This window comes from Anguilla anguilla, chromosome 11, assembly GCF_013347855.1.
Source record: "Anguilla anguilla isolate fAngAng1 chromosome 11, fAngAng1.pri, whole genome shotgun sequence".
Taxonomy (NCBI): domain Eukaryota; kingdom Metazoa; phylum Chordata; class Actinopteri; order Anguilliformes; family Anguillidae; genus Anguilla; species Anguilla anguilla.
Window position 1 is genome coordinate 44,010,812 of NC_049211.1, and position 60,948 is coordinate 44,071,759.

Genomic DNA, 60,948 nt, shown 5'->3' on the forward strand with positions numbered 1-60,948 from the left:
TAAGGTAAGATCTCCAGAAACAGCATTGGGCACATTCAGAAATTATGTATTAAATGTTTCTCTTTTTACATAACACAGACTCAAGGGAATGCCAGGTATTATATAGGTGTAGTCTGGAAAATATGCTTTATTAAAAGGCACTCCATCAAAACGAAGACACAAGTCAACCTGCACTGTTGCATGAGCAATCCGATCGATCTAAGTGTGCGTAGCAGCCCACCCTCGAAGTAGCCTGACATATTATTCTCTGTCTGTTGCGGTACTCATCTTCCATGAATGAGAAATTGTGAAATTAGAATTATGCTAATGTATGCTAATTTTTTTAGAAGCTCGTTATTCTTGCCTCCGCATTTACGTTTACATTTACATTTACGATCAGAAGTTAGAAGGGCAGAAGTGATGAATGATCAATGGATTTAGATTTCTTAAAGTCATTCCATAGAGCAGGTCTGTGGTTAAATTGAACAGCCTGCTTACGTACCCGTACAAACCAAAGCTCAACGGCTTTACTTCTGATTCGTCTAGCTTTGGTGAGCACGTATGTGGGTTCATCGTTCGGTTCACCACCCACAGCATTGGAAGCTTGAGTGCTGCTATGTCTCGGATCTACTTGTGTTAGCTTAATAATCTTACAGGACTATGAGCCTGACCAGGTTGACACTGTTGCAACAGTCTGTCCAACGTCCAGGCATGTGCTTTGCTATTAAACCAATATTCAGCTACTTATGATTAGTTATGATCTTGTTTCAGAAGTTCTCCTAGGATTAGGGTCACATGGTTTATGATGGTGGGCTTGTGTGGGCGTGGCTATGTGCAGGTGCTGAAGGAGGCTGTTTGCCTGTGTTCCCAAACTTTTCTCTTTGATTTAAGTGCACGTTGCATAGTTACCCAGGCACTAGGCACCGTTCCAAGATGCTCTTTTTGGTGCACTGGGAATATGGAGGAAATGTGTGTGGCATTAACATTTAATGAGTGTCTGCCATTTCTGTACGCACAGTTCATGTTGAAGCTGTGCAGTTCTTTATTGAAAGGAAAGGTTCCCTAGGGTTGAAACGTGCGAGCAATATAAGGTTCGTGGTTGGCGTAGATAAATGCTTTTCTGTTCGTTCAGCAAAACCTATCCAAGAGTAAAAGTGGGTGACTTGTTTACATTCATGGCGTTGTGCAGAAATGTAGAGATGAGTAAAGGCTGGGGTTCTGAGGTTCCCCACACTGAGAGGAGCACCATGCAGGAGGCAGGCTGCTGTGAAATCAAACGTGTAAATAACCCCCCCCCCCCCCCACCCCCCCTTCAGAACCACGAGTTTGTGGACGAGCACCTGTACGAGCAGAACTACCTAGAGGGCGGGATGCAGAGCTACCCGTCGCGAAGCCCCTCCCTCTCCAGCCAGGGCGGGCTGACGGGCACCTGCTGCTCCCGCCGCGCCAAGCGGGGCACCCACCTGCCCAACGCCAGCGTGCCCGCCGCCCACCACCTGCACAGCCTGCAGGAGCTCAGCGCCATCCACATCCAGTGTGGAGACCAGCCCCCCCTCAGAACCAGGTATTACACCCCCCCTCAGAGCCAGGTATCACTGCCCCCCCTCCGTCCCCCCCCCCCCCCCTCAGCACCAGGTACACACTGCTGCCCCCCCCCCCCCCCCCAGAACCAGGTATCACTGCCCACCCCCCCCCCCCTTTCAGAACCAGGTATCACTGCCCCCGCCCTCCCCCCCCCCCAGCACCATGCAATACATAGTTCATGAGATTAAGAGACCCCAGGGACATGCATAATGTTTTATGTTTTTCAAAGACTAAATGATCAGCAGTGAGACTGGCCTGCAGCTGAATAGCTCTGTAGTGGGGAGGGTCCCACAATATTCACTCAGAATATTCTTCATAAGTTATCTTTACAGTTTTGTTTAAAAAACATAACCTTATCTGGAATCCACCCTTTTGAGAACCGCTGTGGACTGTAGCAGGTTACAACTATGGTCACTAGGGTGTAATTCTTCATCATGTCACTAGAGGGCAGCACAACCAAAATGACGTGCATCAGTTTACGGCACAATAATTGTGCTGCTAGGGTTTTTTCAAACTGAAGTTCAGCTATGTGAAAATATAAAAACTAGTTTTCCAAATTATTTTGTCATTTATTTTTAGATTTATACTTGTTTTAAAAAATGTTTTTTATTATTAAACACCAAATTAAAATATTTAGGTGTTTCCTTTCTATGATTTATGTTACTGGGTAATAAATGTTCATTGGGAAAAACTTTCCAGCAATGTGGATCTTTCTCTGAAGTTGTCAGTAAGGTTTTTTATCAATATTACTGTTGCACTCCCCAAGTTAATAAATGTTATAACACACTGTACGGCTGGAATTTCAAACTACAGTCCTGGAAGGCCCCCCTCCCCCCCAAAGCAAGACTCCAGACTCCAATCGGCAACCAGTCAAGCCTTGGAAAGTGTGTGGGCTCTTTAGCCAATCAGTGACTTACATTATGTGGTTCAGTGCTGATATACACCATAACCCAGCTGATTGCAGCCCAATAGGATTTCAGTTTGAGGATGGCTGCTCTGCACATTCCGTATGAATGGAAGCTATCTGTAGTCCTTACATGTGACATGTCTCATGAGTGTTTGGGAGTCATCCTCATGCAGCCCTCATACATTAGACAGTCCAAGGCATGGTCATGTGACCAGAGCCGAGATGCTTCATTGCCGTGGCGCTCACCTCTCTTCCTCTTCCTCGTCCTCTTCCCCGGTAGCCGCTCCAGCCTCAACATGAAGCCGGACGAGGCGTCCCGTCTCAACTGCAAGAGCGGCCAGATCACCACGGCGATCATCAGCATCCCCACGCCCCCCGCCACCACCCCCGAGGGCGACGCCCACCCGCCCCCCAGCCCCGGCGTCCAGACCACAGCCAGCTCGAACGTTGTGAAGGTGTCCGCTCTGTGAAGGCCCAGTGTGCCCCCCCTCCCCGGGGGAAAGATACACACCCGACATCCAGCAGACTTACGGAGACCAGCAGGGGGAGCTGTGGAGCAGAGTGTGACAGACGGCACCCACAGCATTCCCTCTCTCTCAGGAGATACACTGACAGAGACTCCCAGATGGAGGATGGCCTTTTAAAAAGTGTGCAATGAGAGGGAAGGAGAGGAAGAGAGAGAGGCTGGAAGCACTTCATTCCTTGCGACACGTGCATCTTCAAACTGACTAGTTGCATTCCATGAGTTGCATCACTGATCTGATTGGATAAAGGAAATCACATGTCACTGTGTACTCTCCACCTTTCTGTTTCTTTTCTGGTCTGGCAGTCTTTTTTGAATAACAAAAAGGAAAGACAAGAAAAAAGTGAAGCAAGCAGACAAGGACAGTTATTGCCAATGTTTGTTCTTTATTTCGGGCTTGGTTGTCCTTTGTTTTAAGTTTTGTTTCAATTTTGGTCAACATATTTACCTGGGTAGACAAAACAAAATGTATATCGTTTAACCAAAATCTTTTTTTAAAATATCTTTTATTTTGTTTTAGAGAAATGAGAAAATAATTATAAAAAAGGTAGGTGTGACAGATATTAGTGGGTTTTTTATTTTTGTGAATGCGTGTATGTGGGTGTGCGAGAGTGAGGAATACTGTACAGCTGATCAAATCTGGGATTTTCACGAGCTCTGTACAAATTAGCTAGCTGCCACTTGAGGTAGGTGTCTGAACAGATTTCTGTCTAAAATTCTCAGCATGAATCATTTTGTAAAGCACAAATTCAGCCCCTCATTAAGTTACGATACGCTTTCATTCTTTATAACACATAACTCTTCTTGCTCTCAGTGGTTAATCTAAATTTCTGTTCTCCCCCAGTATAAATATAGTTCAGAAGTAAGAAATGTTTCTTACTAGTGCTTAAACTTCAACTTTAGAATGGGTAAGAACTGAATGAAAAGCACAGGGAATCTCCTGAGAATTTCACACAGATATGTCCTGACTCTTACTCCTCCACCGGGTTGTTTGTGAATAGTGTTAATAGGATATTTTGTAATATTTGCCATCGTATGGCAAAACCAGTGCAGCTCCTGTCTTTCAGTGTCGTCTAGTTCTAACGCACCTTCATGTTGACAAAGGACTTGCCTTCTGTAGATGTTTAGCGTTTAGTGGTTTCCAGCTCTTCTGACCTTTTGAGTCATTGGGTGTGTACGTGTATGTGGGCACGTGTGTGTGTGCGCGCGTGCGTGCGCTAACTCCACGTGGACTACAGCTTTGGTGTTTGTACTTTTTGCCTACTTCGGTGTTGTTGTTTTTTTTTCCAAAACTTCTCGGTTGTAGTTGTTGGCAGGCACCTGCGGGATGATCATCACGAGCCGACTGTGTCCCACTCCCGCCACCAGTGACCATGGACCGCTGTTTCTGTCCCGCCACCAGTGACCATGGACCGCTGTTTCTGTCCCGCCACCAGTGACCATGGACTGCTGTTTCTGTCCCACCACCAGTGACCATGGACTGCTGTTTCTGTCCCACCACCAGGGACCATTGACTGCTGTTTCTGTCCCGCCACCAGTGACCATGGACTGCTGTTTCTGTCCCGCCACCAGTGACCATGGACTGCTGTTTCTGTCCCACCACCAGGGACCATTGACTGCTGTTTCTGTCCCGCCACCAGTGACCATGGACTGCTGTTTCTGTCCCACCACCAGTGACCATGGACTGCTGTTTCTGTCCCACCACCAGTGACCATGGACTGCTGTTTTTGTGCTTTTTCTGTGGGTCTTCTGCTTTTTCTGTGTCATTCGGTCTTCTGCTCTTTAGTGCCGGAGTCGCCTGGAGCGGGTGAGGTGAGCGGGAGGTCGTCCGAGACCATAGCTGCTGAGCGCTTAGTTTCTTAAAGGCCCACTCAGTAACTTTGGTGGCTAATCTACAAAAGTTATGCGGTTGGTAACCAAACACCGCGGTGGATCATGGTACGCAGACTTTTTTACGTCTTGGACTAGTGTGTTGATAACTTCGGCTACAACTTTGCTTAGCCTTCTGAGCCTTTTCTTACTGTTGCAGTTTGCCATACAGCTGCTGTGGCTACTGTGGAAATGTCGAGTACATCTGAGGCAGATAGGCATGGTCTATTTGGCAAATCGTTAGCTTACTATTTCTTTCAATATCTTATCTTGCAAGCGAACGGTTCGCTTCCATGGTGATGAGCTGCACAAGGACTACAAAAACGCTCTGATATCAAAACGCAAAGAAGAAGAATGAAATGTGGGAAAGGAAAGATGAACAACACTTATGTCAAATACTTATTTTTCCTTTCAGAGTGCTTTTCAGGAGGATCTTTATCATTGTTTTCATTATGAGAGTATTCCATACTGTAGTACCATGTCTGTATTTTTGCACGTTGTAAACCATTAGCATTTTATTTGCAACCAAATTTACTGAGTGGGCCCGTAAGTTACCCTCTGTGGAATGAGAGGCATCAATTGTAAAGCGCTTTGGATGAAAGCGCTATATAAATGCAGTCCATTTACCATTTGCCATTTACATCCGGCTCCTTCGCGACCATCGGCTCGCCTCCCATTAGTGTCATCGCTCGTGTGCGCTGCGGTGTCAGGGTCTGACTCCACCCTGCTATAAGGAGCGGAGGGGACATGAGGACGCGCACGTCGCTGGACCCTGTGAAGCCCTGTGGCCGTGTGTGGACGGGCCCCGCAGCCCAACGTCGAATAGGGGAGGGAAGCGCACGCCCCGCAAGACCGCCATGTCCCATCTTCCCCCCCACCGCACCGACCGGCCCAACGAGCACCCGCAGTCATCCTGCACGAGCTGCGCGTGAGGCGTCTGCCTCCATCGTCCTGCCTCCATACCTGCGGTAGCGTCTGCAAGCTCCAGCGGCTGGCTGCAGGACGCGAAGGTGCTGCTGTTTCACAGCAAACATTCAGGAGAAGAGTAACTGCCTGACTGCACAATGGAGGCTGCAGCGATGAGCTCAACGGATTACTGATTTTTCAAATTGGGACAAGGGGGAAAAATTTCAAAACAAGATCCTATAAGCCAAAGGAACCTTTATTTAAAGGAACCTTCTGCTTGGTTATAGTGGAAGACCAGGTGGGTGTGATTGGAACTGGTGAGATGAGGCCACTGGTGGTCTGGTGCACCATGAAGATGTAAATGCAATGTTCTTTATGTCTACTGGATTGTACATCTGTCCCTCTTATTGGCTGAAAAAGCAAAAGACCCTGATGCATCCAAAACCTTTAAGACGCTGACCATACAAACCTGAACAACCCAAGTCCAGTGTTAGCTTACATGAGTAGATCATTATTGGCAGAAAAACACACTATTAGAAGTCTGCTTTAGCAAGCTGTAATGCAGCACTGCAGTGGTGTTCTCCTGGTTTGTTGTTCAGCTGTACATTTGTATGTTTGCTTTAGTCACTGTGACGACTTGGAGACACTTTGGGTTGATTGACCTTGCCTTATTGGATTCTAAAAACGCCCCCAAAACCCCTTGAGTCTGTGCTCAAGGGGAGGTGAGGTGAATGCACACAGAGCACTACAAGTGGAGAATCAGGGTAGCTGTACCTCCCCTCCCCCTCCCCCTCCACCTCCACCTCCACAGGGTCCCTACTAAGGGCACAGTCGCCTTTCCCAACAGCTTGGAACATTAAAGAAAGCATTCTGGTGAAGGAGAGTTTTGCATCCTGTGCAGAACATTCCTGAATGCTGGGGGGCTGGTCCTTCAGTAAAGCTGCTGCCCCTCTCCCCCCACCTCACCGAAGCAAATCTGTTTGGTTCCCTTTCATCCCAGGGCAGTAACTGCATCATTTTCCCTCGACTAGCAGGTCAGCTTTGCAGTCTCTGCGGCCCCTTTTGTTGCCCTGTCAGAAGAAGAAGTGGCTGAATCTAACAATCTTCAGTGCTGAGGGAAGCAGTATCAGATGAGGCCAGACACACTGGAGAAGGTTCCAGAGAGAGTCGTTCTCAAAGTGACAGAGTAGAGAGCGTTCCACACATTGGGAATGGGAGAAGCTTTCACTCCCTTAGGACCAGAGTCTGAAAGTGTGGACGTCAGTGGGGTCGAGGTGAGGCCTGGCTGAGTGACATCATCGCGTGGGTTTGCATGCTCTCAAGGACACCGCTGACAGGGGAATCAAGGAAGAACAATAATTTAAGTGTTTATTCTTTGTTTTGTTTTTTAACAAAGGAAATATTGTATACTGTATGTCTGTCCCTTTATTCTTTTCTCCTCTCTTTCTCTTTCTCTTTGCTGTTTTCTTTTCTGTCCCATTCTCCTTCTTTCCGACTGCAGTGCATATCCTGTCAGATGTTGTATATCATTTATGAATTTGTCTTGTGTCACGACTGTGAAGCGCCTGATATAGATCTATATCTGCCACAAATACAAACCTGTGGAATTTATTCTTCAAACGTCTTTGCCTCCATTATTTGGGTCCATTACTGTCTGTCTTCCTGCTCTTTGTGGAACCCTTACCTACACAGTTGCGATTTTTTATTCATTCATTTTTTCTAATCTATAGCTATCTACAGATCACTTTAGACTCTAGACAAGGAAGGCTGCATTCATTTCTTTCAACTACTGGTCTTAATTGTTTAATTTGATCTGACATTTTAGGTCATATATATAACTAGCAGTAGTTCACAAGAAGAAAATACGTGCATGACCTTCAGATTCTTCTTCACACAAATATGGTGATCATTTGGTGACGTCTGTTTTATATATCATTCCAAAAGCAAACTCATCTCGGTCTCAGTCATGGTTAGTATGCTTTCTGTGTATAATAGACTGTGGTTATATCAAACTTAAGCTACATGCCCATTCTGCGGAAAGCATATTGTTTAAACTATTCAATTAAATAATTTGTGGTCATTTCTTTGGTACTACTGTTATTTTCTGATATGCAAAGATTGCTGGGAAATATGTCTGTATGCTATTGTCCAATGTCAAGTGTTTATTTGTCACAACTGTTGTAAGGTCAGCTAGATCGCTGAGGAAGAGCGCAAAGAGGAGTCCTCGCTGCTACTAAGCTTGTGGACATGCCGTATGAACACAAACAGCGGATCTCAGAAGAGAGAACAGAACACTGACCGGGAGAGAAGGGTCGACAGGGTGCCAGTTAGCCAGCTGAAATTCAGCGTACAGAAACGCAAAGTTACTCTCACATACAAAGTATTCACATACCAAGTCATTCGCACACATACACACATCTAGGTCTGCCACTAAAAGTACTTTTCACTAAAACTAATGAGCACTGCCTGTAAGTATCCCCAGTCTCCTGGCACACTGCACGTGTCACATGATCATTTATGTGATTCTTTTATAATAAATAAGGAACAATAAATATTTTCATACCAAAAAATTATTTTCAGTGCGGAGCATTGTTAAGGTAATGTTGACTGGGGGACATGCAGTTAGCAATGCCAGTCAAATATAACACTCAAGTGTTAGTTCTGATAGCACAAACTCTTCTACAGATTTTTTCTTTTTTTTTTTTTGTTTCCAACGCCTGCAATTTATATGGTGAATCATACCAAATAGACCAAAAATATTTCATCCATAGTTAGTATGTGGTTTTTATTTTTTTTATTTATTTTTTTGCAGCATTCAACTGTTTTGGCTTCTTCCCTTGTTGAAAAATATTTTTTAATATTCTTAAAAGGGTAAGCCCATTAGATCAGAAAGAAATTTTGTCATTATGTCATTGTTTAAGGTGTTTATATTGATGAAATAAACATTTCTGGTAACTGTAATGTCTTTCTTTGTGATCGTGGTTATCTTACTAATTTAAATGTGAATACACAATTAATATAAACTTATATAAACATCCCTACTACTTACTTTGCAGCTAAACCTTACTATTTTCACTTATTAAAAAATATATATATAAATGTATACACTTGTTAGTGAAACTCTCAGAGGCACTGTTTGTGCTGTTCTGAAAGGACATGGTACTACCTTACTAAGGCACTGTTCTGAAAGGACATGGTACTACCTTACTAAGGCACTGTTTGTGCTGTTCTGAAAGGACATGGTACTACCTTACTAAGGTACTGTTTTGAAAGGACATGGTACTACCTTACTAAGGGACAGTTCTGAAAGGACATGGTACTACCTTACTAAGGCACTGTTCTGAAAGGACATGGTACTACCTTACTAAGGCACTGTTTATGCTGTTCTGAAAAGACATGGTACTACCTTACTAAGGCACTGTTTGTGCTGTTCTGAAAGGACATGGTACTACCTTACTAAGGCACTGTTTGTGCTGTTCTGAAAGGACATGGTACTACCTTACTAAGGCACTGTTTACACTTGTCTTTGCATGCAAACAATTAAGCTTGTCTAATTTCTTGATCAATCCCACATGTCATATTTGGTGACTGCTGTGTAAACACAAGAAATCCCAAATATGCCATCTGGAAGTAGTCTGAGTGTGATTCTGCTGGTATTGGATATGAGTGTAAACCGGTTATTTTATTCAGTGCTGCAGGGATCATGTGGCATAAGAGCACAGCAAGACGGGCAGGACAGCTTCCTCATTTTACTATTTTTATACACCCTGTACGATCTTTCTTTTCTCACAAAGTTTTCATTTCGCCACAAGTCAAAGATGCATATTTTGAAATGGATCAACAGGAACATTACAATTCCTTCTGATGTGTTTCATTTCCAAGCGGAAGAGCTAGAAGCCTGACGTGGCGTGTCTGCTTTGTATGAATATTATTCACTTCATATTTCATTCTGATTGGCCACCCACTCTACTGCTGATTGGTTAAAGTGAAAACAGTGTGGTAATAATGCAATGGACATGATCTCCAAAGGACTAGCACTAATCCTCCTGCTGTGGGACCCTTCTGCTTTTCGGATAAAACTATTACAATTTTTAAATAATAAAATAGGTTTAATGTCAGAGTATTTGCTTCCTTTACTTTTTTATGTAAACTGTTAGTCAAAAATTATTTTAATTGCAGAGTTTATTGGGTCTTTAGGCTAATAAGGATTTTACAAATATTGTGCATTGATGTCAGGTCAGACCGCAAAGAGTAAGATTAAGTTAGAGCTCAGTCAGATGGGTAAACACGACTATATGAAATTAAATGAAAATGCATATTATTGTTATGGTATTAACAAGACAGTTTTTGTTTTAAATTATTGGTTGCAAAAAACATTGTTTTGAATGGTGCTTGCTAAACAGTCATGTCTACCGTAGGATAATCCTCAAGGACATGTTTTAAATTGGCGAATTTGGCTATCCTTTTCACTCAAGGTTTGACTGCTAAAATCCCTTATACTGCATGTAGCAGTGAAGTCTACGACAGCCACCTAAGGGACGTATTCAGACAGATCTGATCAAATGTGCTGTGTTGCTGCTCTATGGACAGGGTTCTGCTTGTGGCTGGTTTGGACCAGGAAAATGGATTCCAGAGAACACTGCGTTTGCATACAGCAGATCTAAGAATGAGTGGGTACCATGGACCTATGCATGTTCATATATATATATGTACACTATATAGATACAGCTGAGGCCCACAAACCTGACTGAGTTACACAAATTCTGTCAGGAATGGGCAAAAATTTTGGCAGAGTATTGTCAGAAGCTTGTGGAAAGGCTACTCCAAGCATTTGATTCAAGTTAAGCAATTTAAAGGCAATGTCACAAAATACTAACAAAGTGCATGTAAACTTTTGACCCACTGAAAATTTGATATAGTACGTAAAAGCGGAAATAAATCTGTCTCTTAGCTATTATTTTGAAATGACCTCTCATGGAAATGAAGTAGATACCCTAATTGACTTAACACAGGAAATGTATGGTAACATGAAATGTGTGGAGTTGTGAAAAATTTAGTTTGAATGTCTTTAGCGTAGGTGTATGTAAACTTTCAGGCTCAACCATATATATAGGATAATGTTGCTGTATTAACTGCTTTAGAATGCTGGATTTTGTAGCGTATTGATTTTAGAACTGTTAAAAGGCCGAGGTGTCCCTTTACTGAGAATTAATGCTCACCCTTGGACCAATCAGAATTGAGTATTCAGCCAAGCCGTTGTGTGTATATATATATATATATATATATATATATATATATATATGTAAAACAAAGTATGTAATATTGTAAAAAGTAACTTTGCATTGATTAATGAGTTTGGAAAAGAGACTGCAGTTTATTTGCATGTACTGGTTTTTGTAAGAATGTCTTGCTGAATTATTCATTCCCACCAGCATTTTCAGTTTGAATCCATGAATAACCTGATACCACTGGGCATAATTTTGAATTGCAAGACCACAAGCTATCTATCTCTTTGCCCAAGCAGTTTTATATCATTTTAAAACTTACTGTGATAGTTTGTAGTTTTTTTCAAAAGATCTGCTCCACTATATATATGGGGCCAATCTAGAAATACCAAACAGCATTATTAATACCAATGATACTTAGGTTTCACAACAACCTATACACACATAAAATATGTTGTACAAAAGTAACAATATAGACATGGTTTATATATTACAAGTTCAGCCAAACACTTAAACACATGGACTACCATGCAGTAATTACACACCATACAATGTTATCTAAGCAGTACAGTATTTTCCATGTTCCATGTTGGCCACTGGAGGGCAGTCTAAAATGTCTTAGAGCTACAGAATGAACAAACAACTTTACACAAAACGAAGAAAGAAATATTTTTTTACAATGATTGGGTTGTTTAGAACATCTCAAATGTCAAAGACTGAAAGCACTGAATGTACAATATCAACAATAAGAACTGCTGTGGGGGCTAAAGGCATGGCCTTTATCTGCTGGGTCCTGTGTGATCCTCTGTGTTAGATCTGCTGGGTCATGTGTGATCCTGTGTGTTAGATCTGCTGGGTCATGTGTGATCCTGTGTGTTAGATGTGTTGGGTCCTGTGTGGTCCTCAGTGTTAGATGTGCTGGGTCCTCTGTGTCACATGTGCTGGGTCCTGTGTGGTCCTCTGTGTTAGATGTGCTGGGTCATATATGATCCTCAGTGTTAGATATGCTGGGTCCTGTGTGGTCCTCTGTGTTAGGTGTGTTGGGTCCTGTGTGGTCCTCTGTGTTAGATGTGCTGGGTCATGTGTGATCCTCTGTGTTAGATCTGCTGGGTCCTGTGTGATCCTCTGTGTTAGATCTGCTGGGTCATGTGTGATCCTCTGTGTTAGATCTGCTGGGTCATGTGTGATCCTCTGTGTTAGATGTGCTGGGTCCTGTGTGATCCTCTGTGTTAGATGTGCTGGGTCATGTGTGATCCTCTGTGTTAGATCTGCTGGGTCCTGTGTGATCCTCTGTGTTAGATCTGCTGGGTCATGTGTGATCCTCTGTGTTAGATCTGCTGGGTCATGTGTGATCCTCTGTGTTAGATCTGCTGGGTCCTGTGTGATCCTCTGTGTTAGATGTGCTGGGTCCTGTATGATCCTCTGTGTTAGATGTGTTGGGTCCTCTGTGTTAGATGTGTTGGGTCCTCTGTGTTAGATGTGTTGGGTCCTGTGTGTTAGATGTGTTGGGTCCTGTGTGGTCCTCTGTGTTAGATGTGCTGGGTCCTGTATGATCCTCTGTGTTAGATGTGTTGGGTCCTCTGTGTTAGATGTGTTGGGTCCTCTGTGTTAGATGTGTTGGGTCCTGTGTGTTAGATGTGTTGGGTCCTGTGTGGTCCTCTGTGTTAGATGTGTTGGGTCCTCTGTGTTAGATGTGCTGGGTCCTCTGTGTTAGATGTGCTGGGTCCTCTGTGTTAGATGTGCTGGGTCCTGTATGATCCTCTGTGTTAGATGTGTTGGGTCCTTTGTGTTAGATGTGTTGGGTCCTGTGTGTTAGATGTGTTGGGTCCTGTGTGGTCCTCTGTGATAGATGTGCTGGGTCCTCTGTGTTAAATGTGCTGGGTCCTGTGTGGTCCTCTGTGTTAGATGTGCTGGGTCCTGTATGATCCTCTGTGTTAGATGTGCTGGGTCCTGTATGATCCTCTGTGTTAGATGTGTTGGGTCCTCTGTGTTAGATGTGTTGGGGCCTCTGTGTTAGATGTGTTGGGTCCTCTGTGTTAGATGTGCTGGGTCCTCTGTGTTAGATGTGCTGGGTCCTGTATGATCCTCTGTGTTAGATGTGTTGGGTCCTCTGTGTTAGATGTGTTGGGTCCTGTGTGTTAGATGTGTTGGGTCCTGTGTGTTAGATGTGCTGGGTCCTCTGTGTTAGATGTGCTGGGTCCTGTATGATCCTCTGTGTTAGATGTGCTGGGTCCTGTGTGGTCCTCTGTGATAGATGTGCTGGGTCATGTGTGATCCTCTGTGTTAGATGTGCTGGGTCCTCTGTGTTAGATGTGCTGGGTCATGTGTGATCCTCTGTGTTAGATGTGCTGGGTCGTAGATGATCCTCTGTGTTAGATGTGCTGGGTCGTAGATGATCCTCTGTGATAGATGTGCTGGGTCCTGTATGATCCTCTGTGTTAGATGTGCTGGGTCCTGTGTGTTTGATGTGTTGGGTCCTGTGTGGTCCTTTGTGTTAGATGTGTTGGGTGCTCTGTGTTAGATGTGCTGGGTCCTCTGTGTTAGATGTGTTGGGTCCTCTGTGTTAGATGTGTTGGGTGCTCTGTGTTAGATGTGCTGGGTCCTGTGTGGTCCTCTGTGTTAGATGTGTTGGGTCCTCTGATTGGTCCTCAGCTCTTCGGGCTGTGCCTGCAGGTCCAGGCTGTGGACAGGACTTTGCTGAACTCCGTGCGAAACTGATGGTTAACAGCCGTGTAGAGGAGTGGGTTCAGGGCTGCAGGAATGCAGGTGACCACCATGGCACAGGTCTCTAGCTCTAGCAAGACCCGACTGCAGGCCTGATAGAAGGGATAAGATTACATTAGATTACATGAGCTGAGATTATGTGAAATTTGTTCTATGGCCTACAGGGGTTGATTAAGTGAAATTCAACTTGTTTTCAATGGAGTGACGGTCCATTAATCGAGTAACATGCACAGAAATGCTGCTAATTTTTCTGCAAAGAGTTGACATGAAAAAACATCCTGGTTTACACAATAGCTACATTATTCGCTTGTTTGAAATGTATAGAAATGATCTGCATAGTGGGGTCATAATTTCGTACGGTCGAATTTTGCGGCTTGTTTTTACTCAGAAAATTGTAAATGCATTACGTTAATACAGAGCCAATTAAGTAATGAATGCCTTCGAGCTGCATAAATAGCACACAACTATTTCTATAAAGAATACCGACAGATGGCTACGACGTGATTATTATTATTTTCTGAAATGATGAAAAAAATTATGAAAAAAAGTTTTCGTTACAGGTTGCTACTTAAAGCTACTTTGCGCACACGCGAAACTCCCGTTTTCTCATTTATCAGTTTATATTGGAAAAACACGCATGTGAGATGCTGTTATCTGAGCTTCATTTTGCACGTTATTTAATTCAGTGAATTGTTATCCAGTTTGGTTCGGTCTCTTGGCAAATACGTCTCTGTCTTCCTAGTGTTAATCAGAAACACTTCACATATTGAGAATAAATGAGATGGCGCAAAGAAAGTCGGTGCGCTTCCATGCCATGTCTCCTCCTAATCAATTTGGAGGACTCCTTTCAGAGCACAGACTATTTTGTCGGGAATAATAATAACTCTATGGAAAGTTTGAAAAATTATTATTTTTTAAAATGCTATAGTTATGGTCTGGTCATTCCATTTACTATATATTTGGTGTCAAACAACTATTAAAAAAACTGTTTAATCTCTTCTCCAGTAATGCAATGTATAATCCAATTATATTAGATCTGCATAGGCTATCCGAATCGGAAAAATATGTTACAGCTTTATATTCTCTTATTCAGACAAATTTCGAATTTCAAAGTTCTGTTCTCACAGCCAGCATTCACTAGATTAGGTTTAAAAAATGGTAAAAATAAATAAATAAATAAATAAAAAGAATGGGCAAGTAAAAAAAACGCATTCGTTTTAACTGGTATGGGTACTTTACCTACCACAGTTTGACAGAAAGTGAGAAATGCTACTCACGGTGTTCGCATCGTTCTCCACGATGACATTCAGTAGTAGGATAACAACCATAGGGACCCAGAAGAGGATGAACGCGATAATGATATAGCCAAAACGCTTTGCCAGTTTTCCCTCCAGTCTCTTCTTGCCGAGTTCCCTGGCTATGGGGGTTAAGATGCATATGGCTCCAACAATTTCAGGCGCTTTATTTGCACTGCTGATCGATTGTTTGCGGTCGCCAGAGACGGTACGGGAGGCAGCATTCACTGAGCCACCGGTGTGGTCGGGGTTTTCGGTGATCTCGCTCGCGCTCGTCGTGGGCTGTATTTCACGTGTCCCAGGTGCTGAAAGTGTGACCGTTGGCCAGTCCGAAACATGTCTAGCTACAGAGGATCGGAATTGTATCCCGTTGTCGAAAATTTTATTCGTGTGCTGCCTCACGACCGCAAAAATCCGCAGGTAATGGACAATGATCAAAGCTAGGGAGGAGCCCCAAACGGGAATCAATACGTAAGTTCCGAATGGGTCAGAGTGGACTCTGGATTCCACCCGTATGTGTCGGCACATCATGTAAAACAGAGCTTCTTTGGACAGAGTCACCGAGAGAATGGCTAAACTCAGTCCGAAAGCCCAGATGAGCAGCATCCAAACTTTAATTCGTGCTTTCCTCTTTTCCGTCTCGAAGGGAAAGGCGATGGCTTGAAACCTCTCCACGCTTATTATGACGAGGGTCAGTATCTGAACGCAGCTGCTGAGGGAATATGTGAACTGCTGAAGGCAGCACAGCCGCTCGCCCACGTCCAAATGCCTTTCGCCCCAAAGAAGGGAGAGGAAAAACACAGGAGTATCCAGAAGGCATTTCAGCAAGTCATTGGTGGCAAGATTAACCAGAAGCGCGTTATTAGCGGTCTGTAAAGTTTTCTTCCTGTACACAACCAAACCCACCAGTAAATTCCCCGGAACCCCTACGATAAAGGTGAAGGCCAAAACTAAACAATTGAAGGAAAGCAGCAGGGTGTTCACTGGTACCCCAATGATAGTTGCGGTTCCATTCTTTCCAAAGGCGATGTCCATTGCACTCTTATCATTTCCATTGACCTACATAATAACGGGATATTTGATGAACTACATTAAGTTAACCATATGGGCTGAGTATTCTCCATTCGATTTAAGTACAACATTTTGCGTCATTAGTTAGCTAACCATGCGAGTCACGTCAGACCCTTCTTTTGTGGCTTTGTGCTCCGAACCAAGCTGAATAGCGCATCTACGTCATCTTACAGTTCTTGTCTTGTTCTACAGACTAAAAGCAACAGGTTGATTGGTCTACACATGATTCATGCTTCGTTTAAAAAATTATTATAGAAGATGAACAGATTTTGTATAGGCGGGGAATATTAATCTGTTCGGTGGAGAAGCACCGTTTTGATGTTTCATTTGCTGGGGTGGCAGTGTAATATAATGGACAGGAGCTGGTCTTGTAAGGATCGCTTCGATTCCCAGGTTGGACACGTTGTACCCTTTGCAAGGTACTTAACCAGCATCGCTTCAGAGTATATCCACCTGTATAAATGGATGCAATATAAATGCTATGTAAAATGGTTGTGTAACTAAATCGCTCAGTATTATAGCGTCTGCTAGATGCCTGTAATGTAATTTAGAAGTGATTTTATCGCAGATTAAAATAAGTTAAAAAAAATTTGACAGACGAAATGGTCGAACTGGAAGGGAAAAAAACGAAATCTGCAAAAGCAATGAATTCATGCGGTCATTATCACTATTGTTAAATACAATTCTTAAGCGACAAAGCAATTTAAACTAGGGTTTTAAATTCCCGAACAACTGAAAGTATTCCAACAAAAATGCATGAATGGCAAAGGTACAACTCTTGTGTAGCCTAAGCCTACATGTCACTGCCTAAATATGTACAGTGAAATATTTGTCATCATTAATATATTCAAACACATTATCACTGACATATATTTTAGCTCTTGAATAAAGATGATTCTTCATCCACCCGAATTGTGCTGTTTCTAAGCATTCTTTCATCAAAAGTAATTTTAAACTCATGTTCATCTGCTCGTGATCGTAGTTGTTGAATAAAGGCGATTGCTAGACCATCTGAATGGAAAACCAGAACTATAGGAGAACTTTTTTTTTCACTTTTTGAACGTAAAACCAAAATGAATATTGATACGTACTTGAGTATTTTGATATTAAACGCAATGTAAATTGCTTTTAAAAAACAAATACATCTACTTATATTTCTGTTATTGAATAGTTCATATTTAATTGTTTTTTATCCATCGGAATAGAAAATATGCTTATCTGATAGCTTCTCTGGCTAGGCGATGGGTTTAAATAAGGTTTAGGATACGGTAAACGTTTGTATTGAGAACAGATTAAGATTATGCAAATGAACATTGGAAAAGGTTAGTGTAAAGGTTTGCCATTGATTTGGATGACCAAAATTATTTCACTGTTTTGAAGCATGTGGTCTTATGGGTCCTCGAATTTTTCAATGGAATATATGTTTGTTCATAAGTGACTTAAAATACATTTACATGTATTATATTTGTTGAATTCATGATAAATTACGTAACAGAAAAAAAGTGTCAGATATATAGTGCTTAGATTATGGCCTTAGAGAAGGACATTGTGAATTCGATACAATATTATATTCAAATGCAGAGGACAAATTACCCCACGGGGTTCAATAAAGTATATCTTCATCTTCTTCTTCTTTCTAAAAATGTGGCCTGGCCTCCCCATCACAAGCATCAAAGCAAATGTGATTTTGGAAATTTCAAATCCACTGACAGCCTAATCTAGGCAGACAATCTATGGGTCTCACCTCCTCAGAAGAGACAAAGGACATCCTGTTGGTGGTCAGAGACCCTGCATGCGTACACGCCTAACATTGCCCTTTACTTTAAGTTTGAATGCAATCTTTGGGTAGGCCAGTCCTTGCCATAAATTAGTCTGACCCCCCTTCCCTTCTCTCCTACACCTTAACTCAGCATCACCCAATCAGGGCAAACATCCTCAAGCTATGCTGGGTAAGGTATTTAAGATTGTTGTATTGTGTTGCGGTTGGTTTTGGAGCCTTGGAGAAGAGTTTTTCTCTTTTTATTTTCCTTGGTTGTGTGTTTTTAGCTGGTTTCCTGTCTATAGAGCTTGTTTTCACTTGTTGGTTGATTCCACCTGTCCACCGTAACCTCCGCTCCCTCTCACCCTCTTCTCTTGCTCCCAGAGTGACTGCTTCCCTCCCCACTCTTCAATCATTCTCCAAGCTCCCCACTAACTCTGCATCCTCCACCCTAACCTCATCTCTCTCCTCAGCACTCGACTCTCTCTGTCCTCTTGTCCCTAGGCCAGCACGCTCATCCCCTCCCAGTCCATGGATGTCTGACACCCTACGCACCTCCAGAGCCAGCCTCCACGCTGCTGAGAGGAAGTGGGGGAAATCCAGGGTCCCATCCGACCTTTCAGTCTCTCCTGAGTGTTTTCTTCTGCTGTCACTGAACCAAAATTCATAACTCCATTTCTAACCCTCGTCAATGTTATCTATGCAGGCGACACAAGCCAGAGGCACATCCGCATCTGCTATGATAGACCAGCGATCCGTATAGAGCTACTGGCAGAGCACTCGGTCTCCTTCTGTGCATAACTTGGCACAGACGAAAGATTAAAACATTATTTTGGAGTCAGATAACGTCAAATGAACGTTATCCCACGTCTGTAAGTGGGTTTAACATTCTGATTGTTATCTCCCAAGTTAAGTATTTTGCTGTTTTGCCAATAGAATAGATGAATATAAATGTTTATCACTATAAATGTCACATTTTTAATTGTTATTTCACTGTAGCAGTTGAGTAAACATGATTCATCATCCATCTGAATAGAAAATTCACAACTTGAGGATTTCTGCAATTTTGTTTACTTTTGTGTGAACCTTATGTATTTTGCTCTTTTTCAAGTGAAATTCCTTTTTCAACTTCAAATACATTTTATTTATTTTACCATGGCTGTAGAAATGAATGATTTCTCATCCATTTGAATAGAAAAATGAGATTTAAGATTCTTGCCTTTTTGTTCCCACATTCGGGATGTATACTTTATCATAAATGTCTGAACACACTTTCACCTATTTCACAATTCATCCATGCTTGTTGAATAACCATGATTTCTCATCCATTTGTATAGAAAACACACTTCAGGATTTCTACATTTTCATTTACACCATTTTCGATGAACAACTACGGTCTAGAGTATTTTGCTGTTTTTCCAGTGAAACCAATTTTATCATAATAAATATAATATAAATGTATTTCATATATTTTGATTCTTTTATTTCACCATGATTAAAGATGATTCCTTATCCATCCAAACTGTGTGCATTCACATTAGCATGGCTGCAAGCTCTCATTTGGCAAAGAGAAAGGGATTGTTTGGGCAGAATTTAAGGTGTAGTTGTGCTGATGGGGTTTACTCATTGTTTCAATTCCCAGAACGTGACCCAAGAACACTAGATTATTTTGCTCTGGTCATAATAGCGCAAATAGGGTTTTAGACTCTCACTGAGTTTTTCATGTTGGAAATGATCCAGTCCAGAGCAGTTAAATGATTTTTAAAAAAAGAAAAGAATATTCTTCACATATGGGCTGGGATGCAGTAGGACTGTTATCATCAGATTTTATTAACTTAAGTCCTCTAGGAGATTACAGTTAATCAGAGTGCGCCACCACCAATGTCAACTCATTCTACGCCACACTCCTCCATCACTGCTACGACACATGTATTCAAGGGCGTCCAATCACTTTTAACGACATTTGGAGGTGCTGCTGCAGCGTTACTTTAAAAGTCCAAGTTTATCTTCTCCGCTGAACTTTTTCACCAAAACTTTTAATCAGTTATTCAGCTTGACAGATATCAATGAAATTAAACACGGGGAATTTTTCAAAAGCAGAGCCTAAGCAGTCTCCCAGCGGGTAAGACTCGCTGAAGCACCAGTTAAGCTGACAGATGAGACGGCCAGCGACTCTCAGTCCCGTTTCTCATCTTCCTGTCTGTAACGGCTCATCACAAACAGCCAATCTTCCGGAAGGCCCCGGGAGAGGGGAGGAGTGGCAGGTGAGCCCCTGCCTCGCAGCTCCGCGTACCCCAGCCCTCGGACGGCACGCCCCTGGGGCGGACCCGCGGTCAGCGCCGGAGCAGCTCCTCCATGTAAACGGCGTTCATGCGGTAAGCGGCCATCCAGCTGTGGGCGCTGTGGTGCCCCTGGTGGCAGGCCTGGGGCATGGCGGCCAGGTAAAGGTCCCAGGCTCGGCGGCAGGCCTGCCAGTACTCCCTGTGGCCCCGCTCGGCCTCGGGCCCGCCCTCGGCCCCGGCCGCACCCCCAGCCCCGGCCCCGCCCCCGCCGGACTCGCGCTGCGCTCTGCGCTCGGCTGCCCCGCTCCGCGGCTCCACAGGGGCGGCGCTGCTGCCTCTCGGCCTCTTCACGGCCTGCGAGGCCTTCTGAGCCTGAGGAGACGGTCGGTGTTTGGGGCGAGCGTGAGGCTGGGGCGGGGGCTGAGGGGTAGGTTTGGGGAGGATCTGAGCGCATCTGGTGGCCTGTCCCGCTGAGGGCTGCTCGGTCGGGCCGGGTACCGAGGAGCTGCTGGTCTGGCTCGGGCTCCTCTCTCTGTGCTCGATGCGTCGGGTCTTATCTGCACGGCCAGGCACCTTCGGGTCTCCCACCCCACCACTGCCTGCAGCCGTGTCTGAGCTGGCATATGCTTCTGACAGGGCGGAACTTTGGGACCGTGACCTGGAGGGGGAGGGGCTTTGGGACCGTGACCTAGAGGGGGAGGGGCTTTGGGACCGTGACCTAGAGGGGGCGGGGCTTTGGGACCGTGACCTGGAGGGGGAGGGGCTTTGGGACCGTGACCTAGAGGGGGCGGGGTTTTGGGACCGTGACCTAGACGGAGCGATGATTTGGGACCGTGACCTAGACGGGGCGATGATTTGGGACCGTGACCTAGACGGGGCGGGGCTGGAATGCCTCCCTGCGGGACAGCCGTCCTGCGATTGGACGATTTCCCTGCTCTCCAGCACGCACAGCTGGTCATCTCCCCTAGGGCCAGTGAACTGACGGATTATCTCCACCGACCGCCCCGGGCCCTCGGTCATGAACCTCTCGTAATCCGTCACCAGGTCCTCGAAGGACGCGACCACGGAAGCTCTGGGCTTAAAGGAGGGCAGGGGAGGGATTTTCGGCAGGGCCTCCTGAAGCTCCCTCCGAGTCTGGTCCCGAGGGGCTTCGGGGACAGGCGTGGCCTTTAGCACGGGGGCGGCTTTTTTGGGCTTGCTCTCCGTCCCCTCGTTTGCCCCCGGCCCCACGTGGGAGCTGTTCATGGGCCTCTTGGACGCCGACCTTTCTGGAACGTTCTCTGGCGTTCCCGCGTTTTCGGCCCAGGACGCCTTCGGCTCAGAAGCGGTTTTCGGCCTCCTCTTCTTGTCCGGCCTCGGGGAGACCTCGAAAGCAGGTTCAGCCTTGAGGTTCTCCATGGTGACGCCCCAGTCGGACGACTCCTCCATCAGCTCCGGAGGGACGGGATCTGTGAGAAGCACTCAATTCATGAACAACGGGACAATACCAGAACGCGGCGTTTACTCTCAGCCTTAGCGCTGCAGAGTGTGCAGGGGGCATCGGCCACGACCTGCGACTCTCCGAGGGCAAGAATGAACCTCACGGCCAAACACCCACATACACGCACTCTCACGTGGAACTGGAATCAGCAGGTGAGACGCGGTGCGGGATGAAGGAAACCAATTACCGCAGATGAGGAGAGACGTTAATACAGAGGAAAAATAACACCCATTTTACTAATCCATCAAGGCGCAGTGGCGTACCTGGCAAAGGGTACAGGCTCAGGCTGCACTTCTGAGCTATGGCCATCATTTTGTTCTCCTCCTCCCCATGGCAACAGTAGGTTACTGCTATCCCGTGAGTGCCTGGAACAAAAAGAACAGGCTGTGTGAACAAAGGGACACAGGGACCCACACAACCGCTCCAGGGTTCCCACTCATTTTAGGAAATCATTTTCCAGGACTTTAAGGACAATTTCCATGACTTAGACTTACAGACTTGCAGATGGGGGGGGGGGCAATGTGCAAGTACCATAACAATTCAAAAACATTTGAAATCATCTTAGCTGTACAGCATTTTTTTTTACAGGTGCCTAAGACTTTTGCACAGTACTGTATATACACACGAATGCATGCTAATAATGTAAGACCTGTAGTGTTTAATCACTCATTCACAGCCACAGGCCCAGGGGACTTCCAGTGCCCAACTCTCTCCTCTCCAGAGGGACAGGAGACTGGACCAAGTGTCAGGAAGAAAAGCAGGCAAACACCTGAAGGAGAGGTTATTCTTTAAGTTACCCTTCTACAAGTTCAGAGCAAAACTCCATAGATCTGAGGGTTGGGTGGGGGGGGCGAGGATCTGAACAAAAGACTCCCAGCATACAAAGCGGCGTCGTCATGGCAACGTGCAGAAGGCTCCCCTTACCCTGGCTTCCTCGCACACGAGTGAGCTCTTCAGCCTGACCTTCAGGGCCGAACCTCCAATTAATCAGCTCAGACTGGAACCTGTCTGCATTCAACTATGGCTCCACTTATAATCACTTAACCTTGAGGTTGTTTTCTTACAGTTGCAGCATTTCCATCATTTCACATGAAGTGTATTTCACCACCAGGTAAGCCAGTACCATGAGCTTTTCCAGACACAAGCATACTAAACACCAACCATACAGTTTTGATCACACAGACAGTGCTGTTCCATGGTGTTTTTTAGATAAATCATGTTGGCCAAGCATTTGGCATATACACTCTAATTTCCTTGGACTTAATGTCAAATGTTATGATAGAGGAAGGCCCCGAGCACGCTCAGTACAGCTGTAATGCCCCGAGCACGCTCAGTACAGCTGTAATGTCCCGAGCACGCTCAGTACGGCTGGAAGGCCCCGAGCACGCTCAGTACAGCTGTAAGGCCCCGAGCACGCTCAGTACGGCTGAAAGGCCCCGAGCACGCTCAGTACAGCTGTAAGGCCCCGAGCACGCTCAGTACGGCTGTAAGGCCCCGAGCACGCTCAGTACGGCTGAAAGGCCTCGAGCACGCTCAGTATGGCTGAAAGGTCCCGAGCACGCTCAGTACAGCTGTAAGGCCCCGAGCACGCTCAGTACAGCTGTAAGGCCCCGAGCACGCTCAGTACAGCTGTAAGGCCCCGAGCACGCTCAGTACGGCTGAAAGGCCTCGAGCACGCTCAGTATGGCTGAAAGGTCCCGAGCACGCTCAGTATGGCTGAAAGGTCCCGAGCACGCTCAGTACGCTCAGTACGGTGGAAAGGTCCCGAGCACGCTCAGTACGCTCAGTACGGCAGAAAGGTCCCGAGCACGCTCAGTACGCTCAGTACAGCTGTAAGGCCCCGAGCACGCTCAGTACGCTCAGTACGGCTGAAAGGCCCCGAGCACGCTCAGTACGCTCAGTACGGCTGAAAGGCCCCGAGCACGCTCAGTACGCTCAGTACAGCTGTAAGGCCCTGAGCACGCTCAGTACGCTCAGTACGGCAGAAAGGTCCCGAGCACGCTCAGTACGCTCAGTACAGCTGAAAGGCCCCGAGCACGCTCAGTACGCTCAGTACGGCTGAAAGGCCCTGAGCACGCTCAGTACGCTCAGTACGGCAGAAAGGTCCCGAGCACGCTCAGTACGCTCAGTACGGCTGTAAGGTCCCGAGCACGCTCAGCACGCTCAGTACGGTGGAAAGGTCCCGAGCACGCTCAGTACGCTCAGTACGGCTGAAAGGCCCCGAGCACGCTCAGTACGCTCAGTATGGCTGAAAGGCCCCGAGCACGCTCAGTACACTCAGTACGGCAGAAAGGCCCCGAGCACGCTCAGTACGCTCAGTATGGCTGAAAGGTCCCGAGCACGCTCAGTACGCTCAGTACGGCAGAAAGGCCCCGAGCACGCTCAGTACGCTCAGTACGGCTGTAAGGCCCCGAGCACGCTCAGTACGCTCAGTACGGCTGTAAGGTCCCGAGCACGCTCAGTACGCTCAGTACGGCTGTAAGGTCCCGAGCACGCTCAGCACGCTCAGTACGGTGGAAAGGTCCCGAGCACGCTCAGTACGCTCAGTACGGCTGTAAGGTCCCGAGCACGCTCAGCACGCTCAGTACGGTGGAAAGGTCCCGAGCACGCTCAGTACGCTCAGTACACTCAGTACGGCTGAAAGGCCCCGAGCACGCTCAGTACGCTCAGCACGCTCAGTACGGTGGAAAGGTAATCACCGAAGCGGCCGGCGCGGCCGATGCGGTGCATGTAGGTCTCCCAGTCCACTGGGACGTCCAGGTTGATGACCAGATTGACCTTGTCTGCGTCGATTCCTCTGGAGGTCTGGGAGGGAGGGAGGGAAAGAGAGAAAAAAAGAAAAAAAGGGGGAGAAGATGGATACAGTGTTTCAGTTACATTTTGACTTGGCTCTTGAATGAAGCAGACAAATAACAATAACAACATTATCCATTAGGCCAACTCACATCTCGCCTAAAGTTAGTATTGCAGCATCTGGCAAAGTAACTGTAGTAACACTTTCTATGCATGGTTTATCGTAAGAGCTGTACTTCGTTTGGATTGTGTGCGGCTGCGTTTCGTTTGGCTTGTGTGCGGCTGCGTTTCGTTGGGCTTGTGTGCGGCTGCGTTTCGTTCGGCTTGTGTGCGGCTGCGTTTCGTTGGGCTTGTGTGCGGCTGCGTTTCGTTCGGCTTGTGTGCGGCTGCGTTTCGTTTGGCTTGTGTGCGGCTACGTTTCACTGAGGACACCGGGACCATCGCAGAGCAGTCTTTCTAAAAATATTCAGGACTATATTGCGATTATTCGCATCTATCGCCCAGTTCAGTCCACTGCCACCGTCTACAGACCGCTGTCCTGCAGTCTGCAGACCCTGGGAACATCATCACAACTGCTCTCATTAACTTTTTGATAAATGTGTTTATTAAATCACCAGGTGTAGCCTTTGAGTTACCTTTTCAGTTAAAGGAGGTTATTTTGGATAGAAGAGCAGGCTGCAATGATACGCAGCGATAAGCCCAATTACCTACTTAGAAACACCAAAGAGGGCCTGGAGCTGTGGAAGGCTCTGGTGTTTTCACTGCTGTATTGGAGTGTAGCACAGTGGGTAAGGAACTGGGCTTGTAACCAAAAGGTCGCAGGTTCGATTCCCGGGTAGGGCACTGCCGTTGTACCCTTGAGCAAGGTACTTAACCGTAATTGCTTCAGTATATATCCAGCTATGTAAAAATGCTATGTAAAAAAAGTTGTGTAAGTCGCTCTGATAAGAGCATCTGCTAAATGCCTGTAATGTAATGTAGGCATATCTTATGGCTATTTTCGGGTTTATCTTGTTGCTATGACGGAATACAAATTTTAAGAAAGAATATTTCTATGAATGCCCAGATAGACAATATTGTCCATTATGTCATGGGTGGGGGGTGTCGTTGCGGATGGGACTGCAGGGAGTGGGTGATTGTTAAATGAACAGCCAGCGTAACAACGGTGGTGCTGCGAATGTTCGGCATAGTTGTCCTGTATCGTCTACTAATGAAACTAGAACACAGAGTTTCTGTTTTCTTTTCAACTCATAGTTTGGTTGCAGGAGAAATGAATGACTGAGTTGAACAATCTAGGCACACCGGCGTGCCGATCACTAGGGAGATTGCGCGAAGGGGTTAAAGCGACGTTTATTAATCACGTCAACGCAACACAGTAAGAAATATGAAGGTCAAAGAATGGCTTGAAAGAATGCTGCAGCAACACATCGTGAAAAAAGCAGATTTAGAGCAGTTAAATCCACGCCACACGCGCAAGCGGGAGCCAGCTAGCCTTTTAGCCCGCTGACCCACGGCCCCGCAGAACGACGCTGCTCACCAGGTCAGTAGAGATGAGCACCCTGCACTGGTACTGCTTCAGTTTGGACATGGCTTCCAGGCGCTGGTCCTGACTCAAACCACCTGAAGGAAGAGCCACACATGAGAGGCTGCACTGTACATCACACTGAACAAGAGACTGCACCCATGAAACTAATCACACAATATAAACACTGTACCCATCATACTATTAACACAATATAAACACTGCACCCATGATCCTAATCACACAAACTATAAAACACTGTACCCATGATACTAATCACACAATACAAAATATTGCCAATGATATCACAATGGTCAGATATTCACAATTGTCTGAAGGTACACAAAAGCAGCGCCGAAAGTTCCAGAACAAAGATGATGGATGACCAAACAAAGTTAGACTGGGAAAACGTATACCTGAGTGTGTACCTGAAAGTGAAGGAAACCTTTGACAGAAATCGAAGTAGCTTTTTTCAACGGATGTCGTGTGTACAACTGAAATCAAAATGTCTGGACTCTGGAGCATTTATGGGGGCAGATAAAGCGTTTTCAACACACACTGCAACACCACACAGATGTCTGTGCTTACAAATCGCTCATATTAACTGCCCCCCCCCCCTCCCTGCCCCTGCCCCCCACCCCCCTCTCACCGGATATGCAGGCAGCAGGCAGGCCCCGGGCGGTGAGGACTCCGGCCAGGTGCTGGGCCCTGTGGGACACAAGGGCTCATCAGACAGGAGAGAGCTGAAGAGCCCTCAAATCAACCCCCCCCCCCCCTTCTGCCCTGTTTCCCAGAAACCCCGCCGCTCTGTCGGAAACATGCAACCCGGCCACTGTTAATTATACAAGCAAGCGATCAAAGGCAGCTTTTAAAACCCCATTTTCTACAGAAGACCACGTCATTCCAGTAAAATATGCAGCCAAACAAGACGAGGATAGAAATACCGTTTTAGCAAAAAGAAAACAACCTCTCCCAGATCAATAGATACTCACTCTGTGCTTATGCAAAGTGGCATGTTTGTTTATGTTTTTGTTTTTTTTGGTCATCTTAGATTCAAGGAACGCCTTCTGCAGCTTCAACCCAGCAGCCGGGACACTGCGTGGCACCCATGAGCAAGGTATTTATCAAGCACTACTTCTGTTAATACCACAGCTGTATAAACGGATAATGTGTTTTTTTTTAAATCCCATGTTAAATCCCCCTTGGGCATGAGCATCTCCTTAGAAAATGAAAACTAAGAAAATCAACAGCAGATTAAAGAGTGCCGTCCACATCATATTCTATGGCTGCACAGTACAGAAGCTGTACGACCTCTCTGTTGACTGGCTGTCTTATCAGCACCAAAGAGATATCTGTGGTGGTTTTTTTTTTCCAGAAGAATTTCACGTGGTCTCTGACAGTTTGGTTGTTTCCTATTGCATCAGGTATGATTAAATAAAATTTTAAAAGAAAGATCGCCTATACGCCTATGGCAGCGGGTCTTATTACGCTAAAAAAAACGCGATTCGATATTTTGTGCAGGCCTAGCGTATAAAAAATGGATAAGCAGTCTGAATATCTCTGGAAAGATCAGAGGGCCTCGGACTGCAGGGGTCAGCCCATCGGCCAGCGCGCTCGGGCAAGCCCACGGCACGTACCGGCTGTGCAGATTAGAGAAGACCAGCGCCTGGTTGAAGGGAACCTTGCTGAAGAGCTCAAAAAGCTGCTGGACCTTCTCCTCAAAGATCTTGTGGGGCAGCGGGTGGGACTTGACCACTCTGTAGTACTGCTTCAGGCCTGAAACGAGAGGGGGGAGGGGGGGGTCAGGGGGGCTGAGTGATGTGCTGCTCTCTCCTCATGGGTACCAGTGACGACAGCCGCAGCGAGATCAACACGGCGTTCCTCTGGAAACGAAGCGACGCCGCTCCACTCCAGAGCTGACTGCGCGGCGGCTAACGGCCCACTGACGCACGCGCGCGCCCTCACGTCCAGCGCGGACAAGCCCCATAATCCACCAGCGTGAGCGATGCACAGGCCCTCGTTTTAAACCCATCCTTCGTCCCCTGCATGTCAGTACGGCGCGGCGGAGACGTGCTTCATTAAACCGCACTTTACTCTCCATCGTGCACACGGTTTACCCCTCAGTCCAAGAGAACTCGCAGCGCAACCATACATGCTAGTACAGCCAGTGTTCGCCTAGTTAACAAAATGCTACCTCCTCCAGGGGCCAGACCAACATTTCCACATTGTTCCATGGCAAAATAAATGAAAATCTTGCAATCCTGTCCATCTTTACCGGTAGGCTACTTTGTAGGTAAGCAACATTTTTCTTTTGAAGCCTTTTAAAATGATTGAGCAATGGGTGAATTATCCCTTTAAGAATAAGCTACAGTGGGCCCTCTCCACTTCACTCCCCGGTTAGTGTTTTGGGTAGATCATGGCACATCCCTCATATGACCATAACAACCGGCGGAAGCTGCCGATTCCTCTTTCCGCGAAGCGGGGGCGGAAGGTGGGGGGCGGGGAGGACCCACCTATCAGGCCAGGATCAGTGGGGTTCAGCCTGACGAAAGTGGGGTCCCTCATGTAGCGCGTCAGGTGCTGGGCCATGGACTCGGGGTAGGTGGCAGAGAGGGCGAGCATCTGCTTGTTCACGGGCAAGGAGGAGTAGATCCAGCTGGAGCAGGGAAGACAGAGAAAGACTGAGACTGTAAACACAGCACCTGTATTCAGCAGGGGAGACAGAGAGAGACACTGAGACTGTATACACAGCACCTGTATTCAGCAGGGGAGACAGAGAGAGACACTGAGACTGTGAACACCACCTATATTCAGCAGGGGAGACAGAGACACTGAGACTGTGAACACAGCACCTGTATTCAGCAGGGAAGACAGAGAGACACTGAGACAGCAGGTCAGAGAGCTGTTAACACAGCGAGCAGAGGATTCACAGCAGCTGGAGCACAGTGGGAAAGCACACCAGGGTACTAGCTATCGGAGGCCAAGCAAACTTCATATGACAAATGTTCCATTTCTAAGTATTTAATTAATGTTGTTTGTGGAAATCCGGCATCATCACCTTCATGTGAAGCTCGCCCGAGCCTTATGGAAGAACAGACAGAGCTCGGAGAGGCTGCTTTCACAAACAATCCATTTTGCACATTCCAAAATGAAGTCTCTGCTGTTAAATTTATTAAGCGATTTATTAACCTTTGTTTAACCCAGAAGGTCAGCTGACGGCTCATTTACAGTGAAGAAACTATAAACTGGGGAAATAGTGCAGAAAATTAGGGAAACAAGGAAAGCAAGACTATTCACCAGCACCGCAATTACTTTTCACAGTAATTGCACACATCATTTTCACCATCTGTGCTAGCAATGAGAAATATAAAATTAGTCCAATTGAAAAGAGATAAGTGCTAATTTAATTTCAAGCTTTTTCAAATGTGAAATGATTTTTCCAATGCAATTTTTTTTTTTTTAACCATAAAAACCATTAACGTAAACCCCAGTAATTGGTTTTTGACACTTTAAAATAAAGTTCTAAATAATTAAAAGCAGCTGGATGATGTCAAAGAGAGAGAGAGAGCACTCGGCTCTAAAATGTAAGGTTAACATATCTTTCAGAGGGATCTCAGGCCATAAGGATAGGCCTGAGACACACAGGCATCCCAGTGACACACAGAAGCTGGGAAATGAGGCGGATGGGAAAAGGGCTGTTTTAGCACAGCGGCAGAAAAACAGCATCTCCCCCACAGATTCCCCATCAGTGCACCGCGGCATTCGTTTCCCTACTGGGACCTGAGGAAACACTGCCCCCTACTGGCTCAACAATGAGTTCAGACCGGTACTTAAATGAAAGGCAATCAGGGGATGGCCGTAGACCCCTGTTACTCATATCACAGCCCTCGAAGTCCAGAAACTGCTGGTTTTCCACCCTCCCTTTACCTGGGAGTCAGGTGTGAAGACTGAGTCTGGCCAATCAGTAGCACTAATTGTTCAGTTAATTACCTGTGGGAAAAGAAAACCAGTTCAATCTTGGTTTCATCAGACCAGAGAATCTTGTTTCTCATGGTCTGAGAGTCCTTTAGGTGCCTTTTGGCAAACTCCAAGCGGACTGTCACGTGCCTTTCACTGAGGAGTGGCTTCCGCCTGGCCACTCTACCATAAATACCTGATTGGTGGAGTGCTGGTTGCGAACTCTGGAGCTCTGTCAGAGTGACCATTGGGTTCTTGGTCACCTCCCTGACCAAGGCCCTTCTCCCCTGATTGCTCAGTTTTGCCGGGCGGCCAGTTCTAGGAAGAGTACTGGTGGTTCCAAACTTCTTCCATTTAAAATTGATGGAGGTCACTGTGTTCTTCAGGACCTTCAATGCTGCAGAAATTTTTTGTACCCTTCCCCAGATCTGTACCAACACAATCCTGTCTCAGAGGTCTACGGAAAATTCCCTTGACTTCATGGCTTGGTTTTTTCTGACATGCACTGTTAAATGAGGGACCTTATATATTCGCTGGTGTGTGCCTTTCCAAATCATGTCCAATCAACTGAATTTACCACAGGTGGACTTCAATCAAGTTGTAGAAACATCTCAAGTATGACCAATGGAAACAGGATGCACCTGAGCTCAATTTTGAGTGTCGTAGCAAAGGGTCTGAATACTTCTGTAAATGTGATATTTCAGTTTTTTATTTTTAATAAATTTGCAAAAATTTCTAAAAACCTGTTTTCGCTTTGTCATTATGGGGCATTGTGTGTAGATTGATGAGAATAAAAATGAATTTAATCAATTTTAGACTAAAGCTGTAACGTCACAAAATGTTGAAAAAGTGAAGGGGTCTGAATACTTTCCGAAGGCACTGTAACTGCTAAATTAAAGCAGTTGATGATACAGTTAACTCACCTCAGCTGGTTTCCTGGGTCTGAACTGGTTGCTGATTTTAAGGTGAAAGCAAAAGCCAGCAGACCCTGCGGCCCGCCAGGACCAGGAATGCAGATCACGGCCATAACGGTCATGTGAAGGGGTTTGAATGCAGCCCACAGACTCTTTAAATAAGACACTGAACAGCCGCGTTCTCCTGTCCCTCAGCTGCTCAAACTACAGGAGGTTCTGTGTAGCAGCAGGACCGTCCAGGGCTGTTACACTACATATAATCAACAGTCAAAATACTGTCCCAGGTCAAATCTCCTTTATAAATTTTTTTTTTATAAAAGATGCATTAGACAAGGGGGATGGGTTCAATGGTAAGAATACAAAGCTGGGTACCTGGTTAGGCAGTAGAATAAGTGGTACAGTTAATGTACCAGGCGTAAAGGAAGGAAGAAAAAGGCAGACATTGATGATGTAATGATCTGTGAAGCTTCAGAGTGGTGCTCACTTGATTTGGTCCTGGAAGCTGCCCTCCTCCAGGAGCTTGTCAGCCTCGTCCAACACAAACAGGCGGATGCCGGCTGTCGACAGGAAGCCCAGCTCAATCAGCTGCTTGATGCGTCCTTCAGTCAGGAGAAACAGAGACGCGTTGGGTCAAAACCTGGCAAACTGCCCTAATCTCTGCAGTATGCACACCCTATCTTTCACACCAAACTACATCCTGGAAACCCCACCTCTCATTAATAAAATGCATTTTAACTGAGGTCTGTTCCATTTACAGACATGCATTTATCAATTTTGACAGCAAATGAGATATTCCGACAGTATTCCTTTCGGCTGTAAATCAAATGCTTTATAGATAAAATTTCAACGGAAAAAACAATTTACTTTTCGGAGATGTGGCAAGAACACTAACCCTCTTGCATTATCAATTTGTCTTTGCATCACAAAGAAAAAGAGCACCTTGAAGGACATTCAGTAACACTGTTATTGTGCTTTGTACTTTACACTGAGGTATAAATTTGTGGAGGCATTCCATTTTATATAAAACTCCTAAATGTCCAACTTGTGATGAATGGCAACAAAGAAAACTTTGTTATTAAAACTCAATTAAAACACAATGCATATCTCAATGAATTACAAGTCAGTAGTTTAAGTCATTGGCTTATTAATCATACACTCTTCAGATTTAAACCAGTTTTGTGCCAGTGACAAATCACTGCTTCCAACTGAGCTCGGCTCTTCAAAGCACAAACGTCCTGTTTGCACGTACGATCTTACCCGTGTGTATGACACTTTTTAGCTGTTCTTAATCTCTTAAATGATATCTGTAAATGAGTTATCTTCCTTTTAAATATTTGAATGCTGCAGGTCCCCCCCCCCCATTGTAACTGAAAATGTCACCTAAATGGCAACATAATGGACAGAGTGTCTCCAATAGCAGACAGATTATTAATAGACATGATTATTAATGTGTGTGTGTACTGTAATCTAAATCTGATGAAAAACATGTTTTCAATGAACAAAAATGCCAAGTTACTCACACATACACAGCTCTATCTATAAGTCATTCTTTCAAATCTGGGCCTGCCATTAAAATATTGATATCAAAATTGTGCCAAGTTACATGAAACACTATTGCCTTATATATCTTAGCTCAGGCAAATTAAACAAGCTGTATTCCAAAGCAATGCTACGTAATGTTTGTAATGTCTGTATGGAATCTACCTTTCGCTAATTTCCATTTATGTCCCCTAGTTGTACTAACAGAACTCAACCTGAAGAATCTCTTGTGGTTAACTTTGTGATCCCCTTTATGAATTTAAAAGCTCCCATCACATCACCTGAGTCTACGTTTACTAAGCTTGAAGAGGTTAAGCATCTTAAGTCTTTCCTCATAGCTTTTATCTTTCATACCAGGGATCAATTCGGTCACTCTTCTTTGAACTTTTTACAGACTCTCTATATCTTTCTTGTAGTACAGCCCCCAGAACTGCACACTATAGCCTACTCTAAGTGTGGTCTAAGACAGCCCTGGCCTACCGCACACGATTTTACCCGTCCACAGGATGCGTACTGACCTGGAGATCCAACAGCAACATGACACTTCTTCAGGCGCATTTTGTCCTGGCTCACAGGGGTACCCCCGATGAACACGTGACACTCCAAGCCTTCCATCGCACTGCCAATTGCCATGACGACAGAGTGGATCTGGACCGCTATCTCTCTGGTGGGTGCCAGGACCAGAACCTGATACAGCAGACACAGGCCATCAACACAGAACGTGCGATGATATTTTCCCTCTTGGACAAGCAGAAACCCTCACACTGGGGCAAATTCATGTTACAGGTTGTAGACAACACTTTATTGGTCAACATGTGATTATGTTTATATTACCAGAATTACTCATTAGCTTGACACACTTTAATTAGCTTCCAAACAAAGACACCACTTGAACCATACTGAAAACTCACCTGTGTTGTCATATTCTCTATGATCAACGAGTCCAGAGCGATAGTGGCAAAAACGCAGGTCTTCCCCGTGCCAGACTTGGCTTGGATAATAAGATCTGAAAGTTAAGACAGGTGGTCGTTTCACACAATAGCTTTGGTTGCTTGTGTATTCAATAGGATTTTTGCTATTTAATTGAGCAATCAAATCATTTTTCAGGCTTTCCTTTCATTTGAATTCCTCTTAAGTCGCTCCGTATAACAACGCTGAACGTAAATGTGAATGTTAGCCTAATTGAGAGACTGTAACTGCATCTGGTGGAACATCTCACATTAAGATGCAAAAACCTCATCTGAGCAAGCCACTATTGTCGGTATTATTGCATTGCTAAACTTGATATTTAGCCATAGGTTAGTCACAGGTTTCAGAATAGGCTTTCCAGCCACCTACACAAACATACAGAAATAATAGCTCACTTGCAGAGTAAACCTTACAAAGAATACTCGCGTTCCACATTTGTCCAGCCAACCTCACAAATCTTAGCGAAGTTAATCTGATGAGGGCAGAAATAGTGTCACCTTTAGTAAGAGATCTCTGTTCTACAACCACAGAGTAACTTAGTGACAGGTGTGGATGGCCACCCTCAGTTTTAGACCACTGCATGTTGTTCACTGCTGTTGTCAGCAGGTTTATCTAAAAGGTTGCCTCCAAGGGCGATCAGTTTTAGACCAGTGCACGAGATTGCTACACAGCTGTTATCAGTTTCAGTTAAACAGCTAGATGGTTAGCTGTGTTTAACGTTACGTAAGGCTACTTTCTGCACAAATTGAATCGTGGCTAACACTGTCGTAAAAATGTATCCCGAACGTGAAGAATGCCTTGTTTACATTTTAACGGGGTGCTGCACTATATGGTTTAAAACATTCCTCGCTCTTACCTCCTGAGCTAGGCGACATAGCTCAGGAGGTAAGAGCGGTTGTCGGAGGTAAGAGTGGTTGTCGGAGGTAAGAGTGGTTGTCGGAGGTAAGAGTGGTTGTCGGAGGTAAGAGTGGTTGTCGGAGGTAAAAGTGGTTGTCGGAGGTAAAAGTGGTTGTCGGAGGTAAGAGTGGTTGTCGGAGGTAAGAGCGGTTGTCTGGCAGTCGGAGGGTTGCTGGTTCGATCCTCCGCCCTAGGTGCGTCAAAGTGTCCCTGAGCAAGACACCTAACCCCTAACTGCTCCCAACCAGCAGATCGGTACCTTGCATGGCAGCCTTTTGCCGTTGGTGTGTGTGTGTGAGTGCGTGTGTGTGAATGGGTGAATGAGAGGCAACAATTGTAAAGTGCTTTGGATAAAAGTACAATACAAATACAACCCATTTACCATTATCATCTATAATGGTACTATAAACAGATTGAGCGTGATTGACAAAAGTTTTTTTGGATGCATAGTAGGTTTGATCTAAATGCATTTACATATCCACTAAAGTCTAAACAAGCAGAGGAGGATGTAGCATATACTGCATTGTGGAACTTTTCTAAAGGATAGAATTCTCTTAAAAGAATTCTCACTGACCGAAGAGGGGTATTTGGGGAAAAGGTGCTGTCTATTTGAACAAACAGTTCAGGATTGAAATGAACTGTGAACGGACAGACCGAATAAAGTTTCATAAGCACACTAATATAGCATACTTTCTTAAAATACTAAAAAAAAGTATACTAGGTTCACTTTTGAACAAGTATACACAAAGAATTATACTTAAGTCAGACTACTTGGACTGTATTTAAAGTTAACAAAATATAGCGTTTTCCCCAAAGATTATTTTTTGATGTAATTGTGTCGTCGTGTCTACGCTTGTGGGTTAGACACTCCTCACGGTAAAAAGAAATTTTAAGATAGCGCTTCTGATATTGTTTGTGTCGAAAGTGCCGCGACGCAAAGAGAGATATATTTACTCAGGAGCCACATCGGTCCAGAATGCAAACAGGTAAGGCATTCTTCACGGTCTGGAGAAATTATGACAACGTTAGCCAACTAGTTTGCTAGTGAAACAGCACCCATACCGAGGCCACATCTTCCCAGCGGGATGGCTTTCAGCTGAATTGGAGAAGGTTTCTGGAAGCCAGAAGCAATGAGTCCATTTTGCACTGACTGTGAAAGAAGCAAAGAAGCAAAATCAATCCCTTCAGACAGTAAAACATCATCAGTTCTTCTCCGTGTTTGAATATCGTGCGCTGCCTTCTTCATGGATACCGCCATTTTGGAGGAAAAGGAAATATCGCGATGTTTCGGGATCTCATTGACATGACTTTGTCTATTTCCGGTTGCATTTTGATTCGGCCAATGAACAGTTCAGTGATGCAGCCACCGAGATCTCGATGATCGACATATACAAAAAATGCACACAGCATCCGTTTACCGGATTCATGGATTCGTATGGGAGCAGATCAAAGGCGCATGAAGCATCAACCAATGAACTACATAATCTGTGAGCTATGTGATGTGCTCATGCCTGAGGTCTGCAGCCTGAGGTCTGTGCTGCTAGTTCTGTGCGGCACCAAGAGTCCGTATGATTTCCACATCAAGCTGGTCATCCTCTGCTTCACATGTTCTTATACGTCAATGCCGGGTATATCATTTTAATGAAAAATTAAATAAATAAATAAAAATGGCACTTTGCTGATGTTAAAATTATGAAACAGGTAAATTTGCCCCTGACATGACAGGAGAACGTTTTTTATTTTATTTTGCAGTAGGTGGCAGCAAAAGACAGTTGTTGCTCGAGCAATCAACGTGAAAGTGGCTCAGTTTAGGCCAGTAAATTTGCACATAAGCTTAAATTAAGCTAAATGTAGAAGTCAAGGACAAGCTCAAAAAGATGCATGACCATTGCTTTGCTCGCTAGCTAGAATTTGATATCTAACTACGCAAGCCAGCAAATTTGCCAGGATTTAAATGACAGTGAGAGATTATTAGTTAGCTACATAGCACTGTCGCACAAGAAGGTCCTGAGTTTGTATCCCGGCCTGGGGCTTTCTGTGTGGATTTTTGCATGTTCTCCCCGTGTCCGTGTGGGTTTCCTACAGGTACTCCGGTTTTCTCCCACAGTCCAAAGACATGCAGGCAGGCTAATTGAAGACTAAATTGCCCATAGGTATGAGTGTGAGAGTGTATGGGGAGTGAACAAGCGGCCAAAACCAGACTTCGTTTTTGAAGCTCATTTCCTGGTGTTGTAGTTCCTGGTTGCTCACTAGCGCCACTACGGATGGCTCCAGTATAGGTGTTTTCATATCCGGTTTCCATGTAAGTCTACGGTACAAATGCGATCAAAATACAAAGTCAATAATTTTTTCTCAAAAGAACAAATAGTCATAATAGGTGTATTTTATTGGTCTTATGACTGTCCATGGGTCGATTTCATGATTTATTGCGTCTTTTGGGCACAGTGCCAATATTTGTTCTGGACCAATGAGGTACAGCTTGCGTCACTTCCGGATTACTGCGGAGGACTCAGCTACAGCCCCTGCTACATAGACAGTCTATGGTCACTGGGGTGGGCGGTGGCGCTTCTTGGCCTTGCCATTGCGGCTCCGGCTACGGTCCGCCTGTGCTAAGTCTGAAAATGCAGGCATCCCATTTCGTGGTGATTTCATTATGGCGTGTGCTATTTACAGCTGCTCTAGACGACCATAAAATAATCCTCCTCTTAAGTTTTTCGGTATCCGAGTCATTTTTACTATTTCCTTTAGCCTACTTAACCAAATAATTACTTGGCAGAAAGCGTAATCAGCTTGCTATATTTGGTAGTCCAGTAGTAGCCTGTGCTAAAACAGTTCGCAACTTCGGCTACCAAGCCATTTGACTAGCTAGCTAACCTTAACCGGCAAACATTCAATCTGTCAAACGTGTTTGGCGGCTTGTCAGTCGTGTACATTCCGTAAATGTCTACCTGGGCCATGCTTCACGCATGTGACAAAGCTACTATAATCCCGATTTTGGGATAAACACTTTTTCAGTTTCACGAAGCGAATTAAGAGTTTCAAGGTTCATTTGCTGAATATACAACACACGATGAAATCACACACACAGAATTTAACGAAATTAACCATCTTGGCATTTAGAAAGGAACATGTTTTTAGCATTTAAGAGACCGACAAGCTAGGCATTTAAGACAGTGGTTCTCAGAATCGGTTCTGGGGGCTCCTTGCGTATATTGGCTTTTCTCCATTGGTTTTGATGATTTACAAGAAAAAAATAATAGCCTAATAATAATTAGAAATTCAACGTAGGCTACATTATTTTTCTTCATGCACCAGGTGGAAAACTTGCCGTACAAAGTGCGTTGTCATAGCCTATTTACACGCCTGCAGATCAGTTATTAAAATACTTGGTAGATTTGTTAATCACCGCTGACTGTTAATTTTTGTTCGGTAGAAAGTGATTTGCGAACGATCGGTCAGCTAGCGTCACCCAGCAAGTGAACACCACAAACGGCGATGGAGTAGCTAGTAGTAGCAGGCTCATTATCTGACTGGCGAAAACCTACGACGATAACTTGCTCGGTTAACAGATCTACCAGACAGTTATACGAAAATTTGCCTAGTCAAATCACCAGTAGCCTACACATCTCAGATTGATTGACCATCAGTGTAGTCAATGTTCTTCCCCTGTGGTTCATATTGCTAACGCGTGAGCTAACCACGGACAGCCTACCTAGCTCACTGGCAAGCTGATATGCTAGCTAAGCATATTCGTTTTGCTGAGAAACATAAATTGAAGATAACTGAACATAGCCTAATTGTATTTTTAATGTCATACATAACGTGATTACATGACACAGTACAGTCACGGATGGAAATTAAACTCCGTAAACATCTGATAATATATTTTAAAACATAACGGCAGACAGTCAGCTAGCCTCGTTCAGGTTGAGGGGCTTTTCCGCACCGGACTGTCAATCAAATTGTAAAAATCACAAGACCGCTTAACTCTATGGTTTTGGCTCCAAATCGAGAAAATGGCCGCGCCCGCCATTGAGCTTCAAAACGTGTTTTAGAGACCCACGGAGAGTCAATGGGTGACGTCACAGTAGCTGTGTCCATATTTTTTACAGTCTCTGGGAGTGAATGGTGTGTGTGCTTGCGATAGACTGGTGGCCTGTTCAAGGTGCATTTCTGCCTCTTTCCCAATGCCTGCTGGGATAGACTCCAGCACCCCCACAACCCTGACCAGGATAAACGGGTATAGATAATGGATGGGTATATAACAATAGAACAAGTAATTATTCCACTTGTTGAACTTATTTAACAAAAATTAGGAAAAATGATTATAATGCTGGGATTTGATTCAAATATTTCCTGCACGTATGCACTTGTTGGGCGTGTGTAGCGTGACCAGGATGCAGTAAGATCGGTTGTGCCAATAGTCTTCAGGCATGCTCAGAAGAAAACAAGGAGCCCAGCATCTAGGCATTGACTATAAATGAAAACGCGCTATACAGTTTTTATTTCTGTATTTTTTTACAGGAGAACCTAAGTCTCTTTTTACAGTGAATGGCTTCTTAGTTATTCTCCAAGAAGAGTTTGGTTACTCCAAGGATAATTCTAGATCTTCTGGAGATTTTTAATCCATGAGCACCTTACAACTTTATTTAATTAAGAAAGTATTTCGATTCAAAATCAGGCATGCAGGCAGAGATTTTAATCCGTTACTTCACTGCATAGCTGGCCATCACAGACTGGTCAGTCTTCAGGTCACAGAGACACATTCTCTAACACACATTTTCTAGCTCAGTTAGAAACGGAGCAAAATGAGTCCCTTGCTTTTCTGCATCAGAGCCATCCAGGATTCACACCAGTGACCTGATTGTTCAGTCAGTTGCCCTAGCCAGCTTGTGCACACTCTCCATGTTTTTCTAAAGACAATGTCTGTTAACTGAAATGTACTCACACAACAAATATTATTAAATTCCATGTGTGCTCTGTCTCCAAAATCCATCACTGTTTCTCAATGAAAGGTCATGGAGAAACACCCCAAGCCAAGTGGCTTACTGGAATGTCTCCATCCAGTCCTGCATGACGGGCAGCTGCCAGCGCGTGTGGCCTACCAGGGCTGTGGGTTTCTGGAGCCAGTCACATAGACAGCTGGGAGAAGGGAGAATACAGACAGACAGCTGTCTCTCTGAGGGTTAAGTTGTAGCTCCTCTCCTTCCCAGCAGGGCTTGCAGCATTTCTGCCTCTCTCACACAAGCTGCCTCCACTCTCATTTCTGCCTCTCTCACACAAGCTGCCTCCACTCTCATTTCTGCCTCTCTCACACAAGCTGCCTCCGCTCTCATTTCTGCCTCTCTCACACAACCTGCCTCCGCTCTCATTTCCCTTCCTTCCAGCTGTTCAGCTTTCAACAAGCTAACAGGAAATGTTCCACACAGGATAAAAACACCAGGAAGAAAAATCACTTTTTATAGAAACCCGGCAAAACATGAGGACAATCAACTACTAGCATACTTTTCCATTGTAACGAGGCACATGCTTTCTTACACAGTGTACGGGAGTTTTACCAAAATAGTTTCTTGTTTCTGGCACAATGAGCCATTTTTTGATTCCCAGTATGGAAAATCCCCTTCCGGTTAAACACAATGCTTAGAGAGAATTCAGTTTGAAATATTCATGTTCAATCACCACAACCAAGTTCCACTGTGGCAAACAGCAAGTGATCACTTGGCCTTAAATTACACTAAAAATGAAAACTGAACCTAGTGTTTCCACGAATACACTCTGTGTTCTGAACTGGCCTGGCCAGTTCCAGAACAAAATCACTGTGTGGGTGCATTAGAAATATATGGGGGTTCACTAGTTCCAGAGCAGAAGTAACTGCAGAGATGCTATCTCTGCACAACCTACATCCTTCCAATTCCAATTCTGGTGTCATTTGGACATACTGATCCCTTATTGGACATATGGCTATTATGTGATTATGTACTTTGTCACATTGTATACATGCATACGTGCAAGTTACTGGTATGTTAGTTAACTTAGTAGCCTTGTATGTAGCTTTCTCAGCTATACATTACATTACATTACATTACATTACAGGCATTTGGCAGACGCTCTTATCCAGAGCGACGTACAACAAAGTGTATAACCATAACCAGGAACAAGTATGACGAAACCCCTAGAGAGAAGTACCGGTCCAAGTACAGGGAACAACCGCATAGTTCAACCTGGACCCTGGTGGTTAAACTGATTAACACTAACAACGAGAACGGCAACAACGCAATCTATGGATAAATAAAAATACAAGTATTCGTTAAGACTGGCGCATCAACTAAGTCACCTATTAAACAGCTGCCTAGTTACAACCCTAAGTTTAGTCATTTACAGGGGGGGTAGCTAAGAAGGTAGCTAACAAGGCTCTGTAGCTGGCTTTATCATCTCGCAAGTTAGTTACTAGCTAGCTATTGACCCTTGCTATTAGAAACATTTCTTAACTACCATACACTCTGAAGAAAGGTTGACTCTGAACTCTGTGCACTTGAAGAACCCTTTGCCATTAGAGAAGGTGCTTTGTAAAGGGTGTCATGGAGAATGCCTTTGAAGATGTTTTCATAAAACCTTTATTATGGAGGGTTGTACAAAGACCTACTTTGGCACATAAGTGGGTACCTCCATAGGAAAGAGCTCCTTTTGGTACAAACAAGAACTCTTTTTTGTGAGTGAACTGCATGGATAGTGAATTTGCTTGTGATTTTAAATCTAGCTGTGTGTGCAAGATTTAGCACTAACATTTCTTCAGAACTGATTTATAACTGTTGCAGAGGTGCAGTTGTATTGCAAAGGCTTCAGAAAACAAGTGGACTGAGGGAAATGTATGAGATTTTTCACACAAAAAAAAAATATTTTCTATTGCCTTCAGTTGGTATTCAGCCAAATCAAAGCTGGATTTTATATTTTAAATAAAATGGATAAAATAACACTTTATAATATGGATGAGCACATAGCAATCCATATAATACATTTAATTATTTAAATAATTTCCAAAATATGAAAATCAGTCTATTTTAATACTCTCTCTCTACCTCTTTCTCTCTCTCTCTCCCACTTTTTCCTCTGCCATCTTTTCATAGACAGATCTGTTCTTTACCTCCCACCAAGTCTCACAAAACAGGAAAAAATATTTAATGCAAAAGCCTGCTTTCACAATGTCAAGCAAACAAATATCAGCTGGGATTAAGATTTATTGTTGTTATTATTATTTTTATGTATTTGTTTTATTGATTAGATTTGACTCTCATGTTGACATCAAAGGAGAGCCCTGTTAGCCTCGGGCAAAGTGATTGCTAGTACTGTACCGCTCTCCTCAGGTAAAGAGCTGGTGTAAAACATAATGCTGGGAGCTGGATAATTCCCTGCTGTCAGCACACAGTGCTTCCCTTCTCTCTGCAGCACGGTGTGGAACGACAGGCTGAGCACCAGCGTCCAACGCCGCCGGCCCAAGACGTCCTGTCCAGGACTGAGCAATGGGCAATGGATGATTTGTTCCTTTTTTTTTAATTCCTCAAATTTGCAAGCCGTTTTATCAGTTTTGTGCACCTGAGCTAACGCAAGACTTGGCACAGATAAATATTGGTGATAATGGAATTCATTTTAAACAAATTTAGGTCAGCAAAGAGGCGAGTGGAAATCCGGGACCTGGCCGACGGGGGTTGCGCCTTGAAGCGGTCATCATTTTCCACCTCGCTCTCTCACAGAGAACATCTGCACATTTCTACAGGTGTTTTTCGCCTTAAGGGCTGGAATAAGTAAAATGCACCATGCAGCCCTTTCTGGAAGGTTCCCAGCCAGGAATATACGAGAAGCCTGAGATGACTACTTTGATAAATACTTTGCAAACTGGACATCATACTGACCGCCATTAGGGTTGTATATTACAGTGTTGTTATAATGAGAGAAAGCTCGTGGTCATTACAGTCAGTTCAGTGGAAAACCCTTAGAAGGGGCGGGCTTTCAGTTCTGTAAAGGTATGGGGTTTGCCCCATACCCATAACTTCTACTTGCCAATACAACTATATGTTTCTATATCTGTGATAAATGTCGTAAGAATGCCCTCACTGCACTTCTCTCCTTATACTATTCTCGTACTTCCTCATTTACCATCGATGTCTGGAAAAAAAAAAAAAAAACATTAAAATAAACGTTTCGACAATAGCCAGACATTACCTGTATCTGATCAACGCTCTGGAACGGAAATAGCTTAATTGTTTATAATATTTCTGGGGAGGGAAGTGTACAGAAAACAATCCCGCAGAAAGGCTGGATCTCTTTCTCGTTCACGTTACCAAGCCAAAGCCCAGTTCTGAATGTTGTCGCTGATGGATACAAGGAAATAGCCTACTGGCGGGGCTGCCCTGGAGGCGGAGAAGCGCCACACGCTCAACGTAAACGCAGCGTTTGAGTGAAAGAAAGATCTGACCCCAGATCACTTGGCAAGAGGAGCGATAAGATGAAGATATCCATGTCGCTGACAAAGATCCGGTTTTTAATTGTGCCCGGACATTGTTTCTGGATGATTAAATGAAGAGATGAAGACATTATACCCGAATCATTTATTTTTTCCGTTATGAACAGCGCTCAGTCGGAATATGACCACGCACCGACAAGAAGAACAGCAAAGACCACTTTTTTCTAATATACGTGTTTATGTTACGTTAGACTATTTAATAGCTACTATAAAAATACAAGAAAGACAGGAAAATTACGGCTGTTCTTCAAGATGACAGCCTTTTGGATTCTCCAGAAATATCAGAGAGGCATGTTTTGAAACTAAATTTATAAATATATTATGTACAGTAATACAAATGGAAGGACAACATCCAATGTCTGAGCGCAAAAACATGGATAACTGCCTGAGACGTTTGAAGCTGGAGCTGGTATGTAATTGTTTTTTTTCGGTTGTATACTGTAAAATGAAATTAATGTTGTGCCTTTCAAAGTTATGGGCATGGAGCAATGGGAGATTTTACTAGAGCATTACGCCTATAAGTAAGACTTCACATGGGCAGCGCACAATGGTCCCAAGATAAGTAAATACCAGCGAACCGGTACACGAGAGAAAACGTCCGTTTGAATTTACGAGCGGCCATGTGTTCGCATTCCTTAAGTTGCGGAGTGCAAACGTAGGCTACAAGCGATACACCTGGAGAATGCAAGGCGAAATGTCAAAGCGTGAATGTTTATTTTTTTCTGCAACAAATGTAATGAGCAATGTTTCTCGTTTAAATTTAGGCCTTTCCAGTTGGCATTATTTGTTTAATCGTGATTGTCCCCTTCTGTGTATTATATGGAGTCCAGTTAAACGACACTGTCACCGTCACGTCATTAGCCGAAGATAGCCTACAGTAGCCTATACAGCACCGACCAGTGTGTTTAAAGCATATTCCTCAATATGTGTTCCACATAAGTTATGTCAAGTATTTGTTGGTTTACAACTGTTGAAATATTATATTGGTTTAGTGAAGGGTACTTGCTTATTTCCAATTAAATTGTGATGACATTTGTATGCATACTTCGGCAACAGTTGTTTAAACTGGAACAAGTCAGCAGAAGCGCAGATGATAATCCTCATATGCTCGTTTGAAACACCCACTAGAATTTATACTGCCTTGTGTTTCCAGCCTTTTCAGACTGAATCGCATATGGGTTTGCTTATAATAATAATAATAATAATAATAATAATAATAATAATAATAATAATAATAATGCAAATCCAGCTTGGTGGATTTCTTTATGGACTGTGGTCATTACCACAAACAACTCGATTCACACAGTCGAGGCTGCATGTGATTGATAATTGCATTCATATAAATCACATAAATCTTTTCATTGGATATGTTTATGGCACTGTTACAGTTGTTTGAAAAAGTGACGAATGAGTAATCACTCTCAGTATACACTGTGCTCTGCCTTCCCCACCTTGGGAAACACTACCCTTAATTTGATGTGATTTGTTATTTGTGTCAGTTTCTTTTCCTCTTGTTACCAATAAAAAAACAAATATCAGTAAGATGACTTTTTGTAATTGGAATTTTGGAATAAATCATTTAATACAGCAGAAAAGGTTCAATAATTATGTCCCCCATTCGTTGGAGAAACAAAGGATTGATTTACGGTTTAGGCTCTGTGCGGCTGTGGGTAAGATGCTGCTCTTTGACCTGGTCTTCTCGCCAGACTCCTGGTTCCCCGTGTTTGGGTAGTCAGCTCTGCATCAACTGGACACGCGCAGTACGTGCTTTGTTTTGTTCACCAGGATAGTCCGCCTGCTCGAGTATTACAGACACTGTGAGATAGTGTTGTATCCAAGGTTTTCAGTAAGGCAGAGGATCCAGTAGGCTACAGCTGGCCTTTCTTTAGTGTAGCACTTTCATCATATGTACGGTGAGAATAAATAACAGTTATACGAAAACATAGTATCCACATTAAGCACCATTAACTCTGATGCCTCAAGACATTTATTTGTAGCTTATTTAGTAAATATGTATGCATAAAATAACATAATGATGAGGACAGATCATTCAACCCAACAAGGCTCACAATTTTCCTGACTAAATTAGTGCTCTTGTTACCTACAGACTAGATAGTATCTAACATGTATGAAGCCTAGTCTTGAAAATCCTGCTTCTACTACATGATCTGGCAGGCTATTCCACCCACTGACTACTCTCTGTGTGAAAAAATTCTTCCTAACGTCTGTACGGAATTTACCTTTTGCTAATTTCCATGTATGTCCCCTTGTTCGGACATAGAACTGAACCTGAAGAATCTCTTGTAGTTCACTTTGTTGATCCCTTTCATGAATTTAAAAGCCTCAAACAAATCACCCGAGTTTCGTTTTACTAAGCTTGAAGAGGTTAAGCATTCCAGCATTTTACATGTGATGCAAGTTAAACTGACAGGCCTGTAGTTTCCCGGATCAGAACAGTTCCCTTTCCTATATATTGGTATTATATTACCTTGCTTCCAGTCCTCAGGTATGTACATTACATAAGAAATAAAATAGTGCAACTGATACCAATACCTTAAATGCATTATAAGAGATAAGGATAATGTGGGTGTAGCTTGTTTGCCAAGTTATTTTTGCTTTGAGAAACTGTGAAAAGAGGAACACTGAAAAATGTAGGAAAAGGTTAGGCAACATAGGTCAGTGTGCCTGGTGCCAGAGAATGGAATTCAAGGATTTCAGACTAATCTCATTGCTGTTGCACAACTAGATTTCAGAGCAACATTAATGGAATCTGACTCTTCTAGATCCTGCAATGGATCTTGAAACAGCCCAATATTTATAAAGTGGGTAAAACAAAAGAGAAGGGACCTAATAAACTAAACCCATCTGTTATAATTTTACAGAGAGCTCAACGTTCATAGGATGGAAACCAACAAAGCGAGAGACAGGGCAAACAAACTGAATTTGTTTCACAACATGGTGCCGGCCATCCCCTCAGGGTGGACAAAGAGAGGGTACCCGTCTGTTATCTGGCACTCCGGACGAGGAGCCAGACGAGAGCAGGTTGCATCGTGGGTCGGCTTTACCGCCGTTTGCACAAAGGGCCTGTCGCCCAGCTGACGCGACGGACAGGCCGGGAAACTGACGGCAGGTGCGAAAAGAAAACGGTAATTTGCGGGCAATCTGCTGAGCGGGTTCGCCCGTCCGCCACGCAGCCGGTGCCAGCCGGTGCCAGCGCGCGCGCTCCGTACGCATCCGCCCTCAGACCGGCCGCTGGGACCGCTTCAGAGCGTGAGCCTGGACGTGGAGCGCGAGCTTCAAAGCACCGGTGATTTGTCTTGGTGCGGGCGTCTGAATGTGTGCACTGCGTCCAGACGGAGCACCGGCTGACGTCCGGCCCAATAGCGGCCGCAGTGTTGACCGAGTTCTGCTCCCGACCAACGATTTCCAGTTCCTGAACATTCCCGACACATAAACTTGTCCGGTTTCCTTTTGGGGGTCAGATGCTCAGTGAGAAAAGGGCACTGCTTTATGACACCCAGTTATTGTACAGAATATATGTGAATGAATGAAAATTAATAAAACAATACTACAAATGCTAATGTTATCAAAGGGGCATATTGGGCGCTTGGGGCAATAGGGGCAATAGGGGCAGGTGCCCAGGCAACCAGAACACAAAACGTGAGAGTGCATGTGCTCTTTTTGGCATGGATACTAATTAACATGATACTCTAATGTGATTGTCTATCTTTACACTGTAAGCGCTTGTGCTGCAGAGGATAGAAACACAATGGAGGTAAATGGTAAAAGTGGACTGCATTTATATAGCGCTTTTATCCAAAGCGCTTTACAATTGATGCCTCTCATTCACCAGAGCAGTTAGGGGTTAGGGGTTAGGTGTCTTGCTCAGGGACACTTTGACACGCCCAGGGCGGGGGATCGAACCGGCGACCCTCCGGCTGCCAGACAACTGCTCTTACGTCCTGAGCTATGTCGCCCCGTAGGTTTTCTGAGGTGGAGAGCCAGGCAGAGCCCGTTTATCTGACGCTGGAGCACAGGAGAGCCAATCTGCGCGTTTCCTCTGGGTTCATTCGTTAACGGCTCTTCCTTCCCTTCCTCTAAAACTGGCAGCAGACCGTTAGCAGCTGCAGCACTGCGTTTGTGAACATTGTTTTTCAAAATATCAACAGAATCCCTCTCAGTTTCCCTGGGAGGGGGGTCAGCCAGTGGCAGTTGGTCTGTCAACAATAAATTTATATCCGAAACATTTTTTGACAACAGAAGCAGCAAACAGAATACTGCACCACCCTAAAAAACCCAAAGGAACAGCCTTCCAAGCTACGCTCTCAGAGGCCATGTTCATAAAGAGTCCATACCCACAGCCTTAACCATTATGCGAGTAGAGTATGCAGTGCTGATCTACAACCAGGCTTTCCCAGTTCTTATCCATTATGAGCTAAAAATCTAAACACATATGCGCCCAGCAGACCTGGGTCAAGTACATATTTCAGATTCAGAGCAGGGGCCTGATTCAGAAACGGGGCCTGATTCAGAATGGGGGGCTGATTCAGGCCTGATTCAGAGAGGGGGCCTGATTCAGAGCGGGGGCCTGATTCAGAGCAGGGGCCTGATTCAGAGTGGGGGCCTGATTTAGAATGGGAGCCTGATTCAGAGCGGGGGCCTGATTTAGAATGGGGGCCTGATTCAGAGCAGGGGCCTGATTCAGAGCAGGGGCCTGATTCAGAGTGGGGGCCTGATTTAGAATGGGGGCCTGATTCAGAGAGGGGGCCTGATTCAGAGCAGGGGCCTGATTCAGAGAGGGGGCCTGATTCAGAGCAGGGGCCTGATTCAGAGTGGGGGCCTGATATAGAATGGGGGCCTGATTCAGAGTGGGGGCCTGATTTAGAATGGGGGCCTGATTCAGAGCAGGGGCCTGATTCAGAGTGGGGGCCTGATATAGAATGGGGGCCTGATTCAGAGAGGGGGACTGATTCAGAATGGGGGCCTGATTCAGAGAGGGGGCCTGATTCAGAATGGGGGCCTGATTCAGAGCAGGGGCCTGATTCAGAGTGGGGGCCTGATATAGAATGGGGGCCTGATTCAGAGCCGGGGCCTGATTCAGAGTGGGGGCCTGATTCAGAGCAGGGGGCCTGATTCAGGCCTGATTCAGAGAGGGGGCCTGATTCAGAGTGGGGGCCTGATTCAGAGCAGGGGCCTGATTCAGAGTGGGGGCCTGATTTAGAATGGGGGCCTGATTCAGAGCCGGGGCCTGATTCAGAGTGGGGGCCTGATTTAGAATGGGGGCCTGATTCAGAGCCGGGGCCTGATTCAGAGTGGGGGCCTGATTCAGAGCAGGGGGCCTGATTCAGGCCTGATTCAGAGAGGGGGCCTGATTCAGAGTGGGGGCCTGATTCAGAGAGGGGGCCGGATTCAGAGCCGGGGCCTGATTCAGAGAGGGGGCCGGATTCAGAGCCGGGGCCTGATTCAGAGAGGGGGCCGGATTCAGAGAGGGGGCCGGATTCAGAGCCGGGGCCTGATTCAGAGAGGGGGCCTGATTCAGAGCGGGGGCCTGATTCAGAGAGGGGGCCTGATTCAGAGCGGGGGCCTGATTCAGAGAGGGGGCCTGATTCAGAGAGGGGGCCTGATTCAGAGCGGGGGCCTGATTCAGAGAGGGGGCCTGATTCAGAGCCGGGGCCTGATTCAGAGCAGGGGCCTGATTCAGAGTGGGGGCCTGATATAGAATGGGGGCCTGATTCAGAGTGGGGGCCTGATTCAGAGAGGGGGCCTGATTCAGAGTGGGGGCCTGATTCAGAGAGGGGGCCGGATTCAGAGCCGGGGCCTGATTCAGAGCAGGGGCCTGATTCAGAGTGGGGGCCTGATATAGAATGGGGGCCTGATTCAGAGTGGGGGCCTGATTTAGAATGGGGGCCTGATTCAGAGCAGGGGCCTGATTCAGAGTGGGGGCCTGATTCAGAGCAGGGGGCCTGATTCAGGCCTGATTCAGAGAGGGGGCCTGATTCAGAGCCGGGGCCTGATTCAGAGAGGGGGCCTGATTCAGAGCGGGGGCCTGATTCAGAGAGGGGGCCTGATTCAGAGCGGGGGCCTGATTCAGAGAGGGGGCCTGATTCAGAGAGGGGGCCTGATTCAGAGCGGGGGCCTGACCCCTGTGTTGGGGCATGAAAGGGTCATCGGGCCGCTGGAGCCACACGCCAGCAGGTCACAGGAAGCCGCACAAGTGCTGCTCTCTTCAGGGAACAAGACGGCTTCTGTGGGCCGGGGGGGGAGGGTCTGTCAGCGCGGCCGCGGGGAGACGTCATGCTAATCACAGCCTGGTCCTGCCGCCCCAGACAGAGAGCCTCCTGTCCCCACAGGGCCCGGGACGGGACAGACACCCTCCCGCATCCCCCAGGCACAGCTCCGTATTTCCTGCCCGACCTTCACGGGCGCTGGGGGAAGACTGGCCGCATTCATTTTTAATGAGCTGCCCAGAAAGAGCTCGGCTTCCCACACGCTTTTGGCACGGGTAACCTTGACGACGCCTCTTTCTGAAGTCTGATTACAGGAAAGGAATGTTTACGGCTATGCTGTGGCATAAATGCTCCTTCTGCTCCCCGTCTGCACACTCTGCCTCCAGGACATGTTTGTTTTCCTAAATAATCCCTTTGATCCGTTCAGCTTTCCCTGATACACACGCGCGCATGCATGCACAAACATACATACGCACATGCACACACACGCATGCGTGCACACACAAACAGAAGCACGCATGCATGCATGCTCCCATGCATGCATACACGCACACACTCAGAGCACGCTGAGCACACATAGACACACACACACGTTTTTGATCTCATTGTGAGGACGCATGTACTGATAGGGACTTGTGGGGACACAGTGTTCCAGACATGTCACAGAGATGAAAAAAATCAAGCATGTTCCAAAGCTGTTTTAAGCATAAATATCACTCAAAACTTTCAATAGGACCTAAGTAAAGTGACATTTCACTGCCTTCTGAGGATGAGAGATTTAAGGTATAAAATCTTACTGAGGACCATCGGAAACACAAATTGTTTGGTGATGTTATGCTGAGGCTGGATAATCGCAACATCGCAAGAATGGACAAGTACAGACACTGACAAGTACAGACAAGTACAGACACTGACAAAGACCACCTGTAGTCTGTGGATAACAGTACCATGTAGCATACCAATAAACTTCTAGATCTCCTCAAAGCGGGAACATATGAATTTCTGTGATGATGACTGTTCTGGTGTCAAGAGTATCTGTGGAATCTGATCCACTGTTTCTGTTCTGTTCCTATAAAGACATGGACTTGTAAACAGGTTAATCATATTGAACTAGAACAAACTAAAGCTTACAAAGCAATACAATTTTATTACATTCTTGAATCATCTGAAAATTTTCTCAGCACAGAATCAGGCACCCCCTGATTTACTGTGTAAAATGTCACTAAAGTACATTAACGGAAGTAAACAAATGAGACTTTCCTAAAGCGAATATGCGTCACACTCAATTGTGCTAATCGTAGGTGGTGTGTATTCTTGCAGTACTATCTCCTACCTCTGCGGTTAAACACACACTCACACTCATAGATTGGGTTTTTGAGTGAGTGAGTTGACTGGTCTTTGTCCCCAGCATGATATAAAAACAAGTGCATACACACACACATGCACACACACAAACACACACACTCTCAGAGCACACTGAGCGCACACAGAGACACACAACAGACACACACGCACACAAACAGATGCACACATCCATGCACCAATGCACACACACTCAGAGCACACACACACACACACACACACACACACGTAAGGGCAGCCAGCTGAGATTAATCGCTTCTGATGTGTCATGTGTGGCCTTTTGTTTTCTATTTAATTTAACAAGATGGGGTCTCAACAGGGCCAAGCACAAAGAAAAGAGAACACATTCAGTGAGAAAAGTGCTAATAACCAGACTTTCAATTCTAACACAATTACAGGAACAGCAGTGCAGGGTTATTTACTGCTTTGCAAAACTGTTTTTGTAACCAGCAAATGGCAGAAAATTGGCCCCCTTTTTAAATGTGAAAAGGTTCAGTGAACGATCATCTGAAGTGAATGCTGAAGCTGTTGGTTATCTGTTCTGTACTTCCAAATCGTCCCTCAGGTCCTGATGCATGGTCAATTCTCAGAAAGAAAGGTAGGAAGAAGTGCCTGAAAATTGCCTTAAAGAGCAAAAATGTACGTCCAATGTACCTTTGTTTTTGAGTGCGGTTTGTTTTGAGGGAAGTGTGTAAAGGAAAGGCCATACTGCCTCCAGAATCATTCCCACAACGCACTGCTGCATTACATCTTATTTAATATATTTTATATTTGTTACGAAATTTTTAAAAAAATCCTGGACCTATAATTGCTTTTAATGTGGCAGGTTGTTCACCAGTCATCCATTCCTGTGTATTTTGGCTATCCTGTGCCGGTGGGTTTTTGCCAGACGTGGCTCCCAGTGCCCAGGCACCTGCTCATTTTAGTGCTTGAGCACCAGGAGCCGCTTTTTATTTGATTTTTAAAAATTACCATTTGTATTATTATTATTATTTCTGACATTAACTTTCATTCATCCCATATATATTCTGAACATACCTGAACAGTTCCTGGGTTGGTGTGTCCTTTTCTCACGCTGAGAGCCTGCCCCTCTGAAGCGCTGTGTTAGGTCCTGGTTTGACTGCCCAGCGCGTGACAGACGCACAGAGCGCGCGTGACAGACGCAGAGCGCGCGCGCGGAGGACGCACCGGGACCGCCGCGCGGGAACGCGGGGGCGGAGACTCTACACCCCGGAGGTCTGAGGTCACTTCCCTGGGAGCGGTGTGCGTTACAGGCTCTCAGCGAAGTCCCACACATGCGAGAGATCGATAATGCAGACGGACAGCATTTGGCTGACCGAGCTCTGAGGGGGGGTGCGGGGGGGGGGGTGCGGTGGGGGGGAGTAAGGCCACTGCTGTGCAGATTCTCTGGGAAAAACTGCACTACAACACGCTTACAATGCAAGACAAAAAGCCATATGTTTTATACATAACCTGAGCCACGTAAGCCTCACGTGTAAGATCTGAGCCCACATGTAACATTTTAGTTCTGCATCGCGTTTACATTTACATTTAGAAATTTAGCAGACGCTCTTATCCAGAGCTTTTACCTTCCCGAAAAGGCTTGATGGAAGATCTGAAGTGGGACGGGGATGTTTCCCTCACATTAGTCAGTGGCGGGAGGTGATTTAGGGATTAAAGCAGATTTTTCTTCCCCACCATGGGACGGGAGCGTGACTCCAGAGGGGCAAGGCTGGGAAAGCAGGGGGAAGCAGTGCAGGGGACTCCTGTCTGCCAAAAACAGATCCTTGCATTATTCTGGATATATCCTATGGATCACAATGTTGTGACTATTAATTGGGACATGATTGACAGTTTCTATTTCTATATTTTTGCGTAGAGCCATTTAAAAACACTTTGCCACACAATCAACCTTTTCCTCACCATTTCCTGTGAAATCACTCTTGATTCAGTTAAAAAGTAAATATGTGCAACACTAACAGCTTCAGGAATCAATTTCTTTTCATTTTACTGAGGCCTTCAGAGCACAGAAGCCACCAAAAATACCTTATGGAGATTCAGTTTTCACTTAGCCAGGCACTTAAACCTGTCATTTCTAGACACATCACATGACTACAAAAACAGAACCATTAAAATACAAAATAAATATAATACTGATTGACAGGTGACCCACAATGGGTCTGTATCGTGGATGGTTTAGCCCTGTCTGCTTCAGTGCACATTTAGCATCTGTTAGCGCTGTTAGCATCATTTGAGTACTGCAGCCCTGCTTTTAAAGATGTGTAATTATTCCTCATGAAAAAGACCATATGGGCGACAAAAAGAAGGACAAAGAGGCATTAGTGGCTGCAATGATCTCCTACTCTGTTCAGACAGCATGAGGGAACTCTCTATTGTTTTAAACATATGATCAGGTATCATGTGACCTATCACAGCACCATGTACATTCTTGTTTCTCTGTCTGACAATGCGTGTACTTCCTCTAATGCTCCTGCCCAATACAACCTTCCTGACCCCCTATCACCCCCCCCCCCCCCCCCAAAAAAAAAAGAAAAAAAGAAATTGTACACTTATGGAAATTGAATATATCTTACTTTAAATATATGGACATTTTTGAATATATGACACATCAATATAGTGAATAAATAAAGATATGCATTACAATATCTGAATAGTGGTAATAATTTGTATAATTGCCTATATGTTCCACTACTGTGATGTTGTTGTTCTGATGAAATTCCAATCATTCGTTTCTGCAGTATGCAACTCTGAACCAGCTGTAACTCAAAATCACCCTAAATTAAAATTCTAAATTAAAATTAAAATAGCTCTCAGCAGGAAAAACAGTTCTGCCATCCAAACATATGTCTATCCCCTCGCGCCCCCATCGCACTCCCACCGCCCCCCCTCCCCCTCTCTCTGCCACACATGCCTGTGATTCCCATCCCTCCTTCTGCTTCCCAATCATCACTGCTCCAATGAGCATCTTGGGATTACAGCCTGTGCACAGCCAATCAGACTGCAGGCTGGAACAGGGCCCCGATTGGCCAGCTGCTACATATAGGGTTGACGGGCTGGGAGTGAGAGAGGTGAGAGGACACAGAAACAGGCAGGACAGTGCGGAGGGCAGTCCTTTGTGAAAGTTTGGAGAAGGTAAGCCGATATGCTCCGCTGTTTTAGGCTTAAGGCTTTCTGCTGAGGTGGCCCTGTAACATGATCGTGGGCTTAGACACATTGACACACACGTATAATTAAGCTCATGCAGGGCTGCACAGCAAGGACTGCTCACTATTAATCTCCCTGCTGTGGAGTCATGGTGCTGCTGCTGTTATAGATGCATAGACATGGGGCACTGCTTTGTGGAGCGACTTTATGGTGAAGATTTCTGAAAATTTCATTTGGAGGCCAAACATGCTGATACTGCACATGACAAAGAAAAATGTCAGTGGCTTATATGGCGAAAGGTAACCAGGCCTTAGAGATGAAATTGTGGATTGTTGTGGCATATTAGAAGATAATAAACCTTCATAAATTGAGATTGGGAACAAGCATTTGTACTGTAGATGTGTTTCATTTTAGAGCCATTTACATGAACTTCAGGTTGATATAGTCTATGAAATTGAATATTGTCTAGCTCGCTGTTTGCCATTGGAACGTGGGGTGAGGTTATGGTGTCTCCTTGAGGAAGACTCTTTAAACTCCTCTAAAGACATTGTCCTGAGAGCAGATTACAGAGCATGCAAATGCATAGGATTCTGTGTCAGCAATGATAGGGGGTTGTGTGCTTAATAAATAAATAATAAAAATATGGATTTCAAGGCAGTTTCTGCCTGCGGAAGCATGGTGTTAATGGAACTGCTGAAGATACAGAACACACATCCTCAGGATGTTTGAGTGTCCGTCAGAGCACAGGTGTACCTGTGCAGCAGGATGTTTGAGTGTCCGTCAGAGCACAGGTGTACCTGTGCAGCAGGATGTTTGAGTGTCCGTCAGAGCACAGGTGTACCTGTGCAGCAGGATGTTTGAGTGAGTCCGTCAGAGCACAGGTGTACCTGTGCAGCAGGATGTTTGAGTGAGTCCGTCAGAGCACAGGTGTACCTGTGCAGCAGGATGTTTGAGTGAGTCCGTCAGAGCACAGGGGTGTACCTGTGCAGCAGGATGTTTGAGTGAGTCCGTCAGAGCACAGGTGTACCTGTGCAGCAGGATGTTTGAGTGAGTCCATCAGAGCACAGGTGTACCTGTGCAGTTTGATGTGTCTGTCAGAGCACAGGTGTACCTGTGCAGCAGGATGTTTGAGTGAGTCCGTCAGAGCACAGGGGTGTACCTGTGCAGCAGGATGTTTGAGTGTGTCCGTCAGAGCACAGGGGTGTACCTGTGCAGCAGGATGTTTGAGTGAGTCCATCAGAGCACAGGGGTGTACCTGTGCAGCAGGATGTTTGAGTGAGTCCGTCAGAGCACAGGTGTACCTGTGCAGCAGGATGTTTGAGTGAGTCCGTCAGAGCACAGGTGTACCTGTGCAGCAGGATGTTTGAGTGAGTCCGTCAGAGCACAGGTGTACCTGTGCGGCAAGATGTTTGAGTGTCCGTCAGAGCACAGGTGTACCTGTGCAGCAGGATGTTTGAGTGAGTCCGTCAGAGCACAGGTGTACCTGTGCAGTTTGAGTGAGTTCCTCAGAGCAGCAGCACCTGTGCGGCTGGTACTGCCGTAAACTGGCTGAAAGCCTCACAGCAGTCACATGGTAATGGCGCATATCTGTACGCGTTCGTCAGGCAGCTATCCCCAGTGTCCGGGAGAGGGATCAGCTGTTAGAGCTCGGAGACCTACACTGCGGGGGGTTCCAAAACTGGGGGGTCAGGACCCATTGGCGGGTCGTGGGAGGGGTTGAGGAAGGTCATAAGATGACATATGCAATAATATTAATAGATTACTGTTTATACTCCCATATATATATATATACTCTCTTATCGTTGAAGCTCAGTTGAATTAAAAACACCGCACCTGTTACAAGCACTGCCCTGGCTACAGTATTAATGAGATTCTCCCTCTCTCTCTCTCCCCCTCTCTCTCTCTCTTGCTCGTCCTGCAGCTCTCTATGAAGGAGGTGGGCGATGGGCTCCATGCTCAGATGAACTCCATGATGGGGGCTCTTCAGGAACTCAAACTCCTGCAGGTGCAGACGGCCCTGGAGCAGCTGGAGATCTCTGGGAAGGGCAGCAAGGCCGCCCCGCCTGCTGCCCCATGCCCTGTGCCCCTTTCCCGCCCCCCGTCCCACGAGCTGGCCCCGTCCGCATCCAGGCGGGTCCATGGGCGGAGCCTGGACCCCTCCCCCACCTCCAGCCCAGAGAGCGGCAGCTTCCCCCTTCCACAGCGGCCTTTGCGGGACGGCGCCCCCTGGTGGGAGGCCGGGTCGGAGGTGCGAGTCCCCTTGCGAGCGACCGAGCCGCTGGACCTGACCGCCGTCCTGCAGACCCTCTCCCGCGAGGGTCCGTCTCTGGACAGCGACTGCTCCCGGGACAGCGCGGACGACGGCAGCGACTGGACCTCGTCCCTGATGAGCCGCAGCCGGAACAGGCAGCCCCTGGTGCTGGGCGACAACATCTTCGCCGACCTCGTGGGGAACTGGCTGGACCTGCCCGAGCTGGAGGAGAGGCCCGCAGAGGCAGGGGGAAGGGCAAAGGTCATGGACCAGCCCGCCCACCCGCTCAGGCTCAGCCGCTCCCAGGAGATCTGCAGGAAGTTCTCCCTCACTGCCAACATCTTCCGGAAGCTTCTGCGCAGCGTGCGGCCGGACAAGGACAAGCTGCTGATGGAGAAGCCCGGCTGGATGCCCCTGGAGGACCCAGAGGCCCAACTCTGCAAGAGGCCCAAAAAAGCCGCCAAGCCAAAAGGGAGCTTTTACCCCCCCTTCCGAACTGGGGCAGGAGGGCAGGGTCGGCGTGGGAAGGGGAGCCTCTGTCCAGAGCCTGCGGAGGACGAGGCTCAGATCTCAGGGGTGTACATCGGCAGGGTGGGCTCGGAGTTTGTGGAGAACGCAGGCCCTGTGTTTAATTTCAACTCAGCCGTCTGGGTCTGAGGGCTTTCCTCACTGCCACAGGAGAGGCACTGCATTCACACGACGTCTTCCTCAGAAGCCGTGGCCAGAGAACTTTCTAGAACTTTCTTCCGCTGTGTGACCGGTGTGAAATCGTAGTCGGCCGTGGTGTGGCTTACAATCCTGCAAGGTGTGGCCTTGTTTTCAACAAGTTTACAAGGAGTATTCGTAGGATATGCTACCTGAACCCTGGCTATGGATGGTGTTCTGTTCAGACCCCATCCACCACTCCTTTGCGGTACCTCACACACCGCTAGTGTTACTCCCATTAAGAACGGACCCTAAGGAACCTCACCAGAATCACATTCCTAAATGCACTGATAATTATTCACACTGGATGTAAGTCCCAGTTTCCTGTTTGGAACAGCTGTCATACCAGCGGGGGGAAAGTTCAGCTGAAAGCTGACGTGAGGTTTCTGAGTAACGAGCTTCCAACATTGCACTGTGAGAAGCCATGCCAGCGACCGCAGCCTGACACATTTGGCCATCGCTCAGTTCCGTTACATTGCACGTCTCCCTTTTTAATTGTTTTCACCAACAGCAGCTGTCTAATGTCAGTCATAAAACCCTATTCTCTGTTCTGTGGTGTGAGGATGCTGTGCTGTTCCTCCACAGAGTGTGCAGTCATGTGCGTGCACAGTCACGGAGTCATGTACGTGCACAGTCGCGGAGTCATGTACGTGCACAGCCGCGGAGTCATGTACGTGCACAGTTGCAGAGTCATGTACGTGCACAGTCGCGGACTCATGTACGTGCACAGTCGCGGACTCATGTACGTGCACAGTCGCGCAGTCATGTACGTGCACAGTCGCGGAGTCTTGTACGTACACAGTCGTGGAGTCATGTAAAGGTACACATAGCAGTGCGTGGTCTAATGGGAACATCACCACAGACACTCCGCTTATCAGTCATCAGATGTGTGCTAAGATCTCTGTACAATGTTTCTCTTCTCCACTGACAGCTGACTGTTATGACAGCAGCACACTGTGTGCTAACACCATTTGTTTGCTGAGAATTATGTAACGGTAATATTACGATTTTAACATTTTAGAGTCATTGCTATGGGCCCAAAAATGACTCTGGACAGGTGTTTGATACCCCCCTTCATATGGATGGGCATCGGGGGAGAGTCACTGTTAACAAATGAAGCTCTGTCTGTTTTGGAGTAATTCCAGAGAGATTAGAGGTCATTATTGAAAGTTTGGCCATATGGAGACACTGCTCCAGTCCGGAGACTGATGCAACAGATTGGGTCGATGGATCAGAGGGACTGAGGCTGATTCACACTTTTCACACTTACAATCAAACTGCAAACATAAGAAATAACAATGCTCTTTTACATTGTCCTTGTGCAGAGGGCTATGAGAGGGCACAGTTCTCTCTGACAGGGAAGTAAAGACACTCTTCAGAAGCGTTTTCATTCAATTTAAAATATCCAGCAGAAATATTGAACTTCATAGAAGCAACACCTGAAGCTAGGATGGATATCTTTATTCTTTGTGGGCCAGAATCGGCTTTGCCAGTGACGCCTACATAGCCGTACGTCTCAAATCAAGGGTTTACTGTATCCCAGCAGCTAATTATTCAATTAGGAAATTAAGGTCTGATAGTCTAAAAACCCAGCGCACTCTGGGCCTTGAGGAGTGAAATGGCAGAAGCGTTCTGTGCCATTATGAAAGGACTGGAGAGGTCTCTGCCTTGGCTGGTATTCAATACAATACAGGTGATTTTCCACCCATACAAAGAAAACTACACTTTTCAGTAGCCACTGCACATTAACAGTGGCCATAGACTCAGGTATTTCAAATATCAAGTCATCTGAGGTGCTGAACATAACAATGTAATATGCAACACCATGCCCATATTAATTACATACAAGAGTAATGAAGCAATAATGGATGCTCCTTGCCAAAGCCCATTAATGTACAGTAGACTGAGGCTTGGTCATTTAGCACTACATACTATACAGTACTTTCACAGGGCTTTCAAAAATATTTATTTCTGTTTTGTCCTTTCATTCATTCATTTAGATGAGGTCATATGTCACTGCCCAGACCTGGGTCATAATTTGTAAGTAAACACATGGTGCAGCTCGCTAAACTGGTCGTGTGAAATTGGATTACATCGCTGATACTAAGAGACATAAATTGTGGGGGTTATTTCGTGTCTAGCAGTCTCCTTAGATGTGTGTGAATCCAGTGAAATCTGGACAAATAACCAAAAAGGCATCATTAATTTTGCTGAGCAAAGTTACCCACCAGCCTTTAGCTCATGTGCTTTACTCTGCGTACAGATCCACCGGCCTCTTAGAGGCCAGAGTGAAGCATTTCCATTATCCAGGTTATAAATTGGTGTTCTTTTTTAAAAAATGTGTCATATTTTCTGCCTGTTTCTTAATATTGTTTTTCAACACAACATTTAGAAACCAGTGGTTCAGGAAACCTGTAGGGACTTTGAGAGTTAATTGTGCAGTTCCTGATCTTCTGTAAATTAAATAAATTAAACATGTTTCACGCAAACTTTTTCTCTTTTTCTTTTTTTTGGGTCTGGGTGGGCATAAGGGATGGGCGGCACTTGCCATGTGGCACACGACATACATACACTGTGAATGATATTTGGCCCATTTTCTCTGACGGTATGACAACTGTTTATCAGGAGCACTAAGATTTATGTGACAGTATCTCACACGTGGCTCTGATTCACCATAAAACAGTCCCCTTTGAGAATGGCGCTGCAGTATATGAAGGAATTATGAAGAGCTCAAGCAGTGGAACTGACAACTCAGTCCATCTCACTTTCCGTCTGTTTGCCAACTTCTGACTCTGTCTCATCCAAGTCCTTCTGCGCCGCTTTTCCTATTGTTGACAGTGCTCATCTTGCTAAAGGGGGAGATGTCTGCTGGACCAAAAGCGTTTCTAAAACCAGCTCACAGCTCCTCTAGAACTCACTCCAACATAAACAAACTTCAGTCAGGACACCTCGCGTATTAAAATATGTACATGAATATGTCAATACATTTGGGTTTGGTGCTGAATGGATCTGCTTCAGGTATTAGTGCTCGCACCAGCATGCACTACCCTATCTAACAGGGAATACTATGCATCTCCCCTACTAAACAGGAGGAATACCAGTAAAGCCCCCAGTATCTAGAAGCAGATCCAAGCAACAGGTGGTGCTGGGGTGGTGGAGAGTGAGCGCAATACTGAGCAGCATTAGTGAAGCAGGCTAAAGCAGCGCAGGCAAGCAGCAGCACTGAGAGGTCTGATCGTTGGTTTAAATGTGATTGGATGGGTAACAGGAAAGTGTTGTGTGTATGTTGGGTTGATTATGAGAACGTGCGAGCGTGCTGGGGCCGACCCTACAGTTTCCTGCCAGAACGTGCTTATGAACGAGAGCAGCTATTTCCGCATGTAGCTGGAGCGCTCCTGGGGGGTCACAGGCTCCCCCTGCAGAGCGCGCGCACTGAGAGGATTTAACTCATTAAATGTGACATGAAAGCAACGTGATCACGTCAATGAGAGTCCTGATAATCATGGTTTCATTTGACCTACAGGAGAAATAAACACAGAAGCTCTAATCAGATGGTTAACTCATCACAAAAATGTGCACAGTGTAAAAAATGGCAAGTTACTGATGTATACAAACCGTATTGTCCACCTTATTGTTAAAAAAAATAAATCTAAAATGTGCCTGCAGACCAAATTACAACATTTCCAAGTGACAATCCTCTTGTTACAATTCAGTTGGGGGTCTGCTCTGCTTTAATAAGAGCCACTGGAATATCAAGGAAAAATATTTTCTACATCATCTACATTATATCACGACAAGGATACAGTGTCACTGGATTCTATAAACAAGAACAGCCTGAACCTAATGATCCCAATGCAGTGCTGTTCTCTCGGGAACGGGGGGGGGGGGCAACCATTAATTTTCAACAGAGCAGGGGTGCACAACTCCGGTCCGGTCCGGCCCTGTATTAGAGTTATGCATGCCAAAGGTATCGGAATTAACCGGAACATTTGGTGAGAATATTGTTCTTCTTCACGCATATTGTTCTTCTTGCCCACAGATGGTGCAGTATCAGCCTGAAAATAAGCTGTCAACCTTTGTGCAGCTGTAAAGCAATCTTTGCAATCCATACAGCCTCCCAGAAATCTCGCTTCAGACTCTCTGCAATCTCTGCAACTTTCCTGCAATCCCTCAACTGGCAACACCCTCCATCACTCTGCCACCTGGCCTGTGCTAAATGATTAATACTTCAACCCTTTGGAGAGCAGCAGGTGTCCTGCAAACTACCGATTGATTTTAAAAGACACGTCCTTTGTTTTCAACATTATTCCGCGTTCCACTTATTTTGTTGCATTTTTGTGTCGGTCACACAGAAAGACCAATCATGTTTTTTCTCTTGCGTATAGGAAAGATGGCTGGGGTGGCCTGAGGGCCACAGACCGGAGTTTTCCCACACCAGCGGACGGGAGGGTGACCGGCTGCAGCTGCTGCCGGATCCCAGAGTCTGTTCAGCGCGCCAGGGAGCCAGGAACCCACCCACCCCCTC

The 60,948-nt window shown here is 45.5% G+C and overlaps 4 protein-coding genes across 6 annotated transcripts in view; 2 read left to right on the forward strand and 2 right to left on the reverse strand.

Moving 5' to 3' along the window:
- Window positions 1-7,848, forward strand: part of kcnd3 (potassium voltage-gated channel, Shal-related subfamily, member 3) — a 162,323-nt gene extending 154,475 nt beyond the window's left edge. Inside the window, exons 7-8 of the mRNA XM_035383302.1 lie at window positions 1,296-1,543; window positions 2,751-7,848. Of these exons, the coding sequence (XP_035239193.1) occupies window positions 1,296-1,543; window positions 2,751-2,940 (438 nt within the window). The 3' untranslated portion in view covers window positions 2,941-7,848. The remainder of the gene's footprint in view (window positions 1-1,295; window positions 1,544-2,750) is intronic.
- Window positions 7,849-11,122: 3,274 nt separating this feature from the next.
- Window positions 11,123-16,387, reverse strand: LOC118207590 (G-protein coupled receptor 84-like). The gene is made up of 2 exons (XM_035381343.1): window positions 14,995-16,387; window positions 11,123-13,809 (listed from the first exon to the last, which is right to left on the reverse strand). Exons 1-2 carry the CDS (start codon window positions 16,045-16,047, stop codon window positions 13,642-13,644), a joined length of 1,221 nt encoding a protein of 406 aa, XP_035237234.1. The 5' UTR covers window positions 16,048-16,387; the 3' UTR covers window positions 11,123-13,641.
- A 3,264-nt stretch (window positions 16,388-19,651) lies between these two features.
- ddx20 (DEAD (Asp-Glu-Ala-Asp) box polypeptide 20) lies at window positions 19,652-35,461 on the reverse strand. The gene is made up of 11 exons (XM_035383477.1): window positions 35,258-35,461; window positions 33,241-33,335; window positions 32,848-33,016; window positions 31,275-31,389; window positions 28,433-28,575; window positions 27,557-27,695; window positions 26,569-26,627; window positions 25,935-26,017; window positions 24,304-24,409; window positions 21,868-21,969; window positions 19,652-21,572 (listed from the first exon to the last, which is right to left on the reverse strand). Exons 1-11 carry the CDS (start codon window positions 35,451-35,453, stop codon window positions 20,176-20,178), a joined length of 2,604 nt encoding a protein of 867 aa, XP_035239368.1. The 5' UTR covers window positions 35,454-35,461; the 3' UTR covers window positions 19,652-20,175.
- A 6,937-nt stretch (window positions 35,462-42,398) lies between these two features.
- inka2 (inka box actin regulator 2) lies at window positions 42,399-58,912 on the forward strand. 3 transcript variants are annotated; one of them, XR_004761377.1, is made up of 3 exons: window positions 42,399-43,122; window positions 55,389-57,009; window positions 57,481-58,912. XR_004761377.1 is itself a non-coding variant. In XM_035380935.1 (2 exons), the coding sequence occupies exons 1-2, from the start codon at window positions 43,051-43,053 to the stop codon at window positions 56,373-56,375; spliced, it is 1,059 nt and encodes a 352-aa protein (XP_035236826.1). In that variant the 5' UTR covers window positions 42,399-43,050; the 3' UTR covers window positions 56,376-57,191. The 3 variants fall into 3 exon arrangements, 2 of the variants coding, with proteins under 2 accessions (XP_035236826.1, XP_035236827.1); XM_035380935.1 differs by lacking the exon at window positions 57,481-58,912 and having other exon boundaries at window positions 55,389-57,191; XM_035380936.1 differs by lacking the exons at window positions 42,399-43,122; window positions 57,481-58,912 and adding an exon at window positions 53,322-53,455 and having other exon boundaries at window positions 55,389-57,191.
- Window positions 58,913-60,948: the final 2,036 nt, after the last annotated feature.

Bases quoted from the DNA above. Each gene is read 5' to 3' on its own strand.
- LOC118207590 (XM_035381343.1), bottom strand. From the start codon at position 16,047: ATGGACATCGCCTTTGGAAAGAATGGAACCGCAACTATCATTGGGGTA. The intron at 13,810-14,994 runs GTGAGTAGCATT...CCCTTCTATCAG, and splicing joins TGGAGAACGATGCGAACACC to GCCTGCAGTCGGGTCTTGCT.
- ddx20 (XM_035383477.1), bottom strand. From the start codon at position 35,453: ATGGCGGTATCCATGAAGAAGGCAGCGCACGATATTCAAACACGGAGA. The intron at 27,696-28,432 runs GTGGGTCCTCCC...CTCTCGTTTCAG, and splicing joins CACTGATCCTGGCCTGATAG to GCCTGAAGCAGTACTACAGA. The intron at 26,018-26,568 runs GTGAGAGGGGGG...CTCTTCCTTCAG, and splicing joins GCCTGCTGCCTGCATATCCG to GTGGTTTGAGTCAGGACCAG.
- inka2 (XM_035380935.1), top strand. From the start codon at position 43,051: ATGGAAGGACAACATCCAATGTCTGAGCGCAAAAACATGGATAACTGC. The intron at 43,123-55,388 runs GTATGTAATTGT...CTCGTCCTGCAG, and splicing joins GACGTTTGAAGCTGGAGCTG to CTCTCTATGAAGGAGGTGGG.